Source organism: Lagenorhynchus albirostris, chromosome 20, assembly GCF_949774975.1.
Source record: "Lagenorhynchus albirostris chromosome 20, mLagAlb1.1, whole genome shotgun sequence".
Classification (NCBI taxonomy): domain Eukaryota; kingdom Metazoa; phylum Chordata; class Mammalia; order Artiodactyla; family Delphinidae; genus Lagenorhynchus; species Lagenorhynchus albirostris.
The window spans coordinates 36,861,381-36,922,328 of record NC_083114.1 but is presented as its reverse complement, the minus strand read 5'-3'; the positions used below and the strand labels follow the sequence as shown (position 1 = coordinate 36,922,328).

The 60,948-nt window shown below is 48.5% G+C and overlaps 1 protein-coding gene across 3 annotated transcripts; it reads left to right on the top strand.

Moving 5' to 3' along the window:
* The first annotated feature begins 517 nt into the window (after positions 1 to 517).
* IGF2BP1 (insulin like growth factor 2 mRNA binding protein 1) lies at positions 518 to 39,025 on the top strand. 3 transcript variants are annotated; one of them, XM_060133471.1, is made up of 15 exons: positions 518 to 692; positions 1,882 to 1,942; positions 24,883 to 24,931; positions 25,450 to 25,501; positions 28,922 to 28,985; positions 30,273 to 30,554; positions 31,311 to 31,445; positions 32,166 to 32,288; positions 33,064 to 33,199; positions 34,048 to 34,170; positions 34,522 to 34,638; positions 35,348 to 35,422; positions 36,159 to 36,290; positions 36,563 to 36,676; positions 38,583 to 39,025. In XM_060133471.1, the coding sequence occupies exons 1-15, from the start codon at positions 518 to 520 to the stop codon at positions 38,673 to 38,675; spliced, it is 1,731 nt and encodes a 576-aa protein (XP_059989454.1). In that variant the 3' UTR covers positions 38,676 to 39,025. The 3 variants fall into 3 exon arrangements, with proteins under 3 accessions (XP_059989454.1, XP_059989453.1, XP_059989455.1); XM_060133470.1 differs by having other exon boundaries at positions 34,519 to 34,638; XM_060133472.1 differs by lacking the exons at positions 30,273 to 30,554; positions 31,311 to 31,445 and having other exon boundaries at positions 34,519 to 34,638.
* Positions 39,026 to 60,948: the final 21,923 nt, after the last annotated feature.

The following is a 60,948-nucleotide window of genomic DNA, read 5'->3' as shown; positions in this document are numbered from 1 at the left end:
GGGGGGTGGGTTGAGAGGCACCCTCCCCCCCCCCCGGCCGGGAGTTTGGTGGGCTGGGCAAGGTTGGAGGGCCCAAGGGCCCAGAGGCGTCGGGGGTCTTCCCCTGCAGGGTGGGTGGGGGCTTTCACCACGTGGCTTCGCCTTTTTTTTTTTTTTTTTCCGCTCCATTTTTTTTTTTCAAGTCGATTTTATTTAGAGGCGGCGCCAGGGCGGCCGCGGAGAAACGTGACACACCAGCCCGCTTGGAGGGGTTTCGGACAGAAGGGAAGGAGCCGCGCCGCGTCGTCCGCCTCCCAGCGCGCCGCGGGCACTTCTCCCGGGCCTCCCCGAACTCTCCCGCGACCTCTGCGCGCCCTCCGGCCGCCTTCCCCTCCTCGGCTCCGGACAACTTCAGGGGTGGGGTGCAAAGAAAGTTTGCGTCTGCTGCCGCCGCCTCCCGCCTCGGCCTAGGAGGCTCGCCGCCCGCGCCCGCCCGCTCGGCCTTGCCCAGGACTGCGTCCTGCCCGAGACCGCCACCATGAACAAGCTGTACATCGGCAATCTCAACGAGAGCGTGACCCCCGCGGACTTGGAGAAAGTGTTTGCGGAGCACAAGATCTCCTACAGCGGCCAATTCTTGGTCAAGTCCGGCTATGCCTTCGTGGACTGCCCCGACGAACACTGGGCGATGAAGGCCATCGAAACTTTCTCCGGTAAGAGTGCACCCACCTCCCCGGAAAAAGCACCGCGAAATGCCTAAACTACGGGGACCTGCTCCTCTTATTTCCTTGCCCGCCAACTCCTCTCTGCCCCCGGCCTGCGGGGCTTGGCCTCGGTACCGACTCCCATCCACCTTCTCCGACGCCCCCTGCGTCCCCTCGCTGGCCCCTCGCGCGGAAATATCCGTCTTTCCTCGCCCCTTCCTCTTAGCCCGAGATGAAGAGCTGGAGGCTTTAGTGAGGTGATTCTCCTAGCCCCCAACCGACGGGGCGGGAGCCCCTGTTGGCAGGAGTTGGGGGGGGCTCGCCACCGAGGCGAACTCAGTCTGGAAGCCCTACGTCAGTCCCTCGGTGTCCGAGGCTGGACGCCCCCACCCCGTGCGCACCCCCTCGCCTTCCTCCGCCGTAGGCCTTTCCGGGCTGGGAAGGGGTCCCCGCTCCGCTCCCGACCTCCAGGGTTTCCGTGGGGACGGCAGCCTTCGGGCCTGACCTGAGAGGAGCGGGGTCCCGCCTACCGCCCAGGGCCCGGGGCTTGAGCCATTTTGATTTGAAAGTGGGGCGTGAGCGGGGTGGCGCGGCGGCGGCGGCGGCGGCGGCGGGTCGCCATGCTGCTTCCCGAGACGCCCAGGCTGGGCCGAGAGGAGCGCGCGGCGGCCGCCGGGGACCCTCCTCGCGGGGCCCAGCTCCGCTCCCCCGGACCTCGCCAACCGGCCGGCCCCGACAGGTGACCACCCCGCCGCCCGAAGCCCTTCTCCCTGGTTCGACAGGAAAATAAAGTTTCATTCTGCAGCCCCACCCCCACCCCCCGCCACAGACTTTGGGAGAAACGGGGGAGCCCTTTCTCGGCCCCTTCTCCCCACATCTGGGAGCCGTAAAGGCAGCCGGCCCACACGGACGGACGCCCTTGCACCTCCCCCAGATCCGGCTCCCAGAGCCGTCCACTACTCGGCTACGTCAGTGAGAGAACAAAACAAAAATTCAGAAAACACGGTAATGAATTTAGAGAGTCCACCATTCCCCAGGCGACCTTTTCGCATCCGGCTGCGGAACCCACTACCTGGATTCCTAGGAAGATCTCAAATCCCAGTAACTCCTGAATTACTCTGATTTCTCCTTCCTTTTGCCGCCCCCCCCCCCCCCGCCGTCCAAGCTCTCATGTTGTCTTTTTCAATTTAATCTTTAGGGAAAGTGGAGCTGCAAGGAAAACGCCTAGAGATTGAACACTCCGTCCCCAAAAAACAAAGGTAGGAAAGAGCTCTTCTCTGGGGAGGGGGTCAGCCTGGGGGCGCTGAGAGGCTGTGTTCAGGGGTCCATAGTGTCTCGAGTGGAAGAAACCCATTACTGGCCTTCCCACCCCTAACTCCGGATGTTGGGGGCAGGGAGGGAAGATTGGCTAAGATCTTGTAATGGGTGGTTTACAGCTTGTAAAAAAAAAAAAAAGCTGGGGCTGGGGTGGGCTAGGAGATGTTACTTGGAGAAGTAAAAGCGAGAAAAATCAATAGAGGAGGAACCTTGTGGAGTTTGTTCATGGTGTGTGGGACCATTTTTGTGGGGAAGCTAAAAATCTTTAGAGAGTTGAGACTCATGGACATTCAGCAAGTTTCTAGCAGGACTGTTTTTTCCCCCCCTTCCCTCACCATAATTCTTAAGTGGATTGGGAGGGGGTCCCCTTTGACTCCCTAGGGGAAGTGGAATGAATTCCTGCCACCCAAAGAATTCTGTGCTTTATTTATATTTCTGCAACAGGCAAAGACATTATTTTTTCACAGACACCTATCTCTAGTCCCTCCCATCACACATCCTCCCCTCCCAACTGGATTTTGCAAATATGCTTTGGCTGTACTATCCTTTCTGAGCCCCCCACCCCCACTCCTTCAGTCCATTGTTGCAAGGGGACCGACCATCTGGGGTGAGAGCTTTGTGTTCAGGCTGTGAGCTGGGGCTCTTTGGAGGGTCTAGAACTCCCTGGATGAATGGGTGTGTGTGTGTGTGTGTGTGTGTGTGTGTGTGAGAGAGAGAGAGAGAGAGAGAGAGGGAGAGAGAGAGAGAGAGAGAGGGAGGGAGAGAGAGGGAGAGAGAGAGGGAGAGAAAGAGAGAGTGTGTTCCAATACCTTCCTATCCTCACTTCAGCAAAGGGGGTAACTCTTATCATGTTATCCCCAAAGCTGATTCATGGTTCAGATCTTTCATTGAACTCTGGCTGGGAAGTATAAGGGCAGTCTTTCTGCTTTCTCAGACCTGACTTTAAACATGTTGACAGTGCAGAGTTTTCTCTCATGTTGCAGCCCCCAGTAAGTCTTTGATCTTCTCCTCGCTTTCTCCCCTCATTTCAACTGGAAACTTGCTACATTTTAGAATAGTTCCTTGCCTTTTCTGGGTGGGAAGGTGGAGGTGGGTGGCTGTGTTTTTCTGAAGGCAGTTAAGAGAGTCTAGAAAGTTTAATGTGAGAAAAATCTGTTCCGTGGTTTAGCTTGAGATACTTAAGTAACTTGGAACTATTATTTCTATAGATGATCAATATGGCTTGTAACTATGTTTATAGAGCTTGTGATGTAACCTCAAGTGCTTGAAATACTTTGTTATTGGAAAGGCAATTAGAGTTAGGAGTAAAGAGACAATAAAATCGGAAGAAAGAAAAAAAGTCTTATTTATTATTTGGAAGCATTTCCTGGAGATGGGAATGAGAGAGCTATGTACACTGACATCAGTAGATCTACTGAGAAGATAGTGGATATTTGACCTGAAAGCTAAGTGTTTGAAACATGTTGATGGACAATAACCAGAATAACTGGAATTCTGAAATATATGGAATTTTTTTCTTTTGCTCTAAAGGATGGTTTAAATTTTAAAGGGAATAAAGTGATAAGCAAGAAAATAGCAAAATGTGATGAAATGGAACGCAAAACATTTATATTTTAATTTTCATGGTGCACAGTGTTTATGGATCTTTTCCCCTAAGCCATCTGCTTGCTTTAAAGCCATTTTTAGGCTCCTTCTTGTTCCCTCCAAAATGTATTACTGAGGGCTCCTTTGAGTTGGGAAGGGGTGGGGTTTGTGAGGAGTGGGTACAAAATCTTCCCTTCCACACCCATATTCAATCTTTTGTGTATTCTTCCCCCCTTCCTGAAATAATTTTTGAGCACAAACATTGAGTCAGTTGTGTTTTTTTTTTTTCTGAGTGGTGGTAAGGCACTTCATTTTTCTAGAATGAATCAATTTTTGAAGTTTTAGGATTTAAAAAAAGAAAGTTTGTTTTCATGAAGTCAGTTTGCTCTCTATCATTTTGTGTTCTTTGAGGAAGCATGTTGTGGTGTGTGTTTTTAGTCTGTCTGAAAGTATTTCTTCAGTTGGTTTGTTCCTGGCTTTTTCAGTCTCATGATGTATAGAACAGGAACTAGTTAATTAATTATGACTAATATATTTTAAGCAAAATGAACAATGGTGCATATATATGTATATTTTTGTGTATATATATATATATTGTTTTTACTGTTTAAAATAGAAGAGAACTCTTCTTGATGTACCCAGTTCCAAATGAATTATGACTTTTTAAACATTTCTAAGAGATTCATAAAAACCTGGCAACCTAAATGTTCCTCTTTTTTTTTTTTAAGGGGGGTTATCAAGAAAATGATAAAATATTTTTTAGCAGTTAACTCTGATTTTGAAGTATTAATATATTTTGTTTTAACCTTGTATCTATTTGCTAAATATAATTTATTCCTTTTTAAGAACTCAAGAGACTGAACTTTAAGTTGAAAAACTGAAAACATTAAGTTGAATTTTTAAAATGGGTGGCGTTAAATTTCTCTGAGATCACCTTCCCAAATACCCTCTTAGTCAGTGTTGGAATTTTGGTCAAGAGTTTCAGCTTATTGTTGAGAATTTGTATATATTCACTGTCAAGTATTAGGACAAAGGAGGAAAACCAAAAGCATTTTAAAGACAGTTGTGGAAAAGATTTGTATGTTTTTTTTGTTTGTTTGTTTTTAAGACACTTGAGTAGTTAAGGTAGAGGGGTATCATGTTAGTGAGGCTTGGGTATTTGGGGAGAAAATTCCTTAAAAGGGAATTAAATTTTTGTTTCATTTGCCACTGTGTGTGCCTTTTTCTAGAGGAATGTGGCCTAAAGATAGCATACCTCCTGTCCACTGGTGTCATCAAAATAAAAGTTGTTGCTGTTAAGAAAAGAAGTGAAGAGATGTACTGCATTTCTCTAGGTGAAACGTGTTCAAGTTAAAGACTTTGATTTCCTTAGGCAGATTAATGGTTGTTTTCTCTGACTTAAAATGAGGTGGGCTAATAACACTTTCCCTTAAATTTCTAAATATCAAAAAGCACACAAAAATTGGTCTCCTAGCCCTATAAGTGTGAGAACTCTCAGAAGAGAAGTATTCAAACTTAATTCTGATCTTATGGTTTAATTTTCTGAAGTTAGTTGCTTTAAAAATCTCTGCAAAGGGATGTCTCGTAAGTGGCAAAAATATTTTTAAGTGATTTGTGGAGACTCTGAAGAAATAATTGGATCACTGAATGTTTTCAAAACAGACAAAAATTTTGCCTTCAGAAATGGGTTTGCCTTTAAGGAAAATTGTTCTTATGGGCTGAAAATTAATTATGGGGGTTGTTAAGAAACAAGGGAATGTCTTTAAAAAACAACTATAAAGGAGGACAAGTACTAGGGTGGGAGTACTTGCAGGCACTTTTGCCTTAGTGGTTATGGTTGAAAGATACGTCTGACCAGATAATCAACTAGTAAGTTTAAAGTAGAAACGGTTTGTGACACTTTTAGTCAAAAGGTTTTCTTACTAATATCAAGTTTTTGAGTTTTAAATAAGTTGATTCTTAATTTTTCTGCGTTCTTTGGAGGAAAGGTGGAAATCAATTCACTTTACCCATTTTAATTTTCACCTAGAAAATAAATGTTTACAAATTCATAAATTAAGTTTTTTTCACTGCTAGAGAAATCTTTAACTTGTTATTTAGTGCTCAGTATTTCAAGGTGACTTTCCTAAAGACAGTGGTATATGATTATCCTTTGGAAGAGTTGTAGGTTTCCAGAACACTTTATTTTCTAACCCAAAGTAGAAAGATGAAATTTTACTCCAGTGGTTTCCCAGATGGAGAACTTTTGAGTAAAGAGGGGGAAGAATTGTAATTCCCATCACTAATTTATTCAAAGTATAGTTAGCTGTTCCAAATGTAAAGTTTTAATGGCATAGATTTTGCTGGAACAAGAGCAAAACATTCTTTCTTGTAATTATGTTTTAGAGACAAAATACATGACATTCCCATTGGAAGAATCTTGATTCAAAGGTCCAGAGCTTCTAATCTTTTTAAATTACCTTAATATATGTTATTTGAATCATATTTTATGTGTTTGGGTACTTTTAAGGCTTATTTTTTGAGCTTATTTATTCTATAATGTGTAACAGCCAGTTGACAAAGATACCATTGAGATTGGCTAGTGAGTATAAAATTTTAAAACATTAAAATTTTAGTTAAGTGAGAAGAGGGAGACCTAAGTGCTATTTGTAGAAGTCTAAGCGTTTTTGTGTTGAAGAGATATGTATTGGTTGTACCTGTGTTGGTTTTCGTGTGTGTGGGGGGGTGGTAGTGTTGGTGATGTTGTTATTAGAATAAATGTATGAAGCAAAGGCGTTTGAAGAACAGACATTTTGCCAGCTGTTAGAATTTAAATTCAGTCTTGTTCGCTCCCCATCCTCTTAAAAGATTCTTAAAATGTGGCTAATGCCTTCCAGAAAGTGCAGCTTAGATTTTGGGATGGGAGTGTTTGGGAGAGAAAAGAGGAGGAGGAAAAAAGCAGCAGGGGAGACTGGAAAAATCAGACGAGTTAGTCCTGGGTTGGAAATTCCAGACGGGGAGAAAAAAAGAGAGAGAGGGAGAGAGAGGGAGAGAGAGGGAGGGAGACAGAGAGAGAGAGAGAGGGAGACAGAGAGAGAGAGAGAGAGAGAGAGAGAGAGAGAGAGAGAGAGAGGAGGAGAGGAGGGAGATGGGGGTTGGGGTGGATTGCCCGCTTCCCTTTTAAAGAGGAGCGGCTAGAGGCGCACAGCGACCCACGGGAGAGGGGGTCGCAGACACCAGGTTTGGAAGACGGGTGGTAGATTCAGCCCAGGGCAAGGCGATTTTTGCTTTCGGAGTTGCCTGCCTTCCCTTCGCTTTTTCAAAAAACAGAGAAAGTCGCGGCGGCGCTGGAGGCGCTTCCTGGAGAGCCCGCGCCGGCCCCGCTGCCCTTCCCCGCCCGCCGCAGACCAAGCCCAGCCCCGGCCTCGCAATCTCTGCCCGCTCCGCGCAGGGGCCCTCGCCTGCCTTTGAACCAGCCCCTGCCTGGGAACATCCGCAGGCCTGGGTCTCCGACGAGGGCTTCCTTTCCCAGGGTCCCGAGACCCCTGGCTGCGGCGCGCCGGCCCACAGCCTCGCCTTCGTCCTGGGAGCCCCCAGATCCCAAACCTCGCCGCGGCTTCCCCAGCCTTCCCCACTGGGAGAGGTCCCAGGCCCCGCGGTGCAGACCTTCCAGCGCCCGCGTTGTCTCAAGCCCTTTACATTCTAAGGCAAAAGCTAAAGGCTGGAGGGTGATTGTGGAGTGAAGAGTCAGGGGAGGGAGGAAAAGAGCAGGTCAGGGGAAAGTAAGAGGATGGAGAGGTGGAGAGAAAATGGAAGTCCATGTTAACTGTTGCCCTGTCCCAGGAGCTGAGGCCCCCTGGCCATGGGGCATAGAACCTTGGAGAGTTAACAGCGTCGCATAATCTGTAATCTTCAGTAGATAGACTGTGTGTCCCCATGTTCCAAAGGCTGACTGAAACAATAACAAAGGGAGTAATAGTAACCAGAGGTTCTATGATGGGTTTTATTTATGTTGTAAAAGATTGACAACAGGTCTTCCATTTGGCCACCGGTGAGGCTTTGAAGATCTTTCTCGGGGTCTCAGTCAGTGTTTGACTCCATGTTAATGTCAAATTTGCATAATACCATTTCCACCTGGGCCCAGTCCACACCTTTTTAAATGTCTGTCAAAACAAATAAGAAAAGGTCTCCTCAAAAAACGTGGAATCAAAATGTATGCTTTTTTGGTTATTGATAAAAGTTTGATTTAGCTAGAAAATGATCAACCAGGAGAGTGCCTGTGACAACACAAACCATTTCAAGGGCGCATCGCCAGCAGGGAGATGTCCAGTCCCCAGTTTGTTAACTGCATTCTAGTAGAAGAACTTGAGTTTGTTCAAAGGGGGCTCTGTACTTTTTAGTGGGTCCAAGGGGTCATCCTAGTATTGAACAAGCAGAGCCAGCTTTGTAAGACCTGCTTCTCCTTCGCAGCCAGTAGGTTTGCAATAAATAGTCATGGAATGAAGGAAAAACAGGCTGGAACAAGCTTTCACCCTAAACGCAGACTGCTGAAATCAAACCTGTGTTGATAATGGGTAAATCACAGGAGAAAAGTAGGTCTGGACCTCATCATTTTAATATAGTTGGAGAAAACCTGATTGCGAAACACTGAAATGTAACTGTATACAGAACAAACACCACCAGAAATGCAGTCCTAGTGCAGAAGTCCAGGCTTCCAGGATTTGATGTTCTGGTCGTGTGGCAGAGAGCAGAGAGCATGGCGAGCCCACCAGTAAACTGCTTTTGGATGAAATACAGAGCAAGAAGCTGGATGAGTAAAAGAATTTTTGACTGGATTGTCCAGATATTTTCAACACCCCTAGGACAAGTCTGATTAATAGACAAGTGGCATTTTGGTGGCTAAAGGTGTATAAGTGACCCATCAGGATGGGTGGGAATTTTGGCCATAGTTTAGGGGGAAGGTTGTGGAGACAGGAGAAGTGGAGGATCTCTCTTCATTTTCTCTTTCCCTCTCCAATGTATCTGTTTTGTGGATTCCAGTCAGTCCTTTCACCGTTTCCTTAGGAAAAGTGGGTTAAGGAAGGCTTCAATTTTTATTCATTTTTGCGTTAGTTTCCGTTAAAAAATTAGTCCTTCATCCAGATGTTTTGGCCACCTGAAATGGAAAATGTTAAGTCTAAGTGAGGTGTGATTGCATAGTTTAGTTGATTGGATATAGTTAGAATCTTTAAGAGGAGAAATCGGAGAATTTAGAAATTTTTTAAAAAATTGTCTTGTGTAAAGGTTGTTTGTGGAGTCTGAGTTCTTTGGCAACAGGAGCAGGGAGGACAGGAATCATTTTCAGAATTCTTGAGGCTCAAGGAGGGAGGAAGCTCTATTATTAGGTCAGAGTCTCATGACCTACCCTAGGTCCCTCACTCAATCCTACAGGAGTGTGGAGGAAAGGTCTCTCCAGGAGAGCTCAGTGCTCAAAAACAAGAGTTTTGGAGTCAGGCAATGACTGGGAAACTGGAAAAGTTACTTAACCTCCTTGAGCCGTCATTGCCTTAACTGTAAGCTGGTGCTATTACACATTAGCTATTATTTGTTTCCCATGTGGACCTGTGCCTCCTGTCTTTGGACTGTGTGTAACAGCTTGGCCATATATCTAAGGCAACAGGTACGGTGTTCAGGTACACTTCTGCGGATATGGCGTGTATTTTGTGTGGAACGATGATGGATAGGCATATTGAGGGGGATTTGTGTGCAGGATGCTTTTGATCACCTGTGTGCTGAAAGGAAAGGCCACCTTTTGGGAGAAGGAGATGAAGCTCATCAGGGCAACCCTCAAGAGCCCCTTACCACTGTCTCTTAACCATCCTCTTAGGAGAATGGAGCATACATTGCAACGTTGATGCCCTCAACCTGGGCCAGGTTCCTCGCTGAAATTTCACACTTTTGGTGCTCCTGTCAAAAGTGCATGTAGGGGTAGGACTTTGATGAGAGGAGAACTATCCTAATTCTGCAGATGAGGTGTTATAAGAATTCAGGATGAAGGGGACTGTGTAAGTCCTTTTGGGGGTCTGAGGAAGAAGAAATGGGCAGCTTCCCCTATCTGGTAGGAGATGGGCATGTTTGTCTTGAAGTTCCCTTCTTGCTTAAGCTAACAAAGTAGGCATTCAGGAGTTGGGGACCCTTGGATGCGGAGGAAGTGACTGCCATGGCTCCCCTTCCCGTGCCTCTTAGATAGCAAAGCCACAGTGGTCTAAGTTTCTCTACCTGGTCTGGAAACAGTCCCCAAAGGGGTGCTCAGGACCCACTTTGATGTCCACTTGCTTTTTTCAGCCCTCCCTGCCCCAAAGGTACAAACTCACAAACCCACAGACATATAGCCCCTTTCCACATCTCAGTCCAGGGAATGAAGGTTGAATCTTCTCTTAGTGGGGTGGGGAGAAGGGCTTCCAATCCGGATGTGGTTTTAGGCCATTTAACAGGCTTGTGACTTTATTCAGTTACTATAAAGGGTTTTACAATTAGTTTATGCGGAATGATGTGTGTTGCCTCTTTTCTGGAGTGGCATTTGGGATTGCTTGGGGCTTGTCACCTTTCCATCAGGTACTCTGAGGAGGAGAAAATGCGGGGAGAGAGGAACTGGAGTGGGGCTGTTGGGTGGAGTAAGCTTGGTGAGGCTATCTATTCAGAGTTAGACGTATTTATGCCACTTCCTCCTCCAGGTCTCTGAGTTGCTTGGGAGGAGAAGTCCAACTGTAATAGAGAGCAGTTGCTTTGGCAGGATTTGGAGACAGAACCCTAAATTAAAGGGCAAAGATGATCCTTCACAGACGTGGCTGTTGGTGGCTGCAGCCAGTGTGTTCTGAGCGAGGATGAGATGTAAATAGGATGTTGGCTGCGGAGACGGCAGGGTTAAGAACAGTCTCTTCACTTTTCTAGAGTGTCCACTCCAGCAACCTTTTATTTAATGTAGAAGGGAAAATCTAGCTGACTGAAGTTATTTTATATAGAGAGGTTTCCTCCCAACGTTTATTACCATTTGATTCAAAGCCGCTTCTGCTGACTTTTTAGAATAGAGTGGAGTGATATCTGTCCAGAATAAGCTGTGGGAGGCAAGAGGTGGAATAAAATGATCTTCACGAACCTCATAACCTCACAGATCTCTCGGATCATCTTTCTTTCACTTTCCCACCCTTGCCCCTGACCATCTTGAGTAGTTTCCTTTAAACTTTTTTTTTTTGTGGGGGTGGGGGGCATGCCTTACGGCATGGGGGAGCTTAGTTCCCCGACCAGGGATTGAACCCCTGCCCCTTGCATTGGAAGTGCAGAGTTCTAACCACTGGACCGCCAGGGAATTCCCTACACTTCTAACTAGAAGAGGAATGATGCCTGTCTAGGCCGGAGTTCCTTTGTTCTCCTCTTCAGAACATCACATGGTCAGCCACTTTAGCCTGGGTGTGTGGGGCTCTTGCCAGTCAGTCATTAGCCATTTTTTGGAGATGGAGTGGGGTGTAAATTTTAAAAATACATATTTACAACTAAATCATGCAAGAAAATATTTAACATGGTATAGACATTTGATAGCTTGCATATTGCTCCAAAGCTTGGTACTTCTAATCATGCATTCATTCACACATGTATGCGTGCACCCACTTATTTTTATCTATTCAGAGTCTACTATTTATTTATTTTTAATAAATGTATTTATTTATTTATTTTTGGCTGTGTTGGGTCTTCGTTGCTGCGGGCGGGCTTTCTCTAGTTGCAGCGAGCGGGGACTACTCTTTGTTGTGGTGCCCGGGCTTCTCATTGCGGTGGCCTCTCTTTCTGCGGAGCACGGGCTCTAGGCGCAAGGGCTTCAGTGCTTGTGGCACGTGGGCTCAGTAGTTGTGGCGCACGGGCTTAGCTGCTCCGCGACATGTGGGATCTTCCCTGACCAGGGCTCGAACCTGTGTCCCCTGTATTGGCAGGCGGATTCTTAACCACTGTGCCACCAGAGAAGCCCCAGAGTCTGCTACTGACATGCCCTCTGCCAGGTTATAGAAATATAATGAAGAACAAACAAAAGACCTTGGTCTTTACAGTGGAGATGAGATGGCAAAGAAATACAATTTATCAGATCATTTTTCTCCAGGAGCTTTTAGGTTTCCACCTCTATCCTTTTTTATTTTTTTATTCTTTATTTTGCTAAGCTGAATGTCACAGCCAAAAAAAACGCACCTAAATTTCAAATTAAATTTTTATATTAAAAATTAAAATTAATATGAAATAATTAAAATAATTTTACATAGTAAAATACACATAACGTAAAATTTACCATTTTTAAGTGTACAGGTCGGGTGTATTAAGAACATTCACAATGGTGTGCAACCATCCTCTCCGTTCGTCTCTAGAACTCTTTTCATCTTGCAAGATTGAAACTGTACCCAGTAAACAGTAACACCCCATTCCCGCCTCCCTCTGGCCATATTTAAAGATCACCAATTTTGTTTCTTACATGGTGGCCACCTCCTCATTCTGTATAAAATGGGGGTCTTTGCCTGACCCCTCTCCTGAATTAAACATTTGATTATTTATTGGGTTTTTATTTAGCATTATTGGGTCTTTTTCAGGGCAGGGAAGGGAGATATAGGGAGGAGGAGCTGCACAAAAGAGGTGCAAGATAAAATTCCTGCCCTCCAGTGTTTTCACTTTAGATCCAGGAAAAGCTGTGGGACAGCAATGAGAGGCACACAACCTCAGGAACTAACAGGAGGTAGGCTTTGAGTGAGCTTAAGCTGTGTTTTTGGAGGACAGGCAGAAAAAATAGGAGTGGATTCAGGAGAGCACTGTGGACAGGCAGGGAGATGTTTGTGGGAAGACAACTCTTCTGGAAGAGAGGGATGGCATCCTAGTGGGGAGAGGCCCCCAGGTAAGTATGGCAGATGTCCGTAATTTCCCTTATTGAGCATCTTCTTTTCTCTAGAGCTCTGTGTGACGTGCTGTGGGTCAAAAGACGAGTTCCTTCTGCCTAATAGGCAGCACAGGGCTTCCCTGGTGGAGCAGTGGTTAAGAATCCGCCTGCCAATGCAGGGGACACGGGTTCGAGCCCTGGTCCGGGAAGATCCCACATGCCGTGGAGCAGCTAGGCCTGTGGGCCACGACTACTGAGCCTGCGCTCTAGAGCCCGCGAGTCACAACTACTGAGCCCACGTGCGGCAACTACTGAAGCCCTCTCACCTAGAGTTCGTGCTCTGCAACAGGAGAAGCCACCGCAATGAGGAGCTCATGCACCGCAACTAGAGAAAGCCCATGTGCAGCGACAAAGACCCAACGCAGCCAAAAATAAATAAATAAATATTTTAAAAATGCTTTAAAGAAAATAATAGGGAGCGTTTATTGAGTATCTATCTACTCAGAGCTAGGCACTCTTCCTTCATTGAATCCTAAGAACGCTGCAGGCATTAGTCTTCATTCCACAGAAGAAGAAGCTGGAACTCTGAGTGGTTATGGTAACTTAGCCAAGGTCATACCTTGAATACTGGTGCTGGGTTTCAAACCCAGGCCTTTCTACCTTCAAGGCCGAGCTCTCCCAGAAGGTGGGAATAGCTGATCCTCTAACATTCAGAGAAGTTGAATGTTTTGCGGGGGAGAGCATAAGGCTAGCAAATAAAAACATGCCCAACATTAACTTCTCCCTGCTCTGAGCCTCCTTCCTCCGTAGGTGTTTCATACTCGCCTTGCATTATTTTTCCTCTCACCATTGGGATGTTCAGGCAATCTTGAATGGTTGAAGAAAACTAAGAACATTCTCCCCTTGTCTGGGCAGCTATCATGGGAAATGGGAATTCTGCTTTTAGTGAAAAACCACGGAAAGGGGGCTGAATGAAGTGGAGAAGGACTTGAGTGGTTTAGGATTCAGGCGTCAACCTCGGTTTGCCCTTCTGCCAGATGTGTGCACACTGTGGGATCTGGGGTCAGTATCTTCCTGGGCCTCGTGTCCTCATATGAAGCCTCCCCATCTCCATGAACCCCGCAAAAAAAAGCTGGTAGCTATTTTGAGTTCTAAGAGCTTCCATCCTTTGGCATTCCTCTAGGTGCCAGGGGCTGGCGCTTTGGGCTAATTTTTTTTTTTTTCCCCTTCCCCTTTCCTTTTGTTTGGGTTCAAACCTGGGGAAAATGAGAGGTTGGGGGGAAGGGCGCAGGGATCGAGTGGCTTCCCCTCCCATCCCCCCTCCTCCTAGCAGGAAGGGACAAAGAGTTGACCTTTGTTACAAGCCTGCAGAATCATAATTCATAGCTCATACATGCTTTTGAGGAGCGAGAACCCAGTTACCTTTCCCTGAGGAGCAGGAGCCGGCTTCATGGTGTGGTGACAGTGGCTGGCTAGTGTCACCTTGGGACTAGGCACTTAACCTCTCTGAGCTTCTTTCTGAATTGCAGAATGGAAATAAAAATATTCTCAGTCTTCTGTGGTTTAGAGGCTCAAATCAACCTGTGTTCTAGGCTCATAGGAGAGTGTGGATTGTAAACCCTAAAGTACTGTGTAAACGTGAGTTATTAATAAGACTATCAGTAATTGATGACACCCCAAGAGGGCAGACAAAAGAAGGTCATTCGCATCCCCAGACAAATGCCCTACTCTGCATGGAGGTGTGACTCTTCGATTATAAATTTTCTGTAGCGGCTCCCAGAACGCCCTGGGAGAGGAGGGTCTTTTTTTCGAGGCCCGGAAGGCGTCTTGGTTCCGCGCCCCCAGCCCACCCCACTCCCAGGCCTCAGTTCCTGCCTTCTCAGTGGGAGGCCTCCCGCCCGGGTCCTGCCTCCTCCCACAGCCCAGCCGAGGTCTCCAAGGAATGCCGCCTCCCGGGCCATTTTCTCCCCTTCTGCTTCTGCGGCCCCACTTCCAGCCCCCTCCCAGCCCCCTGCCCCCAGCCGGTTCCCACTTAAATGCTTGCAGGCCTGTTCGCAGGCGGGAAGCCCCCTCCCCCACAGGACCACCTCAGTCAGCCCTGACCACGGGGAGGTCGGGTCTGGATTTACTAAAGGACCCCGGAGGGGGAGCCTGCCCCTCGCTGGCTGCCTGGCTCACTGATGGGGTCGGGTTTCGGCCGGTGGCTCTGGAGAGAGAGACAAAGGGCAAAGTCCTGGTCCCCACCCCCACCCGGCAGCCCCCGGCGCGTGTCCCCTCCCCCTCCGGGCCCTGCGCGCGTAGCCCAGGGCCCCCTGGGCCGGGTGGGACGGGCTGGGGAGAGTCGGGACGCCGAGGGGGTTCTGGCGGCAGAACGTTCTAGACCGCCGGGCCCCGCAGCAGAGGGGGCCCCCGGGGACATCCTCTGTCCCCCTCCTTGTGCTCTGCCGACTCGGCCCACCCAGCGGCCGGGGTGCGGGGCCGGGCGTTCAGCTTCCCCTGGGTGAGGTGAGAGGGGCTGGGGGAAGGGGCCGGCCCACGTGGGGCACAGGCCCGGCGACGCCAGCCCGGCCGCTCAGCTGCTCGGCCCTTCTCAATTGCCCGTTCATGAGGACTCCCCTCCTCCCCCCCAGCTGCTGCCAGCCCTCCCCCACTCTCAGCTGCTGCCGCCCTTCCCCGGCACCTCTTTCTCAATTGCCCTGCCCGCGCCTGCTTTCCGCCGGCCTCCTGAAAGGCCGTGTTCGCCGTCCCTTGGGCTGTTAGAGACCTTGCCCCTGCTCCCCCCAGGATGGATGAGAACCGTCTCGAATGGTGCTGTCGTGACGCCCTGGCAGAGGCTGGGGCTGGGGAGAAAGACCTCTACAGAGAGGGCATTTTGCTCCCGCACAAGCGAGGGCAGAACTCAGGGTAGGTGTCCATGTCAGAAGAGAGTTATTCTGATGAAGACCTACACGCTGGAAAGAAACAAACAGCAGCTTCCTGAAGTTTTCGGCCACCAACAGGTCTGTGTTGGCAGCCGTGGAGAGGAGACAAGGCTTCCGTGAGGTTGTTAAACCTCCTGTTGGAGGGTCACACCAGAGCGCCTTTCCACTAGTAGGGTGAATTCGTATTTTTCAACGTATGCTGGCATGCATTCTCATCCTTTAGCAGGAACACTGACAATTCTAAGAAGTACCCAAACTCCACTAGGGTCTTTCTCAGTGCAAATTGTGAGTTGCAGAAAACTGATTTCTCTTGAGTCTGGTCTAGTATCCTTTTCTTTGCTTCCCTGCCTCCAAATCCTAGCCTGGAGCTGTGCTTCCAAGCTTGCCGGTCCCTCCTGAGGAGAGAGCCTCTTGCTCCATTTCCGAGGCATGCCCCGCATGCTTTCCTCGGGGTGTCAGCTCCACCCTCAGCCAGGTCTCTGGGCCCCAGAATGCAGACCTTTTGTCGCTTAAGCTTTCTGGAGAGATGCTGACACTTCCACTGGGGGGTGAGCTAAACCAACGTCTCTAGTGAGGCTGGGGCAGGAAGTGGTCTTTCTAGGTCCCCTCCACCTTACCCTCTGTCAGAGCAAATTAACACCCGCGCCGCTGCCCCACCCCCCCACCCCCCGAAGAAGATCCTGGAAATGCTTCCCACTGCTAGCCAGAGAAGGCAGGTGAGCAGTGTCCCCAGTGGTTAATTTCTCATCCACACCATCGCTGCCTGCACCAACAGGGTTGCACTGCTTACACTGGGTCACTTCTCCTGTTTGTCTCCACGCATGAGGTTGAATCTGATGGCTTCATCACACCTCGCACTTCACACTGTGTAGGGCTCAGGAGGCCAGCTCTGGCTCTAGGAGCCCCTCAGGTGAAAGAGCACGGTTCTAGGCAGAGAGAGCACGGTGGAGGGAGGGAGTGGCAGTTGGCCCAGGCTGACTTGGAATTTGACTGGAAAGAGCTCCACTGTCTCAGCTTCTGTTTTGGCTTCCTTTGGCACTGCCTAGATGGGCAAGAAAAAAAACCCGTGAGCTCTCTCTAGTCAAACGGTGTATTTCCGAGATGAGTGAATTGAGCAAAGGATTTATTCCTCTTCTGCTTGCTTTCCAACATCGGGTGGCGCCTCCCACCGGCCTCTCACCTTTGCAGCCCTGCCTATCCCAAACCAACGTGAAATTTTTCAAGACAGAATTTTTGGTGACTACACTTTTTCCCTGCTAACAAATCTCTCTGACAGTCATCCAGCCGTATTATAGTACAGTTAGCTCTACTGCAAGTTAAATCCTGTGCCCAAATTGGAGCCGCATGCAGTAAAAGCCAGTTGGTATGCACTTAGCCATACAGGATATGGGCATTTTTCCTGCTGCTGACATCGGGGCTATACAACTTCTGCTGTGTTAACACTTCTTGTCAGAGAGAAAGGAGCGAAGTTTGGTGAGATGAGCATAAACCAGCCTGGGAGGAGGCTGGTATAAGCTCATCATAAACCAGGTAGGACTAGAGCTCAGCATAAACCAGCTGAGTTCTAGTCCTACCTCAACGTTGCCAAGTCTCTTTCCTTTTCCTGAGCCTCAGTTTCTCCATCTATGAAATGAAGGTGACTATTTAAGACCCTCTCAGACCTCGGTGTATGAATCTTATTCCCTCAATGTAGGAATCTGATTTTCTTCAATTGGAACTTCCGATTGCCAGGTTCATGGGGTGTGTGTGTCCTTGGTCATGTAAGAGGCCTAGTGAATCCCCCTCTTCTTCCCTGACTCCAGGTAGGCCAAGAGCACATTAAACACAGCACAAGAGCCTGCCAGAGAGGGAATGTCGTCCATCCCAGAGTTTCTCCCCGAGATTTGCTTTTCCTTCCTATCCTCAGAATTGGTTCAGGAGCACATGTGGGACAGTGTGTGTGTGCCTCATACCTTTAAAAGACCATGTTCGTGGGACCACAGATACATTCCAGTGGTGTCCCTGCTTTCCAGCTCCTCCCCCCGATACTTTGACCCCTTGGTGGTGGCATCTGCCCTGCTTGGTCCTGCACCTTCCAGTAGGTCAGTGTTTTCCTTTCCAGCCCCTACCTTGCTGGTCAACCCACCCGACTGCCTGCCTGTCTGGCTGCCCTGCCTCTGGATCAGCCTGGCACGGAGCCCTGGGCATTGGGCCAGCTCCTCCTCCCCTCCCCAGCCTGGCCCGCTTTCTCAGCTACTGCCATGCTTGGAGCGTGCCAGGTCCGCCCCCTTCAGAAGCTTTCCTAGACAATTATTTTTTTCTCCACCTCTCCACTCTACAGGGATAAGGAGGCAGGGTGGAGAGGAAGGACTAGGTCAGTGGTGATCTTATGGAAAGGGCAGAGGTTGGCACGTTAGGACATCTTTTATGTGTGATTTCCAGCTGGGGGAAAAAAACTGGGATGGGAGCCAGCTTTGGGGGGGGGCGGTGCTTATTCTCCGGTGTCAGCCGCATGGGACTCTTGTTGAGGAGTCAACAAGATCACCCACTTCTTTTCTTTGGCCGCACTGCGTAGCACCCGGAACTTCCCCGACCTGGGATCGAACCCACACCCCCTGCAGTGGAAGCATGGAATCTTAACCACTGGACCACCAGGGAAGTCCCAGGATCACCCACTTCCGAAAGGGTACTGTGGCCAGCCCACCTCCCCAACCCACTTAACCTTGTCTGTTCTCTTCTCCCATCCCAAACCAAACTGAGGGGAATTCCCTGGCAGTCCTGTGGTTAGGACTCCTCGCCTGCACTGAAGGGGCATGGGTTCGATCCCTGGTCGGGGAACTAAGATCCTGCAAGCCCCGCAACATGGCCAAACAAAACAACACAAAACAACAACAACAACAACAAAAAACCAAACTGGGGTCCCCTGCTGGACTGTAAACTCCTGAGAGCAGGAGCCTTACCTGGCTTCTTCATCCCTCCATGCTGTGTACTGCGGCGTAGTGCCTTGCACTGTCCAGTAGAAGTGTGAGGCAAGCCACGTGTGTAAGTGTAAATCTTCTAATAGCCACATTAAAAAAGAAAAAAGTGAAATTAATGTAGAAGATTAATTCAAAATTACTTTTAAAGTTAATTCAAAAGATTATTAGTTCAATATGGAATCAATATAAACGATTAATGAGATCGTTTACTTTTGGGGGGCTACTAAGTCTTAGGAACCCAGTGTGTATTTAATTTTACTGTTAGAGCCTGTCCCAATTCACATGCTAAATTTTCATTGGAAACAGTTGATCTGTATTTAGAGTTCATAAAATATACAGAAGAAAAAGTGACATTATACAAACATTTTAATTTTAAGAAAAAATTCAGTTGCTGCTTTGAAGTGCTCAGTAGCTTACACGTGACTAGACTAATGGCTACTGTAGTGTGGACAACACAGGCCCAGTGCCTAGTAGGTGGCAAGAAAATCTAGAATGATGCCACGTCAGCTGGACACCAGAAACCTTGGGGGAGTGGCGGTGACCTTCTTGACTGCCGATCAGAATGGAAAGAGCATGGTGTTACTGCAAGTTTGAAAAATCCTAGTTGCTCACTCTTAAAATTGCCAGGTAATAACCCCAACTCCGTCCCCAGTCAAGCTTAGCTTTCTAATTGCCTTGGGCTAGTTTCTTCCCACACTTTCGAGGAGATGTCTGCAGGCTGGAGTGAATTTTGCATTTTTCTGGTGGAGAGTGTTCTTAGCTTTTATCATATTTCCTAATGGGAACCTAGTCTCCAGGGAAAAAAAAAGGGGGGTTAAGAACCACTTAGGCAGACCATTGAGGCACAGAAAATCACTCTAATGAAGAAAGTGTATCGCTATAGGTGGACAAGGTTGATCTCTGTCTGGGGACACAAGATCCAGTAAAAAGGACTAATCCTAATCCTTTGGTCCCTCATGTGAGAGAAACTGAGGTCTAGGGAGTTGAAGGCCTAACTTGCCCTAGAGCAAGCAGACTGCTAGTCAGAGAATCACGGCCCGGGGGAGGGGTGGAGGTAAAGGGTCTAATCTGGAGATCCTGGTTTAATCCTAGTTCTCTGGAGAGATGAAAGTCCAGGTTTGACTCTGATAGTGGCCTCTGGGGGTTGAGGCCCCAAGCCTGAAAAGATTTCCAAAACCTACTATTGTCTCTGTCCTCACAACTGGTCTGCCCCACCCTGGTTTAAAGGAACGCTTCCCTCTCGGGCAGGGTGAGGCCCACGAGTGTGATCAAGACAGCACACGCTACCCTCTGGGAATGGGGGTGGAAAGAGGAAGGAGCTGGTTTGCAAAGGTTTAGAAAAAGAAGACTCCCTGGGGCAGTTTTTAGCTGTCCTCCGGAAGACCTGAAGACTGTTCCCAGGGTGCATTCCGTCCAGGTGTGCATTCTGTCATATGGGGACCCCCCTTCTGAAAAGTGTCCCATCTATGCATCTGTTTCGCTCTCCGCTGGACCTGAGGCCTGTTCTCCCTGCCCTCAGCTGGCTCCTCACCAGGGCCTGGATTCTTGCTAATAAAAATAAAAGAGGAAAACCTCATTGGCTTAGACCCATTCATTTTGAATCTGTGATGACTTTAAAATTGGGTGAGCTAGAATTATCTTTTTATTTTTATTTATTTATTTTTACTGGAGTATGGTTGCTTTACAATGTCGTGTTAGTCTCCACTGCACAACAAAACGAATCAGCCACACACACACAGATATCCCCTCCCTTTTGGACTTCCCTCCCACCTAGGCGACCACAGTGCATTAGGTAGAGTTCCCTGTCCTATAAAGTATGTTCCCATCAGTTGTCCAGTTTATACATAGTGTGAATAATATATACGTGTCAATCCCAGTCTCCCAGTTCCTCCCACCCCACCCCTTTCCCCCATGGTATCCATACATTTGTTCTCTACGTCTGTGTCTCTGTTTCTGCTTTGCAGATAAGATCATCTATACCATTTTTCCAGATTCCACATATATGCGTTGATATACGATATTTGCTTTTCTCTTTCTGACTTCACTCTGTATGACACTCTAGGTCCATCCACGTCTCTACAAATGACCCAATTCCATTCCTCTTCATGGCTTAGTAATATTCCATTGTATATAAGTACCACATCTTCTCAGAATTATCTTTTTATTTAAAGTGTTTTGTTATGGAAAAAAAAACTTTGAAATATGGAAAGGATAATTAAATAATTCCACCATGTACTCATCACCTAGCTTTAAAAATGACCAAATCGTATCCAATCTGTATTAATTTTCCCCCTAATTACTTTAAAGCAAGTCCTAGACATGACATTTTATCTGTAACTATTTCAGTATGTATTTCTAGAAATCAGTATGATTTTATTTTATTTTATTTTTTTGGCCGTGCCGCACGGCTTGTGGGATCTTAGTTCCCTGACCAGGGATTGAACCTGCGCCCTCGTCAATGAGAGCGCAGAGTCCTAACCGCTAGACTGCCAGGGAATTACCTGATTTTAAAATATTAACAATATTATCAAATGTCTAGTCAGTGTTCAATAAGCACAGAATCACTTTTCCACTAACAATGGAAGTATGCGTCTTAAGGAGTTATAGGTAGGATGTTTCGACTTATTGGAGAGCAGCACCCACTCAGCAGGCCCGCTCTTCACTCTGTTGTGTGAACTCTGAGTATTTTAAACTCGTTCTCAAGCGAAAACCTGAATATATTTTGGCGAAGGCTTTTGTTTCCTTTCTGCCATCGTCAAGGCAGCGCAGGGGACTGTGCAAAGAGCCTGGAACCAGACAGTCTTTGGGTTCAAATACTGGCTCTGGCTCTTAGAACCTGTGTGACTTGGCAGATACTCAAGCCCTCAATCTCAGGACCCCAGTCTGTAAAGTGGAGCCGTGGTTATCGTGCTCATGGGTAGTGGGAGGCTTATAGGAGGCGCTGAATCTGAGCCTGGCATCTGGTAAGCTCTCCTCACATGTTAGCTTCTTCCTTAATGAACTGTTTTCCTTCCCATTCAGTCTAAGTCAATGACATTTCTCTGAAAAGGTGAAAAGGACGAGAGCTTCCTGCCCAGGGAGCACTCCCAGCCATCCTTCCGGGTGCCTCTAGCTCCTGTGCTTCCTGAATCTCTTGTTTTCCTACTTAACTCCTTACGACGCTGCTGCCCAGATTCTCTCTCCCTCCGTTCTCTCCTGGAATCTCCCCTGGGCTTGAATGGTCACTCGGTCCCTGTGGCCCTGGTGTCCCCTGCTTGTCCCCAGCAACATTAGAAAGGAGCATCCCTTGTGATTGCTCTGTATCTGGGGAGCTGCCCCAGGACCTGGTAACTGCCCTGCTGGTCGGGGCAGGCAGAGAGGGTAAGAAGCCTCCGGGTATCAGCCCCTGGGGAAATCATTTGACTGGCGCAACCATTGCCTTCATTGCCGGGGGCTGGAGGCTGCATTCTTTCACTCAACAGGTTTATCAGCTCCAGGGTGGGTGGCGGCTCCTGAACCTCTGGGAGTTCCCTTGCTTTTCTAAACAGCGGGTGCTAGAGTTGAGGGTCCTGCGCAGAGTGCAGCGCCCTGTTGCCTGTAGGCGAAGGCTCCCCTGGAGCCTGGTGGAAGCCCATCCTCAGGAGTGCTGGAGTGGGGCCCTTCGGTTGTCACGGGAGGTGGGAGTGCGGGGGCTCTCTCTAGGCTGTGGTATCTCCCGCTATTTCCCCACCAGTGCAGAAGCCTAACCATTTCACTATCACAGGTAGTGGCTCCTGGGGACTGGGACTGAGCACCACGGCCTGGCAGGCACACCCCCGCCCCCGCAGCCCGCCTGCTTTCAGCCCTCACAAAAGCCCTGTCAGCTTTCCACAGGAAAGTAAGGTACTGAGCAAAGAAGTAAGCAGTTAGGGTCTCTTAGCATCCATGCTGATCCCCCAAGCCCTCAGCACACTGCCCCGGCCCAGTATGAGCTAGGCATCCAGAAATACCTGTAGGGTGAGTGAGTTACCCATGGGCTCCTGGAAGGGGGTACTGGGTCCAGTTCTCAGCATGGTCACATGTGCTTTGGGCCAGAAAGAAATTAGGTAGCACCACACTTCACACAAACCAGGCCAACTGCTTAAAAGACAAAGGTTCTTCTTGGTCTCTGTATGTTTGTCAGGGTTGGGGGCTTTGCTGGCCAGGTTTGCAGGCCTCAAGGGGCCTGGCACAGGTTCCCAGGATTGGGTGTGTGTGCCCTGGAGGGCTGGGTGAGTCCCTGCCTGTTGGGGATGGGGGAGGGTTGCCAGGATGTCTTTTCTTCCATTGGTTGGGTGTCCCTGCCCTCCTCCCCCTCCTGGAACATTCCAGACATTCCAGACTGCCATTGCTTTCAGGATATGGATTAACATCCCAAACTGAGATTTGATTTCACCTCCCCATCCCCTCCCAATTCCTCCCTACCCTGAAGAGGAAGCCCTTAAAACTGGGAGTTTGAAGTAGGAAGAGGGTATTTTTGACCCTTGACCTGAGATTATAGTAATCTGTAGGACCATCTTGAAAGAGGGCTCTTCAAACTGAACTTTTGCAGGGGACTGCTTTAAGCTCTTACTGATTGGAACTCCAGGCAGGCACCGCCCATCTCCTTGCAGTCCTTCCAGAAGCCTCTGCTTGAGGGAGGTCCTCCCTCAGCTTAGGTAACCCCCCCGTCACTAGCATTAAGGTAGATCAGTATTCTCAATCTTCCGACGGTATAATCGTCTCTTCAGTTCACCAAGAGTTTGATTTTCCTCATGGGAGGGCCCCTGCGTTTTCTTTGCCCATTTCATCACGAAATGTGTTGTGTGTGGGTAATCCTGTACGCCATGTCATGCAGATGCCACGAGGCTCCTCCCTCTTGGCCAATGAATTGGATCCCAAGAAACCGGCCCGGTGTGGGACCCGAGGACCTGGAACTGGACTTGTTTCTGACCCTTGTTCTTTTGTCCTCCTATAATCTAACCTCCTGAGATCGGGTTCATGAACCAACCAAAGTAGAAAACCGTGGACATAGATTCTCCAACACTTACGCTACATTTCCACTTCCCTTAAGTTATTTTAACCCGGGAAAGTTATTTTAACCCGGGAAAAGATTTCATTGATAAAGACTTTCTACCCTCAAAGCGGCAGAGCTAGAAGGGATCTTAAAGACCCTTCTGCTTCCATTTTATATCTCAAGATACTTGGTCACAGGGATGAAATGAGTGACCTGGCTGAGGACAGAGCCAAGATCAAAAACATTTACAGTTAGAGCTTAGCATCCCTTCCCTTGCTCTCGTGTGTTTTGAGTACCCCTTCCCCCTAGCTTGGCAAGAACTGCCTTGGGCCCTGTTGCATGTCAGCCAGGAATACGGGGGCCTGAAGCTTGAGTGGCTTAGTCAGAACAGCCAATCGGGGGCAGTTTAAGGGCTAGAACTGGATTTTCTTGCTTCCTAGTTTCATTTTCCCTCGTGCCACTAGAATTTTGTTGGACCATGTCCCTGAACTAAGAGTTTGTGATCAAGGATATGCAAAGACATAAGTGACCATTGACCAATGCAGATCAAGTCAGTTGAAATGTTTTAAGCCCAGGGATTAGGGCATTGATTTGGGTGGTGAGCAGTTAATCACCGTGGGAGTCAACCTTGAACCTGAAAGCCTTCCTCAGGGAAAATTACGTTTTTAAGAGGTATTGGAAAGATGGAAAGGAGAAACCGTAGTAAACTGGGAGGAGGGAAGGGGTTGGTCCTAATGCTGGGTTGCGTGTGTGTTAATTACTCCATCTTAGCGTCCACACATGTGTCTGTTATTACATTTTAAGTACTTACTCCAAGCCCTTTGCTAAGCTCTTGATAATATTATCTGACATTACTTTATACCTCCCTGTGAATAGGTATTATTCCTGTTTCACAAAGGAGAAAATTGAGCCTCAAAGAAGTTAAATAACCTTTTAAAGATCAGTGCTGTTAAGTGGAGCACAGGTTTAAATCCATATCTGTACCGAGAAGGAGCCGAGCTGCTGCCAATTATCCCGCTGTAATTTGTTTGCATATATGTTTCCCCTAATAAATTGTGAGCACCTTGAGGCCAGGTACTTTGTCTGTTTGGCTTATCATTGTGCCCCCAGCATGCAGAGCAAAGTCCAGCATGGAGTAGACACCGATTGAAAAGGTATCAGGTTAATGATTCGTGTAGTAATTCACACAGCTAGCTCTGTATTCCTAGATCCTGAAACACAGTGGGTGGTAATAGATGGTTGCTGAGTAAGAGAACTGGTGAGGAGAACCTAAGAGAGACAAGCAAAGCAGATGTGACTGGTATGTGGAGGGGGGAAACTATGTTATCCCAGTGCTTAGGGCATCTGATTTTGGCTTTCCTATCTGTGGTAGCACTCTATTTTGCTTTCTAAAACGAAGCGAAATAAACCTCCATTCCCAAAGGTTATCGTTCTCAGACTCTTAAGTCTTTGGTGTTGAGCAGAAGTTTAGGAAGATGGACTGGAACAGGACTGAAAAATGCAAAAGGTCACAGGCGCCTGAAGTATCCAGAGCTGTCACTGATGCTGTTCTCTCTAATTTCAGGAGTCGAAAAATACAGATCCGAAATATTCCACCCCAGCTTCGATGGGAAGTAAGTGATTGGGGGAAACTCTCAGTGGCACTGGGAAAGAAGTCCGGGTCAGCCTGAGCTGGCAGAGATGACTGGGAGGTGTCCTGGGGGTTTGGGGCTAGGCCAGAGAAGCTGGAGCTGAGGGGAGGCTGGTTGGATCGCATCCTTAACCTAAGACTTCCAGTATTAGTCCTTTGGGCAGTCCCTACCGTGAGAGGCATTAGGGAGGTGGGAAGGGTATCCTCTGAACCCCAAACTTAGTGATGACAGAGGATCAGCTAGGGACTCCGGTGGCACAGGTCTGCTTCCAAAAAGGCCCTTAAATGCCTTTTTGAGCTCAAGTACATTCTGTGAAGACACCCTGACGGATTGCCGTCAGCATTAGTACCTGAGAAAGGGCAAACTGAGCAGGTGACGTGCTCAATCCCCACCAAAGGCTCTGCCTGTACCCCGGTGCTTTGGGGTGAGGAGTGTCTAGTGATGCTTTGTGAGTTCCTGGGATGCCCAGAGCAGCCGTATTCCCTTCTCCCTGCTCCCAGGTACTGGACAGCTTGCTGGCTCAGTATGGGACAGTGGAGAACTGCGAGCAAGGTAAGAGTGGGCAGAGGAGTGGGGCGGTGGGGTAGGGGTGGGTGTTGGAGTTGGGGGCGGGGGCGTGGGTGAGGAAGAGGGGCAGACGGCCAAAGGTGTGGAGGGAGGTACGCTGGGGTGGGGGCTGGGACATGGAATTCCAGCTTCAGCTCTGCTGCTTCTCCGGGACAGGTTTCTCCTCTGTTTAATGAGAGACTCAACAAAGTCACTCATTCCAAGCACGGGGTCCCCAGGCTCCTGGGGTCAACCAAGGTAGCAATAGACGTCCCAAGATTTTAGGAACAGATTAAGAATGGAAACTGTGCACGTGGCTTGAGCAAATCTGTAGCCCTTTTACTTTAAAAGCTTCACAATTCTTTGTTTTTGTCTGGAATAATCAATGGGTTGTCTTTTTTTTTTTTTTTTTTTTTTTTGTAGAACCTCTGATTGTGAGCTACATGTCTTTGGTCAGTTAAAAAAAATAACAGGATTTTTGTACATATTGATAGCGGGCAGGCAACATCTTTCAAGAGTACAGAAGAACTTATTTTTATTATTAAGTTCTTTTTATCACTTCTTCTCTTTCAAGAAGGAGAAATAATAAAAAAGAATTCTAGATCATAAAAAGTTGGGTACGAGTTTTGAATTTATTGCTTAAGGTTATAAATTATTTTAATTTATTTATTCTAGATCATAAGAAGTTTGGTACGATTTTTGAATTTATTGCTTAAGGTTATAAATTATTTGCAGAGAAAATAAGCTAAAATAAAATGTGGAGTGATTTGGGTTGGACATAAAGCAGAGCTTGGTCGTTAGGTAGACAAAATAGTTTGAGTTTGCAGACCTTTAAGAAACCTAGACAAGACTTAAGTATTCATCTCCAAATTCTTTGTGGAAAGGGGCAAGCTGTAAATCATTATAAATGATTAAAATACTTGCCTGCATAAAGGTATGAAGTGCTGAATCAATCAGACAGGTTCTCTCCTGCTGACCCCGAAGCTTGCCTTTTATCATAAAGGCCAGGACACAACTGGAAGCGCTGATAACCATCACCCAGTCCTGCTTACTGCTTAGACTGATGACTCAGTTACTCCTGGACAAAGAGACTGCAATGGCTTGGGAGCACACTGGAGAGCCTCACTGGGGGCGCCCAACAGGAGTCACCGCTGGTTAAGAGGCTCACCAGGGAGCTATAACATACAGAATCTGGGGGCAGTACCTGCTACCTGGAGAGAACAGAATGGGAAGTGTTTGATTTTGTAAAAATTAAGTCTTCTAGTCTGCTCAGATGCCACTTTTTAGTTAATTAATTTTTGGCTGCGTTGGGTCTTTGTTGCTGCGCACGGGCTTTCTCTAGTTGCGGCAAGCGGGGTCTACTCTTCGTTGCGGTGCGCGGGCTTCTTATTGCAGTGGTTTCTCTTGTGGCAGAGCACGGGCTCTAGGCACGCGAGCTTCAGTAGTTGTGGCACATGGGCTCAGTAGTTGTGGCTCGCGGGCTCTAGAGCGCAGGCTCAGTAGCTGTGGCGCACGGGCTTAGTTGCTTCGCGGCACGTGGGATCTTCCCGGACCAGGGCTCGAACCCGTATCCCCTGCCTTGGCAGGTGGATTCTTAACCACTGTGCCACCAGGGAAGTCCCATCAGATGCCACTTTCTAAGCAAAGTCCTCTCCACCCTTTTACTTTTTTTCAGGGAGAGAATGACTTTATTATTATTATTTTTTAATTGAAGTATAGTTGACTTATAATGTATTAGTTTCAGTTGTACAGCATAGTGATTCAGTATTTTTAAAGATTATACTCCATTCAGAGTCATTGCAAGATAATGTCTATAATTCCCTGTGCAATATATTTTTGTCACTTGTCTATTTTATTAAAAAATTTTTTTTGGCCACACTGCGCGGTTTGTGAGATCTTAGTTCCCTGACCAGGGATCCAGCCTGGGCCAATGGCAGTGAAAGCGCAGAGTCCCTACCACTGGACCGCCAGGGAATTCCCATCACTTGTCTAATTTTATACATAGTAGTTTGTATCTGTCAATCCCATACCCCCTACCCTTAAGATTCTCCCCCTTCCTCTTGGGTAACGGCTAGTTTGCCTTCTGTCTGAGTGTCTGTTTTGCACATACATTCATTTGGATTTTTTAGATTCCGCATATAGGTGATAGCACACTATGTGTCTTTCTTTGATATTTCCCTAAGCATAATGTTCTCTAGGTCCACCCACGTTCCTGCAAATGGCAGAATTTCATTCTTTTTTATGGCTGTGTAATAGTCCTTTGTCTCACCGTCTTTTACATTTATTTGTTTGTTTGTTTATGGCTGCGTTGGGTCTTTGTTGCTGCGTGCGGGTTTTCTCTAGTTGTGGCGAGTGGGGGCTACTCTTCGTTGCGGTGCGTGGGCTTCTCATTACAGTGGCTTCTCTTGTGGCAGAGCACGGGATCTAGGTGCGCGGGCTTCAGTAGTTGTGGCTCACGGGCTCTAGAGCTCAGGCTCAGTAGTTTTGGTGCACGGGCTTAGCTGCTTCGCGGCACGTGGGATCTTCCCAGACCAGGGCTGGAACCCGTGTCCCCTGCATTGGCAGGCACATTCTCAACCACTGAGCCACCAGGGAGGTCTCTGCTGGATTATTCTTTAAGAATATTCCTCTCCGCTGAGGTGGGAGAGCTGTACCGCTGAGGTCAGAAGGGCTGAGAGTGGTCTGCGTTGCAGTTTTGTGGCTAAGTGCTTTCAGTGTCTTCGGGCGGCGGCTTGATTTTTTTGATCCAAGTCCTCCATGCCAGGGGCTAAGCAGGCCTAGGCGACCCATAATCACAAGACGAGGCATAAGCGGTTAATTTTGTCAGTCCCAAAAGTGGGAAGAGTATGTGCCCAGATCGCCTGGAATTCTAATGTCCAGCCCAGGTCCACTCCCACGTCCTTCCCCCCAGGCTCCGTGGCAGCCACCCTTGTCAGCTCATTCAGCCAGGTCATGATACACCTACATTTGATCAGTATATCCTTGAGGATACTCTAAAATGCTTTTGGGTGTTTCCCCAAATCTCTTCAGCCATGTCCTTGCAGACCATTTCCTGGTCCAGTCTCACTAGGTGTGTGATTTTTAACTAGTTAAAAAAACTAGGTGTGTGTGTGTGTGTGTGTGTGCGTGCGTGTGTGTGTGTCTTTTCTCCCTGCTGCATAACTGCTGAATGTGTTGACTGCACACCCTTGTGTATTCCTGTCTCTCTTGAGGGCTGGTAGGGGAATCAAAGGAAGGCATGTAAAGTCTAATTTGAATTTTCCAGGAGTTGTGGTGAACGTGGTCTATAGGGGAAAGGCTTCATCATTCAAGTATTTCCTTCCTGATCGCGTAACCATCAAAGATGAGCTTTCTACAATGTTTACACCATTGGTGCCGTCTCCAGATCTCGCTGCTCTAACCTTGACCTCTGTTTTGCTTCCCCAGTGAACACCGAGAGTGAGACAGCAGTGGTGAATGTCACCTATTCCAACCGCGAGCAGACCAGGCAGTGAGTGGACCCAAAAGTGGGGCAAAGGAGGGTCTTTGTGAGTGGTGGGAGTCAGGTGCCCCTGCTTGGGCAGGGATGGGGTCCAGGTGGGCACGAGTCCACACCTAGCCTCTGATTTTGTGGCAACCAAATCCAGACTCTTGTCTTTTGGTTCAGGAATCTGAAAGGTTCAGAAACCTCACCAGGATTGATAGCAAATACTTTGAAGGGAGGGACCCAAAGATCTGCCGGGGAAGGTGGGACATCCTCTTTAGGACAAGATACTGGCTTTTAATAGGTCTCTGGTTGCGGGAGAACCCATGGGGTCCTTTGCTGTGTTGATGGCGCCATCTAGTGGTGATGAGGAGGAACTAAGACCTAAAGGGTTTGTTATGATGTGGCGGAGGCAGACATTTTATCTCGGGGATTGCCTTGAGTCCCATCACACCCACAGTTTCTGGCTCCTTAGCCTGTTTGGTTGAGTCACACTTCTCCACCCACTGGTACTGACAGACTTGTGTACTTTGTGTCCTCATTTATACTCACTTATAGGCCATTTTGCTTTTGATGGCTTTCTTGTCCCTTCAGCATGTTGTCTCTATCGTATTTGTTTCCTCCAACCTAGTGTCAAATCCACCCACTTTCTCAAACCATTCAGTTTTCTTTTAGATGCCTGCTGGACTCAGGATTTTCTGGAGGTCCCTGTGGCTGATCTGTGGGCCTTGACCTGGCTTTAAGTCAACACTTGCTTCCTTCCTACTGAGTATTGTTGCCTTGTTAACATTTCTAACCAGCATCAGCCTTGGGAATGCACGGTGCTTGCCCCCTCCCTCCAGTGTTCATCAGGCCCGTTTTTCAGACATTCCAGACAGACTTAAACTCCTGCAAGCCATTCTGTCTCCACCTCTTCTGTTTCCATGGAGTTTGCTTAAACATGGACAGTATCATTCTCGAGAGGTGACACAACACACCTTGTTCTAGCATGTTTTGTTTATTATTCACGTATCGCGAATCACATGTGATTCTCCTGTGAATCCTATGTGATAGGTAGCTCTGGTCGAAATTCCCAAGCCAGTTCCAGAATTCAGTGGAGATAACTTATTTGTGTTACACTACCTTACTTGATGTCTTATGCTACTTAGACTGGAAGCTTCTCTAAGGTGGAGGTGGGAGTGGTGCACAGGTGGTCATCTCCCTTTCTTCTGGCATGTTCCACGTTGTAACCCAGCTGAGTGCTTTACACCTGGAGGGCATTTGGTGTGATTGGCATGGATTGGAGTGACCAGTAGATTCTCCCTCTGTCCTCAGAGCCATCATGAAGCTGAACGGCCACCAGCTGGAGAACCACGCCTTGAAGGTCTCCTACATCCCTGATGAGCAGATAGCACAGGGTCCCGAGAATGGGCGCCGAGGTGGCTTTGGCTCTCGGGGTCAGCCCCGCCAGGGCTCTCCTGTGGCAGCGGGAGCCCCAGCCAAGCAACAGCAAGTGGACATCCCCCTGCGGCTCCTTGTGCCCACCCAGTACGTGGGCGCCATCATTGGCAAGGAGGGCGCTACCATCCGCAACATCACGAAACAGACCCAGTCCAAGTGAGTCTTGGCTGCAGGGGAAGGGGAGGTGGGGCCAGGGAACAGTCGTTGGCGCCCAGGAGGCGAAGCTCTCCTGGAAGCACGCTGAGGGGCCTCGACTCAACTTTACCTCTTAGGAAGTGTTGGGGAGGTAGAAGAAGCCTGGGGGGTGCCATTTGGTGGCAGTGGCTGGGCCACACACTTTCGTTAGTAAGAAGGGTTTGTTTCTTGTAGAAAGTCTCATCGAGCAAACCTAGTCTTGGTAAGGCGGCCACTCCTTAGTGCTCTGTGATTTCAGCACCGCTTACTGGCGGCAGCAGGATGGGGCCCGTCAGGGACCTTAGTAAGAGGTCACAGTTCTGACCCGTCTCCCATTCCACCACAGCCACCCCTCTTCGCTGATCTTTATAGCTGATCGTCGTGTGTTCTGTGGAGAGAGAACAGGTCACGTCGTGTCCTTATTCATAATGCATCCTTTTACTATTTACTTTTAATTTGGGACAGCGTGCCTTCTCTTTATAGTTCTTTCAAGGGGAAATCCAGAATTCAAGGGGAAATGCAGCTTCAGAGCTGAGGGCTGTTGATCCCCCAACCCTGTATTCCCACGATAGATGCCACCATTCTCAGCCACCACCTCCTGGCTGAGACAGAATCCACAGCAACAGGCTGGCCCTTTTCCCTGCCCGTTTCAGCTCTGCACTTGGCCTTGTTCCAAAAGGAGCCGGACTGTAGCTTCGGCTGAGGGTTAGCTAACGTCCGTGTGCTTGTGGCCCTCAGGATCGACGTGCACAGGAAGGAGAACGCAGGCGCTGCCGAGAAGGCCATCAGCGTGCACTCGACCCCCGAGGGCTGCTCCTCTGCCTGTAAGATGATCTTGGAGATTATGCACAAGGAGGCAAAGGACACCAAAACGTAAGGCTTCAGCTTCTGGGCACATGGGGACTGCCACCTCCTCGACTATAACACAGACTTTTTTTTTTTTTTTTTTTTTTTTTTTGTGGTACACGGGCCTCTCACTGCCGCGGCCTCTCCCGTTGCGGAGCACAGGCTCCGGACGCACAGGCTCAGCGGCCATGGCTCACGGGTCCAGCCGCTCCGCAGCATGTGGGATCTTCCCGGACCGGGGCATGAACCCGCGTCCCCTGCATCAGCTGGCGGACTCTCAACTACTGAGCCACCAGGGAAGCCCTAACGCAGACTTTTTAAAAGCAAGAATAGAGACAGATAGGAGACACAGAAATTGTACGAAAGGATAAAAGCTGAGAAAATGAATCCTCCATGTAAATAACGCCTTGCATATCCTAGCAACGCTGTGCCCTCACAGGTGTGTGCACGTGTGTGTATGTGCGTGTATTTTAGCACAAATAGGATCATAATGAACACGCTGTCCTGTAGTTCGCTTCTTTCCATCAATAGAACCATCACCACAGTTAGGATAAGGAACATACCCATCGCCCTTATTGACCTTGTGCCCTTGGCCACCCATCCCTGCTTCCCATTTCTCTCCCTAAACAACCACTGATCTGCTGGTTTTCTTTGAAAACGTCATTTTGTCTTGGGGTTTACCTTGGAAACCCCTCGTCTGCGGTGGCCCACCATCTAAGAAGCTCTTGTCCCTCGCTTCTCCCCAAGGGCTGACGAGGTTCCCCTGAAGATCCTGGCCCATAATAATTTCGTGGGGCGTCTCATTGGCAAGGAGGGGCGCAACCTGAAGAAGGTGGAGCAGGACACAGAGACGAAAATCACCATCTCTTCGTAAGGCGCTCTCTCATTTCCCTTTACGAGTGGGATGCCTGGGCACCTGGGGTGGCAGTATCTCATCGCTGAGCCTTAATACCTGCCCCTTAAGTTGGATGCAGTTTCTGCTTGTTGAAGAAGAAGAATCAAAGCAGCGGTAAAGAGCGTTTATCCGTAAGGGCTGGAGCGTTTATTATAGCGCCCGTCGCCGCTCTGGGCTGCTGTTAGCCTGCTGCCTCTTCAGTCCTTTGCTGCCACATCCTGTCTCTCTTGCTCTGCATCCGGAGGAGAGAACCTGTGGCCAGGAGCCAGGGCTTTGGGGTTTCGGGAGCATTTGCCAGGCCATGGGATGTGGACAGACCCAGATCCTTTTCTGAGCCCTGAGCACCTGCTGTGCGTGGTGGTTTGCCTCACTGCGGGGGGAACCAAAGTCATGCAGCTGGACTGGCAACTCCGTGAGCACTGTGCCTCTTGATGTCGTCAGAGACTTACCCGTGGGCAAAGTAACTGCTCTGTTCCTGAGGGCACAGGAAGTGGAGTGCTCGGCACCATTGGGGACCAGCTTCCAGTTATGAGCATCCTCCTTGCCCTACCAGTCTGCTCTGAGTATCCTCACCTCCCTGTGGGGAATCCTTGCCCCGGTTACAAACCGAAGGCCAGAAGCAGAGAGCTATTTGCCCAAAACTAAACAGCCTGCAGAAATGGCATCGTTGTGTCTTGGCCCCAGCCAGGACCTGTGTCCCGGTCCTGGCCTGTCAGTGGAAGGTTGACACTGCTCTGCTCCCCGCCCCAGGCTACAGGACCTCACCCTCTATAACCCCGAGAGGACCATCACCGTGAAGGGCGCCATCGAGAACTGCTGCCGGGCCGAGCAGGAGATCATGAAGAAAGTTCGGGAAGCCTATGAGAATGACGTGGCTGCCATGAGTGTGAGTGTCGGGTGCCTCTGCTTGCCCTTCTGTGAGCCTGAGCCATGGCAGAAGTGGGTCTCCAGTGAGGTGGGCATTCACAGGCTGGGGGGCCTTTGTGGTACGCAGGCCTCTCACTGTTGTGGCCTCTCCCGTTGCGGAGCGCAGGCTCAGCGGCCATGGCTCACGGGCGCAGCCGCTCCGCGGCATGTGGGATCCTCCCGGACCGGGGCACGAACCCGCGTCCCCTGCATCGGCAGGTGGACTCTCAGCCACTGCGCCACCAGGGAAGCCCGGGCCTTGGAGCTTTTGCTTTGCTTTTTGGACCTCGATTCATCAGAATCCTTTTTAAATTAAATTAGTAGGGATTCTTCATTTGATTCCTGGGGTGCAAGTGGGAGTCCAGTCTTGGGCTTTGAGGTCTGTGATCCTCCTGTAAAGTTTGTGTTTACGTGCACTTTAGTGGGGAGAGGGTCCATAATTTTCATCTGGTTTTTAAAGGGGAGTGAGGATGTGGGGCACGTGACCAAAAAGGTGAGTCCTGAAAGTCAGAGATGTGTCTCTTCCTTGTCATCGGCTGAGTCCGACGTATGTCTCTGTCAGAGCGCTGTAAACCACTAGAGAGGAAGGACGTCTGAGGGTCTAACGCTGGGCCTTCTCCTCAGAGCTGCCGGTTCTTAGTCCAGCAAGAACCCTCGGTGTACATGTGAGTGTGTGTAAAAACCAGAAGGGCAGGCAGGTTTGGGGCAAAAGCACGTCATTCCGCTGTTGAGGCCCACTCACCCTCTTGTTCAGCCGGGGCCACGTACAAGGGCCACCAGGTCCTGTCAGAATGAGCCGACCTCTCTCTCTTCACCTTCCTTCCCCAGCTGCAGTCTCACCTCATCCCCGGCCTGAACTTGGCTGCTGTAGGCCTTTTTCCAGCCTCCTCCAGTGCAGTCCCACCACCTCCCAGCAGCGTCACCGGAGCTGCCCCCTACAGCTCCTTTATGGTAGGTGCAGGGTCTTATTACAGGGGACCATGCGGCTGCAGGGTCCAACTCTGTGGCAGCCTGACGCTTGGGGATTTGCGGGGAGAGGGAAGGGCTCCCAGCCACTGGCGCCAACCCTCTGGAGCACCAGCCCTGTGCACGGCAGCCTCAGATGCTGGCAGCACTCTTCCTGTTTGTCTGGCCCGGCTTCTTCCCTTTGTCCCTGCTGCAAAGAGCTACAGAGCACGTAGCCCAGGGTGTCCGCTGGGTGCCTGCACCCTTCCCTCCTCGAGGATGCAGGGCAGGGCCACGGAGGGCTTCCGGGCTGTGTCCATTGACCTGTGTTAATAACACGTCCTGTCTTGGCAGCAGGCTCCAGAGCAGGAGATGGTGCAGGTGTTCATTCCTGCCCAGGCAGTGGGCGCCATCATCGGCAAGAAGGGGCAGCACATCAAACAGCTCTCCCGTTTCGCCAGCGCTTCCATCAAGGTGACCTGCCCTGTCTCCTTCCGGTGCCCGGGCTGGGAGAGCGCTCTGCTCCCATCACCCTCCGCTTTTGTTCTCAGACACCCCGTCTGCCCAGCGTTGGGCAGACGCTTTGCTTTTGACCTCGCTTAGTCCTCCGGGGGATGCCTTCCAGGCTCCTGGGCTTTCAGGCTAAGGGAGGAGGTGGTATTGTAGCACAGAAGAGAACTTCAGTTCAGACAAGACCGACCGGGTTCAGATCGCAGCTTCTGAGCTCTAGGTCCTGAGCCTTGGATTCCTCGTCAGTACAGTAGGGATGATGATACTCTGAGGCGATGCAGCCAAAGCCCCTGGCTCAGTGCCTGGTGCCCAGTGGTTGCTCAGTAAATGTTAGCCATCTTTCCACCTTCCCTGGCCATGGAGAACCTGTCACAGTGAACAGATGTTTTGTTAAATTTCTGTGCCCCTCCCTCTTGGCAGGACTCTGCTGAAACCTGCTGGGGAGTGGGGGAGATGGGGTGTGGGCGGGGCGCCCCAACTTAGAATACGTCAAGAAACGAACGCACCCACGCCCTCATATAAGAGTTCTGATGCAGGTGCAATAGCCTTGGGGTTCGGGGTCTCTGTTCTCCCCTCCCCTGGCCGTCCCAGGTGGGGAGTGGAAGCAGGGTGGTGGTAGAGGTCTGGAGGAGGTGGAGGTAGAGGGCACCTCTGACGGGCGTTTGCTTTGTAGATTGCTCCTCCTGAAACTCCGGACTCCAAACTTCGTATGGTCATCATCACTGGACCCCCAGAGGCCCAATTCAAGGTTCCGATCTTTATTGTCTTTCCAAGTAGGACCCAGAGGAATCGAGTTTGGATGGGAGCGCAAATCTGCACCATGTTTTTAAGCTTCCCTGCAAAACACAGGGCTGCAAGGCTGCTTTCAAATTGACGTCAGGCGGGAACTCTGTTGCTCTCCCTCCGCTTCCTGAGAGTGAATAGGCACGTGGGAAAGAAGGCAGTCTGAGGGCTTCTTCCTCGCCCTCTGCCTTAGTGACTAAGGAAGGCCCTTCTCTCCTTTACGTCCCTATGACGTGCCGAGGTTCTCGAACTTCCGGGCAGACAGTCAAAGAGCTGATAGCTTATTCTGACCTAGGGAGGGGTGGAGAGCGGGGACAGCTCTCTAGACTGTGTGGAGTGACCAAGAGCCCGCCCTCTGAGTGGGTGACTTCCACCAGCTGCCACTCAGGGCCTTGACTTGCCAGCCACAGCTTGTCCAAGTCCACGCAAGCATCCCAGACCCCATAGGTCTGGTTTGTAGCTTAGGTGCTGTGTTCCTCTGGGGAGCTACGTACTCATACTCAGTTACTCTGCCCGGGCTCCCCAGTGTTACAAGTGAGCAGGTCAGTCCTGTGCACCTTTGGTACCACCTGGCCTAGGTGGTGACCCACCCCGAGCGGGCGTGGGCCTGTGGGCCAGAGGAGGAAGGGGTGGGGCTTGGGGAGCTTCCCTTTCGTCATATGCATGTGGCCGCTGACACAACAATGACCTCCTCTTCTCAGGCTCAGGGAAGAATTTATGGAAAACTCAAGGAGGAGAACTTCTTTGGTCCCAAGGAGGAAGTAAAGCTGGAGACCCACATCCGGGTACCAGCGTCGGCAGCTGGCCGGGTCATTGGCAAAGGTGGCAAAACGGTGAGGCGTGAGGGTCAGGTTGAAAGCTCTGGACACTAGTCCCCAAACCCAACAGCTCTTCCCTGGCCCCCAGCTCCTCCGCCCGGCTCAGCCTGGGTGCTCCCGATTTGCCCGTTTACTTGATTCCACTTCCCAAGCCCAGCTCCTGACTCCTCCAGTTTCCAGCTGCTAGTGACCTCGCTCTTGAGCCTCCAGTCCCATCCATGTTGGACATGGACAGCACGCTGAGCTCCTCTCTGACCCGTCCTCCCTGCCCCTGCCCCCGCCCCCAGGTGAATGAGCTGCAAAATTTGACAGCAGCTGAGGTGGTGGTGCCGAGAGACCAGACCCCTGATGAGAACGACCAGGTCATCGTCAAGATCATTGGGCATTTCTATGCCAGCCAGGTACGTATGTCACTCCCCCATCACGGGAGGGCGGCAGGGCTCCGGGAGCATGACCTCGACAAATCCCGTGCACTCTGCCCGCCTCTGGGCTGGGTCATTCTTTCCTTCCAGGTGTAAGGGTGTGAGGTGTAGATGTTCTTTTCCCTCTGAAGGCTGTAGGGACAGTGATTTGACCGTTTTCATAGGTAGTCTACATTATGTAATAACTATGGTGTATCACGTTATATGTTAATAGTCTTCCCTGTCGTCTAACCTTAGTCCTTCTCTTTTGCACTGGATAAGGAGAGAAATGGATCTTATCTACCACCCAGCCTTGTTCATGGAATAACATCCTGGGTTGCCCGTTTGCAGTGCAGTTCCTTCACCTTTCCCAGAACCACTGCTCCGTCCTTGCTTCCAGTTCTTCCACCCTCCTGATCTCTTCCTGGAACTCACCATCTATCCCTGCACTGCTTCCAGTAAAGCCAGTCAGCAGTGCCCAGCATTGGGACTGACCCCAGAGTCTAGAAAGGAGGGCAGGTATCGGGTTCAAATTATAGGATGATTGGAAGCTAGTGGGGTTTTCCTAAAACCCCTTAGTGTTGGAGCTAGAAGGGGTGTGGAGACTACTGGATACGGTCCCTTCCACTCACAGAGGATAAGCACATCACATCAGGCTTGTGGCCCACCTGAGGCTGCTCACGCAGTCAAGGGCAAGACAGGAACCCAGACCCCAGCGTAGCGTGACAACTTTCTCTGACAGCCCTTTGGGAGCCATTAATAGCCACAGAAATATTTAAGATTTGTGGGTTCTGCTGCTACACCAAGCATTATTCTACGTGGTCTCTATTAACTCATGTAACCCTCATAACAACCTCATCGTACAAGTGAGGAATGTGAGATTTAAATGATGTATCCAGGGATGCAGAGAGCCAGGGTGTATTAAGTACCAAAGTGGTGACATTTTTCATTGGTTAAAATGAGAACTCAGTGAAAAACTGTGTAAGACATCAAGCACAGGGCTGACAGAGTAAGAATTAATGTATAAACATCGACTCGGGCTTCCCTGGTGGCGCAGTGGTTGAGAATCCGCCTGCCAATGCAGGGGACGCGGGTTCGTGCCCTGGTCCGGGAAGATCCCGCATGCCGCGGAGCGGCTGGGCCCGTGAGCCATGGCCGCTGAGCCTGCGCGTCCAGAGCCTGTGCTCCGCAACGGGAGAGGCCACAACAGTGAGAGGCCCGCGTACCGCAAAAAAAAAAAAACAAAAAAAACATCGACTCCATGTTCTTTCCCCAACCTAGACCAACTTTCTCTTTAACCAAGAAGTCAAGCACTCAATTTATGGAAAAGAGACATTCTGGTAAATTTCTGTCAAGAGAATCACATTCTACAGTTGATTTCCCTTAGACAACTTTGTTCATAGGGAAGACACCTTTAAGAAGGAGAGAGTAGCGATGCCAGTCCTTCGGTGTTCTGTCCATTTCCACAGTGGGGCTTCTTTCACTGCCTTCGGTTATCCCAGTTCATCCCCTTTCCTGGGATGTTTACATGCGTAGTGGAGTTGGGATTGGTGACGAGGTCTCCTGCTTTTCGACCTTCTGACAACACATGCTCCTGGAAACTCTGGGAGTTCCCCCTTGAGTTCAGTAACGTGTGTCAACTTGGTCATGTTTTAAATTCTGATGAATGAGTTTATACTACTGTTTATCCTCCCTTCCTCTGTATGAATCCAGTGGGTGCTCAGGGTCTGCTCGGAGGCAAAGAAACTTAGGGTCACTCTAATCCTCAGTCTTCTCTTACCTTTCTTACAAGTCCAACATGACCCGTGGTTGCCGCTGGTGTCCAGACCCCGATGGCTTCTCTCCGCACGTAAGGCTGTAACTCCTTGCCTTCGGAGACACTCACTCTCGTTTGTTCTATCTGCAGATGGCTCAGCGGAAGATACGAGACATCTTGGCCCAAGTCAAACAGCTGCACCAAAAGGGACAGAGTAACCAGGCCCAGGCCCGGAGGAAGTGACCGGCCCCTACCCATCACGTCGGCTCAAGGACAACAGGCCGAAATCGAGAGCACGTTCTCCCCAGCAGGCCTGAGAATGAGCGGGAATCAGGGACACTTGGGCCGGGATGTAGATCAGGTTTGCCCACTTGCTTGAGGAAGTTGTTCCAGTGAGGAACCCTGATCTCTCAGCCCTAAACACCCAACCAATTGGCCCAACACTGCCCACCCCTGAGGGTGTCACCATGGAAATTCTAGCTCAGGGTGCTTTTAAACGTGGATTGTTTAAGTTCTCTAGGTCCCACCGAGAGGGTGGGTCAGACCCCAGTGGGAAGAGAAATAAAATTTCCTTCAGGCTTTTAAAACACGCAGAGGGGTGTTTTAATCAACCTCAAAGGATGGTTTACTTCTTGACCCTAAGATCCTTCCAACCTTCTACTTGGTTTATTGATTAAAATACCTCTATTCTTGTGCCCTGACATAGGCTTTTCGTATATTCACGCTGGTTATGTTACCTTTCTGCTACTGGCAAAAGTGAGAACCAATCCATTGCTTTGCTTACGTTATTGACTCGAAGGGAGAAAAGACACGTTGGCATCTGTGGATTAATTCCAATCCCTTCCTAACCAGCCAGTAGGAATGGCAAGGAATGGGGGAGAAATGGGGAGAAAGGTGATTGAACTATACAGTAATCCACGTTTAAAAGGAGTGCCCTTGTGGCTGATTGATTCCAGATCACCACCTTGAAAAATTGGCACAGTTCAAATTTCCCGCTCTGTTGGGGCTTCCCCACTAGGATTCCCGCCCCGTTCATGTCCCTCTAACCATGTAAGTCCCACGTCATGTCCAGGTGCACATGGGTGGTACTGACTGCTCAGCGGGATAGGGGCTGACCACTGTACTGTCCCTGATTCCTATCATTCTCAGGCAGATTTTATATTTTTTTAAAGTCTATTTTAATGATTGGATACGAGCACTGGGAAGGGGACACTAACGCCCCTTGATAAAGTCTCAGTTCCATGGAGGACTTGAGTGGCCCCAAAGGCTGCCACTGTGCCCTCACGCCAGCCCATGTGCTCCCATAAGGGCTGGTTCCCAGAAGCAGGGGTTGCGGGGCACTCCCCCCCACGGCACTGTTCCCTTGGTGGTGGTGGGACGTGGAACCCGACCCTCGGCTCCTGATAAAGCTGAAGTCCATCATTTGGCATCTTTCATGACTGTTTAGTAAATTGGAGAGAAAATTTGCTTCTGTTTCTATCCTAGAGGCCTGTTGAACTGATGGCTTCTGCCTCCACGAGTCGTTGGCATGACGTTACGTGTGCCTAAAAAAAACAAAATTCAAAATACCAGCAACGTTGTGCACAAAGGGGTAAACAAGCTTAATTTATTAATTTTCCAGGCTCAGCAAGATCCCGTTTTCAGTTCAGCCCTTGTGGAAGACTTATCAGCCATCAGTTAAATGAGGTTAGGCCTCCCCTCCAGATGTACTGACCGTCAGTGCATGTTAGCCAGGTGGTGCACTTTAGCTACCTTGGACAATGCTATCAAGTGTGCTGGGAAGGGAGGAAGGCCTCCCGCATGTGGATGAGCCCATGCTCTGGACTCCCCTCCTTCCGACATTGCAACAACGACAGTAACAACCAGACAACCTTGACATGTGGGCGGAGTCAGTCAGGTAATGCTGTGCGCGAAGTAAACTACCTCAAGGTATGAAGTTACCTCAGCAATTACTTTCCTCTTTGTTCCCCCACCTCTTTTTTTTTAATCTTTTTTTTTTCTTTGCGGCTTGCTGATATTTTATATAAAAAAGAAAAGAAGCAAAAGAGAAGCTGATAGTCTTGAATATTTTATTTTTTTAATGAAAAGAAAAAAAAACGAGAAAGTTATGTTTCATAATTTCTTACAACATGAGCCAGTGTAACCCTTTAGGAACTCTCTATGGAGAACAGGCCCTGTGGGAAAGGCAGCTGGAGCTGCCCCTTGGATGGAGGCTGGGCCGAGTGGGGGAAGGCCCATGCGTGTGAGAGAGCCCAGGGCCAGGCTCTGATCTCCTAAGCCACCAGCCTCTCCCAGGAAAATCCTGCCTGATGAGATTAACGGGCCCAGCAGAACTGTGGCCCCAAGGGCGAAACAACAGCCCCTCCAACGGCCGGCCTGTGGTCTCCCCTCCCCGCTTTGGTTAAAGGGCACCCCAGTCGGTTTTTCCCACCAGTGGTGCTGTTGAGATATTTAAAAATATTGCCTCCGTTTTATCGAGGAGAGAAATAATAACTAAAAAAAGATACCCTTTAAAAAATCTATACTTCTCTGTCTAAAAATATGGGAGCCAAGATTCCATGAGTGGAAGAGACAAAGCCATCCTCTCGCCCTCAGAGAGGTCCACCTGATTTGTTGTTGCAGTGCTTTTCACTTTTTGTTCTTGTTATTTCATTTCAATCCCGTCTTGCTATTCTCGGTCTTTTGTCAACAGACCAAGGGGCAAACAGTTAACTGCCCCCTCTGTCTCCCCGTCTTCTTTCGATTGATCTGATGGACTCTTAACCGTGGACCCAAACTTACCAAATTCTTGATTTAGGGTGGTGGGTGGCAAGGAGGGGCAGGGGATTCGGGAATGTGACTGGGGACAGGTTCCTGCCTCATTTGTGTCTTGTCACTCTTTCCCCATGACATTCCTTGATAGCCCCCAGAACTGTCTACCCCAAAGAGGAGGAGGCAGGAAAGCATTTAGGGATGCTATCAGGCCAGTATAATTAAGCTTCCCACCTGTCCAAACCACAAAAAAAGGGTCTCCCAACTTCTCTTTCTGGCTCTATACGCTTTATTCCAAGATGAAGCAGATTACGTTCAGACGTCGGCCGTTTAGTGATGTAAGGTGAATTTCCGGCAGCAAGCATGCTTTGATATCCGGTTCAAACGCTACCATCGGAATAAAATCCCCACAGTACCTGAAATGTGATTGTTGCAGTGTTCAGTTTCCTTGGGATCCGGCTCCCTTCACACCTGAAGCCCACTTCCTTTCCCTTTCGCTGACTCAGCTCCCAGAAGAGACCAGGAGTGTGGCAAGGGGCTGTCAGACTTGACCTGGACTAGGCACGGCTGATACTCGCCCAGCAGGAAAATGGTGGAAGTTACGCTACCAGAAAGCAAAGGAATATGGTTTGGTGGTTAAGGTTTAGCAGGATAAAAGGCCTGTCTTGGTGGGTCTGCCTTTGACCTGTAGACGAGGGCTTTGGGCACCTCATGCCCGCCTGCACATCACCTCCATTTCCCCATCCTTGGTGAGATAACAACGTGAAACGCACTTGGGAGGTTTGGTTGATTTGAGAAAAACGACTTTGAAAAAAAAAACAGCTTCTGTGCTCTGATATGTGTGTGAGCTACATATATATTTTGAAGAAAGGACCATCACTTTGGGAAATATTGTTTAATTCTGTGGAACACGTAAAAAACCAAAATGGTTTGATTCCTTGACTTTGAAGCTGCATCTGACAGTGACACCCAATGGCTTGAAACCCCTCGAGGGTCTGCTTGCCTTTTGCAGTTTGGGTTGTGGACTTGGCTCTTAGGGAGGGGTCTGGGGAGGAGAGAGCTGTTTTTAGGGACAGGGAGTTTCATCACCTTCTCTTTCCTCCCCTTCACCTGGTCCTTCTCAGTCTTTTTCCCTTTACCCTGAGCTCTCCACTTCTGGGGGGCGGTTGGGGGCTGTTAAGTTATGCCTCACGATTGGCAGAAAAGACCCTGTGTAAAACCCAGAGAACACTGGAGGGGAACACTCCAGTTGGTTCTGTGTGTCCGTTTTCCTCTGTGCCAAAGACAGACAGACAGAGGCTGAGAGACGCCATTTCTGAATCGAAGCAATAACCATCTTTTGACGTAGACCTGGGCTGTCTGAGTGGGGGAGGGCTCCCGGACGCAGCGTGGGCTTGGAGACCCGCCCCTTCCCTTCTGAGGCTCCTGGGGGATTGGGGGCGGTACGTGCCAGGGGGCGGGAGCTGAGAAGGGGGTCCGATGGCTCCTGGTTGCACTTTGGAGAAGGAGGGGAAGTTCGGGGCTCCTCCGAGTGGGGCTGTGCTCTGTCCCCTGACCCCACTGCAGAGGCAGCACTGCGAGTTCTCTTCAGGCCTGGCAGACTGGCAACGAGGAGGGGCCTCAGTTAGCTCTCAAGGGTGCCTTCCCCTCCTCCCACCCCAGACGTACCCTCTGCCAAACTGGGAACAGCAGTACTACATAACTACCTCACAGAGCCCCAGAGGGACTGCCCGAGCTTCTGCCTCCAGTCCAGCCTTCCCTCCTCCTCCTGGCTCAGGGGTGGGGAGTCCCCTTTCCCCCCTGAAGTGTGGGTGGGGAGATCCTAGTGGCTTTTGATGTTCAGATCCTGCCAACTTTTGCCTATTTGTTGAAAACTGGTAGGAGGAAAACAGCACAGCCTGCCACCGTAGCTGCAGGAAGATAGGAGAATCCTCGATGCCAGGGGACATAAAGCCATTTCCTCTCCAAACTCTTGGTGATTTAGATGCGGGACTTCTCTCTTGTGTTCAGACTTAGAGGAACACCAGCTAAAAACTTCAGTTTCTTTCCTTTGGATACATAAGGCTTCTCTGTCGGGGTACAGAACAGGGAGGGGGCCTCATGACCGAAGGTGGATTTAGAGGATGAGGGCGGGAGCCCCAGCCCTGGCCCTCGGCCCCGTGCAGCTCCTTGGGGGCACCATTCCTGGTGCCGTAGTCTGGTTGCATCTGGATGGACAAGACAAAAGAAAGAACTTCTTTCCTTAAATGAAATAGCAGGAACCTCCTCGGGGCATGTGTTCTGAGTAACCACAGGTGACGGATGCTAGGAGTATAAACGCATTAACTACCTCAATCCTCACGGTGAGATTAGAACCAAGGGCTGGGACTGGCGAGTAAGGGTTTGGATCCCAGTCAGGAGGAGTGAGCTGAGGCTTGTGCCACAGAAGGTTTGTCCTTGAGGAACAGGCATGCCTGCTAGATACTCATCGGTTGGGTTGGGAGGACTGGCCATTAGGCCCCCCTTTCTGCCTTCCTTGCCCCCGGGGTCCTGTGCTTCACCTTGTTCCCCTCAGCCTGTCCCTCCCTCACCTGCTGTATCTTATTGGACCAGAGGGTGAGGAGAGGACTTGCCTCCTCTCTTCCTGCAGAGGGGGCTGCCTGGAGGTGAGATGTGGGGCTCAGCCTGGAACCCGCTACTCAGCCCCAAAGCCAGGAAGCCTGGGGAAGCCGGAGCTAAGACCTCTTCAACAGGGTTTCTTGGAGATGTTCCACCTCCTCTGTACCCCTTCCCAGTCTTCACAGGGACGGTTGGCTCTAGAAGGACAGGTGGTGCAGGACCCCTTATCCTGAGAGTCCGAGGGCCTGGTCCTCTGGTCACTCAGGAGTCTTTGTAGTCGGGGAGTTCCACTGGGCGATCCCAGCCCCTCCCCACCCTCTAATGGACCTCCTCATAGAAGCCCCATTTCACTTTTGTTTTATCTACCTCTTAGCAAGACAATAGAGATAAATTAGGTAGTGGCAACTCCACTTGCTTAGATTAGGGGGGGAAAAAGATTTCTTTTTCCAAAGGAAAAGAAAAATATTACCTTAAAAATACTTTCCAAAAAATTAAAAAAAAAATACAAAAAAACCAAAAAAAAAAAAATTTTAAGAGGGAGACATTTTCCAGTGACTGCTGGAGTGTTTTAATTCCCCAAACTTTTCTCTTTTTTTCCCCCGCAAATAAGTTTCACTCTTCGGCGATTTTCTCCACTTGTTTAAGATGATGTGCTCTTCTAACAGGTTCAGCTTTCACAATCTGCCCCCCGGCTTGCCCCATCCTAGACGCCATTCCTGCCAGTGAGTTCCTACCTGTGCTCTCCCTGTTGCTTCTCAGCCAGGTGACTTCACTCACCCCCACCAAGAACGAAGGCTTGTGTATGTTGGGGTGCTGAAGTCTGGTCTCACCATTTCAACCTCCGGGGGTTGGGGGAGCACCTGTAACACTTCCATGCAAAGTTTCTGTAACCTGCCGCAGTGCAAAGGTGTTCGAGACGAATTTCAGCCGATAATGCGTTAGCAGGAGGAATAAAAACCCTCTGCCACCGTTTGAGGTCTCCCCCTTTCTCCAGCATCTTGATCCTGGTGCCAGAAACCAGAATAAAAGAGCCCCCTCCCCTGAGGCGAAGTGAATTGGTGTCTGGTCCTGAGACATCACTCACGTGGGAGAGTGAAAAATGTATTTTTATAAATGCGAAGCATGGGTGGGGGCTGGAGGGGGGACTCACGCCTGTGATATGTGTAACCGTATTCTGTAACTGCGGCCACTTTGAAAACTGTACTTGGCTGGGAATCTGCCGGCCCGTCGCCACCGGGTTTTGATTGTACCCTTCCTTCCACCCTTTAACCTGCTCTGCGCTTGGTCTGGGGAGGTGGGGCGGCTGCCTGCGACTCTTGGGGTTTGTTCTTTTGCTGGGTGAGCGCGCTCCCGTTTTCTTTCCTGTGAAGGTTGTTTCAGCTACAAATCACTTCATTCCGCTGTTTCAATTTCAAAATAAAAGGAAACATATTGAAAGCTGTGAAGTGTGTCTCTGTTTCCGGGAGGGTTTGGGAGATCTGGTAGCCGAGATGCTCAGACTTCTGTCTGGGGGGCTGAGCTCTGGTCTCCAGGGACCAGAGCCACTCAGATGCAAAGTAGGCGGTTTTTCTTATATTTACAGGATAGCAAGAAAGGAGTGGCTTTTAAATGGCCTTGCTCCTAATTTACTTTGCATATTGGAGTAAGGCCTCCACCGTTAAAGGGATAACGTCTGCAGAGGAGTCGCAGTTGCTGTTCCTGACACCTGCCCTAAGAAAAATGGTGCCAATGGCTTTTTGGGGGGGGTTCCTGGAAGGGAGCTTGGTCATCATCTACTGTGACCCTGCCCTCCCTTATTTTTTTTTCCTTTTTTGAAGCCCAGATTGGTTGAGGGACAGCCTTGTGTGACAACCTGGACCGGAACTTGGCTCTCCTGATTCTCGGTCCAGCCTTTTCCACTCTATCACCCATCCTTAAAAGATGACATGATGGTACTGGGCAACGCCACACTTAAAGAAACATTCCAGGTTATCTTTTGAGTGAATAGATGTGGCTACCCCCAGAAGTCTGGTGTAGAAGGAACACACTAAGTACTGTCCCTCCCACTTAGGCTTTTTAGCAGCCCTGGATGTTGAGCAGATCAGTGAAAACTTGACTTCCACAGGGGACAGTGAGGGATATTTGCTAAGTATGGTGATCCCATACTTAACCCTCTTCCTCTGCAAAGTGACTGGGTGGGGGAAGGTCATTGGGCTAGATTTAGCGTTGCTGTTATAGCGCCTTCCCAAATAATTGGATAAATGTTGGGACATGATTTTCAAGTCTTAGTGGAAGCTTTATATAGGAGATTAATATTTATTGGCTCCCTGACTTTTTTTTTAGGAATAATTAAGGTGGAAAAAAAAAGCAGCTTAGGGAATTCCCTGGTGGTTCAGTGCTTTCACTGCCGGGGCCCAGGTTCGATCCCTGGTCGGGGAACTAAGATCCTGCAAGCCACTTGAGGTGCGGCCGAAAAACAAAAACAGGAATAATTAAGGTGGTTAAACATGGGAATGAAACCCTGTGGATACTTTCCTAATGGTGGCCAGTGTTTGTCGAGATAAATATTGTGCTTGTTACACATTTAAGGCATTAAGGGCTTTACGTGATGGATTATTTATTTAACCCTTACAACAATTCTAAAGTGAATGTTATTCCCATTTTATAGATGAAGCAACTGAAGTTCAGAGTGGTTGTTACTAAGGTCACACAGACATTTGATTCTAGAAACTACCTTTCACAACAAGGCTAACCAGCATCTCTGCGAGAGAAATCGTCATTGGTGCATGTGAGACAAGACGAAAGGTTTACTGGGAAACCTTTTTCTTCTTTTCACCATGCGTGTAAGTAATTAACTGTAAATCTCTTTGTATCTTTGCTGGTCAAGTGCGTTAGACCTTGACCTTGGCCCTGCCTTGTCACGTGTACATGAGTTTGACACATTGGTGCCCAGTGTGAAGCTCATAAAGTTAAAATGCCCTTAAAAGTAGACTGGAGGCTGTGTGGACCAGGCTAGGGAATAATATACTTGCCCCCGGACCTGGTAACTCAGCGGTTGGCAAGAGGGCAGAGGTCCTATCTATTCAGGGGCTGTGTACTTCGTGGGTCGCATTAGGGGACAGGACTTCCAGGGATCTGATAGCTAATGCCACTTGATAAATGTTGGAGGTCAAGTGGCCAGAGGTAGGATTGGAGCTTTCAGGTGTTAAAAGTGAGTTTGAGGCTGAATTAATGATCACTTAAAACCCAAAGTGTAAGTGCAAAGCTGCTTATTGGTGCAAGTTGCTCCCTCAGCTTCCAGCTACTGCAGTGCCTGTGTTAAAACTCCTCGGTCTCTGTTTCTGTGATAAAGCACCTAATAGAATTTGAGCAAAAAACTTGCAGTGAAGACAGGAAAAAAAACGGTTAAAGTAACTTTGCAGACCAAGGGTCCAGCCCATTCATTGTATGAACTATTGTATAAACGTGCAATAGGTATTGAAATGTGTCACCTGTTTGAATTGTGACTGTGCATGAAGTGTTAGAAAATTCCTCTGGTGTCCAAAATTTTCACTCTATGCAGGTATCTTGTTTGGTGAGCTTAGAGGTCTTGTTCTTAGTGGCCTTGGATGCCTGCCCGTGGCAGCGACCACAACCCATGGGCCTCAGCGAGACTCAGGCCTGCTTGCCAAGTCAAGTGTCTTGAAACAATGATTTTCTATGACAGTCAAGGAAAAGCTGCTTTTTTTTTTTTTAACAAGAAACTCTGTGTCCTAATTCAAAACTTGTAACTCTTGGCAAAAGTTGGTCAAAGTTGGCCTATTCATCTTGCTGTAAAAGAGGCCATGTTAGTTTCCTTGGGCCGCTGTAACAAATTACCCCAAAACAAGTCAGATCAAGGTGTCAGCAGGTCTGTTCTTTCTGGAGGCCCTTAGGGACATCCATCTCATGCCTGTCTTCCAGCTTCTGGTAGTTAATAGCAATCACTGGCCCTCCGTGGCTTGAAGACAGATCACTCCAATCTCTGCCAACATGGTCTTCTCTGTGGCTCTGTCTCTGTTTTTCTGTCTCCTATAAAGACAGTCCTCACTGGATTTAGGGTCCACCCTCGTCCAGGATGATCCCATCTCGAGATCCTTGCACATATCTGCAAAGACCCTTATTTCTATTAAGGTCTGGGGTGGGGATATCTTTTGGGGGGACACCATGCAACTTACTACAGAAGACATACTACTTGGGCCTACCTGACATGCCGCCTACATGGGTTTTTTGGGGGTTTTTTTAAGTTTATTTTTGGCAGCGTTGGGTCTTCATTGTTGCGCACGGACTTTGTCTAGTTGCGGCAAGCGGGGGCTACTCGTAGTTGCGGTGCGTGGCTTCCCTCGTTGCGGAGCACGGGCTTCAGTAGTTGCAGCACGCGGGCTCAGTAGTTGTGGTTCATGGACTCTAGAGCGCAGGCTCAGTAGTTGTAGCACACAGGCTTATTTGCTCCGCGGCATGTGGGATCTTCCTGGACCAGGGATCGAACCTGTTTCCCCTGCATTGGCAGGCAGAGTCTTTTTTTTTAAATAAAATTATTTATTTATTTATTTATAGCTGTGTTGGGTATTCGTTTCTGTGCGAGGGCTTTCTCTAGTTGCGGCGAGCAGGGGCCACTCTTCATTGCGGTGCACGGGCCTCTCACTATCGCGGCCTCTCTTGTTGCGGAGCACAGGCTCCAGACGCGCAGGCTCAGTCGTTGTGGCTCACGGGCCCAGTTGCTCCGCGGCATGTGGGATCTTCCCAGACCAGGGCTTGAACCCGTGCCCCCTGCACTGGCAGGCAGATTCTCAACCACTGCGCCACCAGGGAAGCCCCAGGCAGATTCTTAACCACTGCACCACCAGGGAAGCCCAGTTAGTGGGTGTCCGCCTCCACAATGAAACAATGGCCTACCCTACAGGAGCTTCCCTTGTCTGGTAAGCATCCATGGGTGATAGAAGGAGAACCTATACATTTCCTTAGGGTCACTGGAACCCCAGCCTGGAATTTCAGTGGAAACCACGAGTGCCGAGGTGGTGAGATAGTTACTCAGGGTCAGACTGACTGGCTTGGTCAATTGGCACCAATCGTCGGGGACAGTTAAGTCCAGAAAACTATTTAGCTACTGGGCAACCAACTCCACAGGTCAGAGGCCTGACACAGGTGGAGGTAAATGTCCTTCAGACTAAAGAGGAGAGAAACGGATTGAATATCCAGTCCATAGGACAGTGTGGACCTAGCATTTACGTCAGGGAGTTCCCAAACAGGAGATTGATGACTTGCCCACAAAGGAAATTATCACTCTTGGGCCATTAGAGGGCCACAAATTTTAAAGATCTGGGCTGTAGCAGGTGAAGATGCCTGGCCAGCTGTGACATTTACTGTGGACAAATAGGAGGACCAGGAGGGCTGAGAGGCCCTGCTGAGGTCTGCGCTGCTTACACTTGTGTTGGTCTGATGCCTTCACTTCGCCTGTCTAACCAGACGTCACCCTTTCAAGAACAAACAGGACTATGGCAGAAGCCAAGGTCCCGTCTTCCCTAAGGGAGGCTGGAGGCTGTATGCACTGGTCAAGATGTGCTGGGGACCTGATGGCAACCAAGGTTGCCAAACCTTTTCAGTCCTTTTGGACACTGAGGTACAAGTCTGTGGTGCCAGGAAACACCCAGGGACATGGCTGGAAAGCTACTGCCACTGGATTTGGGACTAACTCTCAGCTTGGACAGTGGACAACTGTAACTCGATGAGTGGGCCCTTTGGCCAATACACACTCAAGCGGTTGTCACTGATACTGCTTTTGACAACAAAGAATGTTCCCAAAGGGGAAATGCCACAATTAGAACAGTGGTAGTGGGACAAGTCCACAGTCCGGAGCCCAACAGGCTTCCCTGGCCTACTCTTATGACTGTGAACCAATACAGGATGCTATGAGGTAGGGGCCGAAGAAGGGGTCGGAGGTCACTATACTGACCAAGAAGCTAATGGAGTCAGAGATGTTTAAGAAGTGTTATCGGGGCTTCTCTGGTGGCTCAGTGGTTGAGAATCCACCTGCCAATGCAGTGGACACGGGTTCGAGCCCTCGTCTGGGAAGATACCACATGCTGCGCAGCAACTGAGCCCATGCGCCACAACTACTGAGCCTGCGCTCTAGAGCCCGCGTGCCACAACTACTGAAGCCCACGCGCCTAGAGCCCATGCTCCGCAACAGGAGAAGCCACTGCAATGAGAAGCCTGTGCACCACAACGAAGAGTAGCCTCCATTGGTGAAAGTGGGTTGTTAAAGTCCCCTACTATGATTGTGTTGCTGTCGATTTCCCCTTTTATGCCTGTTAGTATTTGCCTTATGTATTGAGGTGCTCCTATGTTCGGTGCTTAAATATTTACAGTTGTTATATCTTCTTGGATCGATCCCTTGATCATTATGTAGTGTCCTTCTTTGTCTCTTATAATAATCTTTATTTTAAAGTCTATTTTGTCTGATGTGAGAATTGCTACTCCAGCTTTCTTTTGATTTCCATTTGCATGGAATATCTTTTTCCATCCCCTCACTTTCAGTCTGTATGTATCCCTAGGTCTGAAGTGGGTCTCTTGTAGACAGCATATATATGGGACTTGTTTTAATCCATTTACATTTAAGGTAATTATCGATATGTATGTTCCTATTACCATTTTCTTAATTGTTTTGGGTTTGTTATTGTAGGTCTTTTCCTTCTCTTGTGTTTCCTGCCTAGAGAAGTTCCTTTAGCATTGTTGTAAAGCTGGTTTGGTGGTGCTGAACTCTCTCAGCTTTTGCTTGTCTGTAAAGGTTTTAATTTCTCCATCAAATCTGAATGAGATTGTTGCTGGGTAGAGTAATCTTGGTTGTAGGTTTTTTTCCTTCATCACTTTAAATATGTCTTGCCACTCGCTTCTGGCTTGCAGAGTTTTCTGCTGAAAGATCAGCTGTTAACCTTATGGGGATTCCCTTGTGTGTTATTTGTTGTTTTTCCCTTGCTGCTTTTAATATGTTTTCTTTGTATTTAATTTTTGATAGTTTGATTAATATGTGTCTTTGTGTGTTTCTCCTTGGATTTGTGCTTCCTGGACTTGATTAACTATTTCCCTTCCCATATTAGGGAAGTTTTCAACTCAATTCATAAGGCAAGTGCTAACAGGCATAAAAGGAGAAATCGACAGTAACATAATCATAGTAGGGGACTTTCACCAATGGACAGATCATCCAAAATGAAAATAAATAAGGAAACACAAGCTTTAAATGATAGATTAAACAAGATGGACTTATTGATATTTATAGAACATTCCATCCAAAAACAACAGAATACACATTTTTCTCAAGTGCTCATGGAACATTCTCCAGGATAGATCATATCTTGGGTCACAAATCTAGCCTTGGTAAGTTTACAAAAATTGAAATCGTATCAAGTATCTTTTCCGACCACAACGCTATGAGACTAGATATCAATTACAGGAAAAGGTCTGTAAAAAATACAAATACATGGAGGCTAAACAATACACTACTTAATAACCAAGTGATCACTGAAGAAATCAAAGAGGAAATCAAAAAATACCTAGAAACAAATGACAATGGAGACACGACGACCAAAAACCTGTGGGATGCAGCAAAAGCAGTTCTGAGAGGGAAGTTTATAGCAATACAATCCTACCTTAAGAAACAGGAAACATCTCAAATAAACAACCTAACCTTGCACCTAAAGCAATTAGAGAAAGAAGAACCAAAAAAACCCGAAGTCAGGGCTTCCCTGGTGGCGCAGTGGTTGAGAGTCTGCCTGCCGATGCAGCAGACACGGGTTCGTGCCCCGGTCCGGGAATATCCCACATGCCATGGAGCTGCTGGGCCCGTGAGCCATGGCCGCTGAGCCTGCGCGTCTGGAGCCTGTGCTCTGCAACGGGAGAGGCCGCAACAGTGAGAGGCCCGTGTACCGCAAAAAAAAAAAAAAAAAAAAAAACCAAAGTCAGCAGAAGGAAAGAAATCATAAAGATCAGATCAGATCAGAAATAAATGAAAAAGAAATGAAGGAAACAATAGCAAAGATCAATAAAACTAAAAGCTGGTTCTTTGAGAAGATAAACAAAATTGATAAACCATTAGCCAGACTCATCAAGAAAAAAAGGGAGACGACTCAAATCAATAGAATTAGAAATGAAAAAGGAGAAGTAACAACTGACACTGCAGAAATACAAAGGATCATGAGAGATTACTACAAGCAACTCTATGCCAATAAAATGGACAACCTGGAAGAAATGGACAAATTCTTAGAAATGCACAACCTGCCGAGACTGAACCAGGAAGAAAGACTGAACAGACCGATCACAAGCACTGAAATTGGAACTGTGATTAAAATCTTCCAACAAACAAAAAGCCCAGGACCAGATGGCTTCACAGGCGAATTCTATCAAACATTTAGAGAAGAGCTAACACCTATCCTTATCAAACTCTTCCAAAATATAGCAGAGGGAGGAACACTCCCAAACTCATTCTGTGAGGCCACCATCACCCTGATACCAAAACCAGACAAAGATGTCACAAAGAAAGAGAACTACAGGCCAATATCACTGATGAACATAGATGCAAAGATCCTCAACAAAATACTAGGAAACAGAATTCAACAACACATTAAAAGGGTCATACACCATGATCAAGTGGGATTTATCCCAGGGATGCAAGGATTCTTCAATATACGCAAATCAATCAATGTGATACACCATATTAACAAACTGAAGGAGAAAAACAATATGATCACCTCAATGGATGCAGAGAAGGCTTTTGACAAAATTCAACACCCATTTATGATAAAAACCCTGCAGAAAGTAGGCATAGAGGGTACTTTCCTCAACATAATAAAGACCACATATGACAAACCCACAGCCAACATTGTCCTCAATGGTGAAAAACTGAAACCATTTCCACTAAGATCAGGAACAAGACAAGATTGCCCACTCTCACCACTATTATTCAACAGAGTTTTGGAAGTATTAGCCACAGCAATGAGAGAAGAAAAAGAAATAAAAGGAATCCAAATTGGAAAAGAAGTAAAGCTGTCACTATTTGCAGATGACATGATACTATACATAGAGAATCCTAAAGATGCTACCAGATAACTACTAGAGCTAATCAATGAATTTGGTAAAGTAGCAGGATACAATATTAATGCACAGAAATCTCTGGCATTCCTATACACTAATGATGAAAAATCTGAAAGTGAAATTAAGAAAACACTCCCATTTACCATTGCAACAAAAAGAATAAAATATCTAGGAATAAACCTACCTAAGGAGACAAAAGACCTGTATGCAGAAAATTATAAGACACTGATGAAAGAAATTAAAGATGATACAAATAGATGGAGAGATATACCATGTTGTTGGATTGGAAGAATCAACATTGTGAAAATGACTCTACTACCCAAAGCAATCTACAGATTCAATGCAATCCCTATCAAACTACCACTGGCATTTTTCACAGAACTAGAACAAAAAACTTCACAATTTGTATGGAAACACAAAAGACCCCGAATAGCCAAAGCAATCTTGAGAACGAAAAATGGAGCTGGAGGAATCAAGCTCCCTGACTTCAGACTATACTACAAAGCTACAGTAATCAAGACAGTACGGTACTGGCACAAAAACAGAAATATAGATCAATGCAACAGGATAGAAAGCCCAGAGATAAACCCAGGCACATATGGTCACCTTATCTTTGATAAAGGAGGCAAGAATATACAGTGGAGAAAAGACAGTCTCTTCATTAAGTGGTGCTGGGAAAACTGGACAGGTACATGTAAAAGTATGAAATTAGAACACTCCCTAACACCATACACAAAAATAAAATGGATTAAAGAACTAAATGTAAGACCAGACACTATAAAACTCTTAGAGGATAACATAGGCAGATCACTCTATGACATAAATCACAGCAAGATCCTTTTTGACCCACCTCCTAGAGAAATGGAAATAAAAACAAAAATAAACAAATGGGACCTAATGAAACCTAAAAGCTTTTGCACAGCAAAGGAAACCATAAATAAGACCAAAGGACAACACTCAGAATGGGAGAAAATATTTGCAAATGAAGCAACTGACGAAGGATTAATCTCCATAAAATACAAGCAGCTCATGCAGCTCAATATCAAAAAAGCAAACAACCCAATCCAAAAATGGGCAGAAGACCTAAATAGACATTTCTCCAAAGAAGATATACAGATTGCCAACAAACACCTGAAAAAACGCTCAATATCACTGATCATTAGAGAAATGCAAGTCAAAACTACAATGAGATATCATCTCACACCGGTCAGGATGGCCATGATCAAAAAATCTAGAAACAATGAATGCTGGAGAAGGTGTGGAGAAAAGGGAACACTCTTGCGCTGTTGGTGGGAATGTAAATTGATACAGCCACTATGGAGAGCAGTATGGAAGTTCCTTAAAAAACTACAAATAGAACTACCATACGACCCAGCAATCCCAGTACTGGGCATCTACCCTGAGAAAACCATAATTCAGTAAGAGTCATGTACCAAAATGTTCATTGCAGCTCTATTTACAATAGCCAGGACATGGAAGCAACCTAAGTGTCCATCAACAGATGAATGGATAAAGAAGATGCGGTACATATATACAATGGAATATTACTCAGCCATAATAAGAAACGAAATTGGGTTATTTGTAGTGAGGTGGATGGACCTAGCGTCTGTCATACAGAGTGAAGTAAGTCAGAAAGAGTAAAACAAATACTGTATGCTAACATATATGAAATCTAAGAAAAAAAAAAAGGTCATGAAGAACCTAGGGGCAAGATGGGAATAAAGACACAGAGCTACTAGAGAATGGACTTGAGGATATGGGGAGGGGGAAGGGTAAGCTGTGACAAAGTGAGAGAGTGGCATGGACATAGTATACACTACCAAACGTAAAATAGATAGCTAGTGGGAAGCAGCCGCATAGCACAGGGAGATCAGCTTGGTGCTTTGTGACCACCTAGAGGGGTGGGATAGGGTGGGTGGGAGGGAGGGAAACGCAAGAGGGAAGAGATATGGGAACATATGTATATATATACCTGATTCACTTTGTTATAAAGCAGAAACTAACACACCATTGTAAAGCAATTATACTCCAATAAAGATTTAAAAAATAAAAATAAAAAGAGTAGCCCCCGCTCGCCACAACTAGAGAAAGCCCGCGTGAAGCAACGAAGACCCAACGCAGCCAAAAATCAATCAATCGATTAATTAATGAAGAAAACCCAAAGTATTATCACCTTATAATAAGCCTTGTGGTCAGTGAAAAAGCCATTGGCACCTGGCATCTTCCTGTGGACCCCTACAAGCTCAATGTGGCCTAGTGCCCCTCTGTGCAGACTGGAGCGGCCTCATACACTGTGGGGGAGCGATGCTAACGCTGACTCCAGCATCCCACTGCATCCAGATCATCAGAGCCGATTTGCCTTCACGTGGCTTAGGTTACAGTGTCGTCACTGGGCTGCTGTAGGGCGGCCTGATCTCTCCCACAACTTGTCACCAGTGGATAGATCGAGACCTAAAAAGGCTAACATCTCACCAGCAGGGTCCAGTACCGTTATATGGAGACATTATTCTGACTGGAAGGGCTAAGGACAGTATACCGACTGCCTTAGATAAGATGGTTCAGTTTCTGAGTGAACAGGGCTGGAAGATGAACCCCATCATGAATCTGGGACCAGTAACCCAACCAAAGTTCTTGGAAACTCTTATGGTCTGAATTGTGTCCCCTTAAAATTCATGCGTCAAAGCCCTAACCCCCAGAATTCCCATGCAGGGGTGCAGGGGTTCGATCCCTGGTTGGGGAACTAAGATCCTGCAAGCCACGTGGCACAGCCAAACAAAACCCCTAACCCCCAGTACCTCAGAATTGGATTGCATTTGGAGAGAGGGGCTTTAAAGAGGTGATTAAGTTAAAATGAGGGTGTTAGAGCGGGTCCTAATCCAGTCTGCCTGGTGTCCTTATAAAAAGAGGAAACTTGGACACACACAGGCACCTGGGAGGTGCAACACAGAGGAAAGGCCATGTGGAGATACGGTGAGAAGGTGGCCGTGTGCAAGCCAGGGACCGAGGCCTCAGAAGAAACCAAACTCGCTGACACCTTGGTCTTGCACTTTTAGCTTGTAGAACTGTGGGAAAATAAATTGCTGTTGTTTAAGCCACCCCGTGTGTGGTATTTTGTTGTGGCAGCCCTAGAACATGGTTGCAGACTGCACGGGCAAAGGAATTCTGCTCAGTGGGCAGAGTGCAGACTTCGGTGCTTGAAAACACCCCCCCAAAAATGTACCTTGTGATCTATTTATTAACTCATGGGACCGGCAGTGTGGTCTGGTGCCTGGCCGGAGTTGACCGGATCAACACGTCTCAGGCCCCGTGGGGCCAAACACCATGGCAGCAGATCGCACAAGAGCCACACCCCCTGTTCATGACCCCTGTGGAAAGAGACCCTTCAAGGATGAACATGGGTGGAGTCGACAAGCTGGTCTGCACTGCCCAGGTGAGGACCACAGCTTTGTGCATATACACGGTCGCACAGGGTGTGGTCATCCATGTACAGCTCAGAACTGGGTCCTAAAACAAGGCCTAGTGATTCCAGCCCAGGAGGCTAAGGAAGCCTGGAAAATGTGCCTGGACTGCCAGCTACATAGTTGAGTAGCAAAGGGGACTTCAGAGTGTATAGTTAGGGGTACCACACAGGGCTGGCCCTGGCAAGTAGACCACGTAGGCCCCTACTCTTTCTTTTTTTTTTTTTTTTTTTTTTGCGGTACGTGGGCCTCTCACTGCTGTGGACTATCCCGTTGCGGAGCACAGGCTCCGGACGCGCAGGCTCAGCAGCCATGGCTCACGGGCCTAGCCGCTCCGCGGCATGTGGGATCTTCCCGGACTGGGGCACGAACCCGCGTCCCCTGCATCGGCAGGCGGACTCTCAACCACTGCGCCACCAGGGAAGCCCCCCTACTCTTTCTTGAGGGCACTGGCTGCAGGAGACTTGTGTTCTTTCCCTATCGCTGCTGTAACAAGTTGCCGCACGTTTAGAGGCTTAAGTCAACATACACTTATTATCTTACAGTTCTGCAGTTCAGAAATACAAAATGGGTCTCACCGGGCCCACATCAAGATGTTGGCAGGCCTGCATTCCTTCCTGGAAGCTCCGAGGCAGAACCCTTTTCCCTGTCTTTTCCAGTTTCTAGAGGGTGCTCACACCCTTGACTCCTGGCTTCTTCCATCTTCACAGCTAGCAATGGCCGATCCAGTCTTTCTCACGTGCGTCATTCTGACGCTGACCCTCCAGCCTCCCTCCTTCACTTACAAGGATCTTTGTGATTTCATTGGGCCCACCCAGAAAATCCAGGATAATCTCCTCACCTCAAACTCAGCAAGCTTAATTCCGTCTGTAACTCCAGTTCACCTTCCCAGGTAACATAGGTTCACAGGTTCCAGGGATTAGGATGTGGATACCTTTGGGGGTCCATGGATATCTTCCTGGGGTGGCACAACCATCTCTGTCTGCACAAGAGATGGGTGCCGTACTGTTCAAGGACTCTTCGATGGACTGAGTAATGTTTTTGGATTCCCTGAACACATACAATCAGACAATGGCATTGCCTTTGCAGCAGAAAGTACAGCCGCAGTGGGCAGCACCTGGAACATTCACTGGATCTTTCGTGCCCCATATCACCCCCTGGCTGCAAGTGCCGTTGACGCCTAGTATGGACTCCTTTTTTTTTTTTTTAATAAATTTATTTATTTTATTTATTTATTTTTGGCTGCATTGGGTCTCCGTTGCTGTGTGCGGGCTTTTTCTCTAGTTGCGGCGAGCGGGGGCTACTCTTCGTTGTAGTGTGCAGGCTTCTTATTGCGGTGGCTTCTCGTTGCGGAGCACGGGCTCTAGGCGTGTGGGCTTCAGTAGTTGTGGCTCACGGGCTCTAGAGCGCAGGCTCAGTAGTTGTGGCACACGGGCTTAGTAGCTCCGCGGCACGTGGGATCTTCCCGGACCAGGGCTCGAACCCGTGTCCCCTGCATCAGCAGGTGGATTCTTACCACTGCACCACCAGGGAAGCCCCCCTACTATGGACTCTTAAAGGAAAAACTGGAAAGGACAACTAACCAGACAACCGAGGTTCCGTTTCCAGCAAGTCACACTTAAGAAAGGCAGTTTGGTCTCTGAATGTGGCAATTTTCTAGAAAGTACCTCCCGTTTAAATAAATTGCTTAATTACGAGGTTGGGGATTAGACCCAGAATGGCTGTAAGAGACCCAAACCACATAATGAACCGTTCTCAGGTCACATTTTTCCTTTCCACATCTACCCCTGGGAGACTGGACCACTGGAATTGGAGAGTAACAGAGAAGATCAGGCACCGCCAACCCAACCCGGTGATTCTTTTGCCCCCACCCCCCACCCCCTGCCCATGCTTGCTGGATTTGGACAATTATGGACACTGAAGTTAATGATCAGGAATGCAAGTGACAACTCCTAAGCTAGTCCTGGCATAGATCACAGTGTGGTGGAGCTCACACAGTGGGTAAGGTACAGGGTGAGATGGTCTAGGATCGTACAAGTTATATAAGAAAGAAATTGTTGAGCCACCTAGGGATGAGGCTGAGTGTGCGATGCAGGCAAGACATGGGGAGGACTGGATAAAGGGTGGAATGATCCCTGCAGAGACTGGTCATATAATCACGTGGCTGTGGAAGGCAGGGAAGAACCTGGGTCGGTGGGAGAGACAATCCTAGACCTCGAGAGGCTAGTCAGTGAGGCTCAGTCAGACAATGTGACAAGGCAGAGTGGGGCAATCCCACCAAGTGGGTCTCGCCGCGCTCTCGGCAGGGAGAGGGATGGTACCTAAGTGTGCAGATTCTACCTCCCGTCTTTCCACCTGAGAGCCTGACCCGTGCAGATATGTGATTCCAGGTGCTGCATCTTTCATTCCAGTCAGCTGAACTGTTGTGTCTTTCCTTTCCTGACCGAAGCAGAGAGCCCTACCTCTGCCCCACTCCGAAGGGAGAATGCAGGGTGAGGAGAGCCCAGGGCAGAGTCCTGACAGTTCAGCAGGGGAAGCGGTAGATGAGGCAGGGAGCTTTGAGCAGACGCTCCTGCAGGAGGCTGGAAAGACCAAGGAAGTGGCAACATTCCCAGCAGCAATGGTTTCCAGGGCAGAGACGAATCTACCCATGTCACTGAGCGCAAACTGAGCCTCAGGAAGGGAAAATAAGGTGATAACAGCAGATCTGGGAGGGGAATTGGGGTGGGGGACAAAACAGGCTAAGAAACTGATAAAGGCTGGAAACCTAATCCAGAGAAGGGAGGAAAGAGAGGGAACTCAGGATGGGTTTACATATTATTTTCACTCTCCAGGATTAAGGGTCTTGCTCAGAGGGTCCTTGGTTTCTGGACATATCATGTGGAGGTGAAGCCGTACATTTAGATGCAAACACCTAACTCGTTTGCCTTCTCTCCTCCTTGCCGAGATGGCTTTTATAGGTTTACTAATTGTTTGAAGCCAAAATTCTAACCAGTCTCAAGGCATGGCTTGGAAGGCGGGTCCAGAAACTGTCCAAACAGCTGTCTACTAGGCCCCGCTCTCCTGTGAGAGCATCTGCAATCTTCTCCTGGGACAGAACCAGCCCTGCCGCGAGGGAAGAGCCCCTGCACCAGGAGGAGAGAAGAGGCCTTCTTTCTGGCTGTAGTGTTCCGACAGAAGAGTGAAACCTTCCCAGGGAGAGTCAGAGCTGATATGCGACCCTGACCCCAACCCCAGGGGAAGAGCTAAGATGCCCTGACACTGCGGGTTGGGGGCGGAGCCCATAGTGTTTACTCAGGGGAGGAGTCGGCACCTGGACTGGGGCCTGAGGAGACTACTGAGTTTAGGATGATTATCTCTGCCACCAGCCCCATTTTTTTCATGGCCCCAAGCTAGGAACTATTTTCTTGACCAGACTAGAAGAAACCAGCACCTGTTTCCTCTACCTGGACTCCCAGGGTCAAAATCAGCTCTACTTTCCCTGTAGGCTCAGCCTTGACTTAGGCTCCTTCAGACCACAGCCTCCTTCCTGCCGTGCGCTAACCCCGGGTTTGCAATCACTCAAACTCTTAGGCAGAGTGCGGGAGCCATGTAGACCTAACCTCAAATCCACAACTGTTCACTCATCTGCAAGATAAGGCTATTAATACTTAAGTTCCAGGATTGCTTTGATAATTAAGAAAACAAACTACCATACTTAATCAATGCCAAAATGATATCAGTTGTAAGATGCAGCATTAATCACCATGAAAAGAAAGTCCCGTCATTGCTTCTTTTTTTTTTTTTTTTGGTACGAGGGCCTCTCACTGTTGTGGCCTCTCCCGTTGCGGAGCACAGGCTCCGGACACACAGGCTCAGCGGCCATTGCTCACGGGCCCAGCCGCTCTGCGGCATGTGGGATCTTCCCGGACCGGGGCACGAACCTGTGTCCCCTGCATCGGCAGGCGGACTCTCAACCGCTGCGCCACCAGGGAAGCCCCATTGCTTCTTTTTGTTTGTTTGTTTGGTTTTGGTAACCATATAGTCCCATATACCCATATAATTCCATAACATAAAATTCACCCATTTAAGTATACAATTCCATGGTGTTTGTATATTCATAGAGATTCATATTCATCTATTACCACAATCTAACGTTAGAACATTTTGGTCCCTCCCTCCAAAGAAACCCCATTAGAGGTCACATCCTCTAGCCCCTGGCAACCACTAACTTACTTCCTGTCTCTATAGATTTGCCTGTTCTGGACATTTCATATAAATGGAGTCATACAATATGTGGTCTTTATGACTGGCTTCTTTCACTTAACATAATAATGTTTTCAAGGTTCATTCATGTCGTAGATAAGTTAGCTTTTCATTTCTTTTTATTACCAAGTAATATTGCCCTGTATGGATAGAGCACATTTTGTTTATTCAGAAGTTGATGGATGTTTGGGTTGTTTCTACTTTTTGGCTGTTATGAATAATGCTGCTGTAAATATTCCTGTGCAGGTTTTTGTCTGGACATATATACTTTTTTCTCTGGGTATATACCTATGAATGGAAGTGCTGGGTTGTATGGTAATTCTATGTTTAACTTTTTTTTTTTTTTTTTTTGCGGTACGCGGGCCTCTCACTGTTGCGGT

Bases quoted from the DNA above. Each gene is read 5' to 3' on its own strand.
- IGF2BP1 (XM_060133470.1), top strand. From the start codon at position 518: ATGAACAAGCTGTACATCGGCAATCTCAACGAGAGCGTGACCCCCGCG. The intron at 32,289-33,063 runs GTAAGGCGCTCT...TCCCCGCCCCAG, and splicing joins ACGAAAATCACCATCTCTTC to GCTACAGGACCTCACCCTCT. The intron at 36,291-36,562 runs GTGAGGCGTGAG...CCCCGCCCCCAG, and splicing joins TTGGCAAAGGTGGCAAAACG to GTGAATGAGCTGCAAAATTT.